Below are 72,089 nucleotides of genomic sequence, written 5' to 3' on the forward strand. Positions count from 1 at the left end.
TGATGCAATCTCCAGAACCCAAAGTCCAAACTTTACCTTCCGGGCCAAGGCAGGACTCCTAGAGATGAATATCGTCGAGAAAAGTGGATTCCCGATGTCTCTGACCGAACCTGAGGAGGAAAAAATCACTACAGCCTACCTGGAGGGGAGCGAGAAGATGGCGGCCGCACCACGAGGCGAAGAACCTAAAATCAAAATGGCCGCTACTAGACCACGAGGGGCAGCGTTAGAGGAGTGATACGTGGCACCAGCGGTGAACCAGATTGGAAGGCCCCCTTAAAGGAGACCGGTAACCCAAAGAATTTAAAGGGACAGTTTCAATCGAAAGATGACGAGGAATTTAAAGTTAAAAATGCAGTTAGCGATTGCAGGTATGATAATGTCACGAGGAATTGTGATGCCAGAATAACTGATGAGAAAAATGAAATGAATGCTTATGTAAGTAAGGTTAAGAATAAGCTTGTAATGTCAGATGATTATGATAGAAAGTTCAAAATGACTAATATAACCATATATGGAGAGACCATGATACAAGAAAGTGATGTGATTGCTGTAATTAATAATGTAGACTCGACTATGTATGATTGGAGCCAATGTGTCATGTCTACAGGTAGGAGACTGTTAAAGGACACTGGGTTCTCCAGGGACAATGTAAATGCTAGAGGAATCCCCCCCCGTGGGAGACTCCCAGGTCCAGCGGGCTACCTGACCATGTAGCCTGGACTTTTGGAACTAATGTGGTGCCCCATGAAGAGCTCACACACACTCAGTGGGAGCAGACCCACTACAGAGACACCAGTCAAGGGGGATCACAGCCACCACCACTGGCAACCTGCCCCAGACTGGCCCTACACTCCCTGGCCACAAGGGCCAACACCAGGAGCGAGAGGCTAGTACCCTCCAGTTTTCCTGGCAAACCCTGGGATGACCAGACTCTCATCCCAAATGGAGGACAAGAAGCCCATGCAGTACTGTGGCGCTGCCCACCACCACACACTTACCCACACCACAGATTATGTACCCTACCCACTGCTGCACTGGTTACCCCACTGAGGGATCCCACAACAGCGACACCCACATGGTCTGTGTGTGAGGGGGGGAAATGTATGAGGCCAGCCTCAAGTACAGGGATTACTCCTGGCACCCACACAACCCTCACCACAGCCTCCCACAGCCCACTACTGATCACCTCCGCAGGGTCATGGCAATAAGGACTTGAAAAATGCTTAGGGGGGAGTGTTGTTATGTATGCATGCTTGTATTGTTATATGATGTCTGTAACACTGAACGTACCTTCACCCTGTACACACCTTACCTGTACACCAGAGGGTGCTGCTGCTGGAGACCTAAGGGTTACTTGCACACTGCAGGTAACTCAGTATAAAAGGGGGCTCACATCTTGGTGTCCTCACTCTCTAGGAGCTGCAATAAAGGACGGACTACAATCTTCACAGTCTAAGTACCATACCTCTGCCTCGTGGAGTCATTAACAAGGTGCCTACTTATATAATACTATCGATTTCTGTCTTGAATATACTCAACGGCTGAGCCTCCACAGCTCTCTGTGGTAGAGAATTCCAAAGATTCACCACCCTTTGAGTGAAGAAGTTTCCCCTCATCTCAATCCTAAATGGCCAACCCCATTATTCTGAGACTGTGACCCCTGGCTCTAGAATCCTCAGAGGGGGCTTGACAAGGTGGATGCTGAGAGGATGGGCCAGACTTTCCACTTCACATCGCCCAACTATGGCCCATCTATCGCCCAAAATGGACCGTTATCACCCATTTTGAATAAAAAGTGGTAACTAGGCCCAATACATAGGCACCTGTTTTTCTGGCGAAGTTTCCACTTTGATAGCCGAGATGATCGCCCAAGTGATCGCCCACACAAGGCCCATCTCAAGTTTCGGCACCTAGCATGCACTTTGCTGGGCCGATGCAAGGCCCAAAAGAGTGCTGAGAAATAGTTGCTTTTACTGGGCCTAACAGAAGGAAATGGGCACTACGGATGCCATTTTGAACTTCGGAGGAAGGGTAGAGGATTGGTTGTGAGTTATTTTGTGAGTTAATTTAAAGATAATTGTACTCAGAATATTGGAACAGGGAATTTAAAGAGGTATTATGAAGTTATTTTTGGTAAATAGGTTTTATATATTGAAATTATTTTGCAAATAGCTTTTGCATAGTGAAGTTATTTACTGATATTGTTGGGGCCTATCAAACTAACTGGTATACAGTGTAGAGAGCACAGAGTAAAGTGATGAGAGAATAGACTAGAGAGATTATTAAAATTAGTGAAAGTAATTATTTATAGTGATTGTGATATGGGGCCTATGCTTTCCCTGCCTTTAATTGCAACTGCTCACACACTGGTTACTGAAAGGATCCATCGAAGAGGTGGCAGAGTAATGCGTAGACAGAGACCAAGACAGTGGAGGCGACCATACAGCCAACGAAGGTACTTCGAAAAGCAATCTTACCTGAACTTGTCTGAAAATGCTTGTCTAAGGAGGCTGCGATTCCGGAAGGAGGTCATCGATGAAATATGTCAACTCGTCAAGGGTGATCTGCAGCCTTCCAGCACCATCAGGACTGCACTGTCCATTGAGGTGAAGGTTACTGCTGCCCTAGCCTTCTACGCATTGGGATCTTTTCAGGCTTCAGCTGGCGACATCTGCCATATCTCTCAGCACGCTCGAGGGTGACCAAGGCTGGGAACTCAACATCCAGGGGTATTCAACATTTAGGAAGGATAGACAAAGAGGAAAAGGAGGTGGGGTGGTGTTACTGGTTCAAGAGGAAATTAATGCAATAGTAAGGAAGGACATTGGCTTGGATGATGTGGAATCGGTATGGGTGGATTGGCGGAATACCAAAGGGCAGAAAACGCTAGTGGGAGTTATGTACAGGCCACCAAACAGTGGTAGTGAGGTTGGGGACAGCATCAAACAAGAAATAAGGGATGTGTGCAATAAAGGTACAGCAGTTATCATGGGCGACTTTAATTTACATATAGATTGGGCTCACCAAACTGCTAGCAATGCGGTAGAGGAGGATTTCCTGGAGTGTATTAGGGATGGTTTTCTTGACCAATATGTCGAGGAACCAACCAGAGATCTGGCCATTCTAGACTGCATGATGCATAATGAGAAGGGACTAATTAGCAATCTTGTTGTGCGAGGCCCCTTGGGGAAGAGTGACCATAATATGGTGGAAATCTTTATTAAGATGGAGAGTGACACAGTTAATTCAGAAACTCGAGTCCTAAACTTAAGGAAAGCTAACTTCGACGGCATGAGGCGTAAATTGGCTAGAATAGACTGGCAAATGATATTTAAAGGGTTGATGGTGGATAGGCAATGGCAAACATTTATAGATCACATGGATGAACTTCAACAGTTATACATCCCTGTCTAGAGTAAAAATAAAACAGGGAAGGTGGCTCAACCGTGGCTAACAAGGGAAATTATGGATAGTGTTAGATCCAAGCAAGAGGTATATAAATTTGCCAGAAAAAGCAGCAAACCTGAGGACTGGGAGAAATTTAGAATCCAGCAAAGGAGAATGAAGGGGTTAATTAGGAGGGGGAAAATAGAGTACGAGAGGAAGCTTGCCGGGAACATAAAAACTGTCTGCAAAAGCTTCTATAGATATGTGAAAAGAAAAAGATTAGTGAAGACAAATGTAGGTCCCTTGCAGTCAGACTCAGGTGAATTAATAATGGGGAATAAAGAAATGGCAGACCAATTGAACAAATACTTTGGTTCTGTCTTCACGAAGGAAGACACAAATGACTTCCGGAATGTACTAGGGGACCAATGGTTTAGTGAGAAAGAGGAACTGAAGGATATCCTTATTAGGGGGAAATTGTGTTGGGGAAATTGATGGGATTGAAGGCCGACCAATCCCCGGGGCCTGATTGTCTGCATCCCAGAGAATTTGAGGAGGTGACCCTAGAAATAGTGGATGCATTGGTGATAATTTTCCAACAGTCTATCGACTCTGAATCAGTTCCTATAGACTGGAGGGTAGCTAATGTAATACCACTTTTTAAAAAAGGAGGGAGAGAGAAAACGGGAAATTATAGACCGGTTAGCCTGACATCTGTGTTGTCCCTGCACCATACTACAAACTCACACGAGACATGTACTGTAGACACAGTCACTACGTGACCTTTATCTTTATTCCCAGGACCAAGGAGTGCTGACCCTGGGTGGGGCCTCCCCTTTTATACCTGGAAACCCAGGTGAGGAGTGTCTCCCACGAGTTCACCCCTTGTGGTCAGGGTGTGCATTTCTAGGGTATAAGTACAGTGTACGGGAGTTGCATGAAGGTTACAGTTACATGAAGATTATCGTTGCATGATGGTTACATACATGACATCACCTCCCCCCTTACGCCTTTTTGTGTCAAAGGTTAAGTCTTTCAGGTGGTCGACGCTCTCTCGTGGAGCGCTGCAGTTGTGGCTCTGGTGGCTGAGCCTCGGCATGCGTCTCTGTCACCTGAGGTGATTCCGGCCTGTCCGGGCTGGCCGCAGGGACTGTGCATGCTGTGGACTGCCCTTGTTGCTCGTCCACTTGCAGTGGTGTGGGTGACATCTCATGCTCTTCTTCAGGTTCCTCCGTGTCTATGCTGAACCTTTTCTTTACTTGGTCCAAGTGTTTGCGGCATATCTGCCCATTGTTTAGTCTGACCACTATGACCCTATTCCCTTCTTTGCCAATTACTGTTCCCTCAAGCCACTTGGGTCCCAAAGCATGATTAGGAACAAATATCTGGTCATCCATTTCTATACACCTCCCCCTTGAGTTTCGATCGTGAAACTCAGTTTGGGACTGGCGCTTGTCCTCGACAATGTCTGCCAGGGCTGGGTGAATGAGGGACAGCCGCGTTTTAAGCATGCGTTGCATGAGGAGTTCCACTGGCGGGACTCCCGTGAGCGAGTGCGGGTAGGACCTATAGGCCAGCAGGAGGTGTGATAAGCGGTACTGAAGGAAGGGTCCTTGGATGCGTAGCGTGCCCTGTTTTATGACTTGACCGCACGTTCCGCCTGGCCATTGGAAGCTGGCTTGAACGGCGCTGTCCAGAAGTGTTTGATACCATTGCCCGACATAAACTCCTGGAATTCACGGCTGGTGAAACACGGGCCATTGTCACTGGCCAGAATGTCCGGCAAGCCGTGAGTCGCGAAAACTGTACGCAGACTCTCCATGGTGATGGATGCCGTGCACGAGTTTAATATGATGCACTCGATCCATTTTGAGTATGCATCGACAACGATCAGGAACATTTTTCCCATGAACAGCCCCGCATAGTCTACGTGAATACGTGACCATGGCCTGGTGGGACAGGGCCACGGGCTGAGTTGGGCCTCCCTGGGGGCATTGCCCAGCTGGGCACACGTTGTGCACCTGCGAACCCAGTGTTCCAGGTCTGAGTCAATCCCCGGCCACCATACATGTGACCGGGCAATGACCTTCATTAACACGATGCCAGGGTGCTCACTGTGGAGTTCTCTGATGAATGCTTCTCTGCCTTTCTGCGGCATGAAAACCCAGCTGCCCCATAGCAGGCAGTCGGCTTGGATGGAGAGCTCATCCATCCATCTCTGAAACAGTCTGACCTCCTCGGGGCACGCCCTGTGTGCGGGCGCCCAATCCCCAGTCAGGCTGCGGTGTCAAAAGCCTCAACAGCCATGACCATCTCAGCGCTCTATTCCAACGCCCCCTCGGTGGTGGCCAGTGGGAGCCTGCTGAGCGCATCAGCGCAATCTTCAGTGCCTGGCCGGTGCCGTATAGTGTAGTCATACGGAGCCAGCATGAGAGCCCATCGCTGTATGCGAGCTGACGCATTGGCTTTGACAGCCTTGCTGTCGGACAACAGGAATATTAACGGCTTGTGGTCCGTCTCTAGCTCGAACCGTCTACCGAAAAGGTACTGGTGCATCTTTTTCACACCGTAAGCACAAGCGAGTGCTTCCTTTTTGACCATGCCATATCCACGCTCTGCCTGGGAGAGTGACCTGGAGGCATAAGCCACCGGTTGGAGTCGGCCGTCGTCATTACCCTGCTGCAACACACACCCAACCCCGTAGGTCGATGCATCACACGTTAAAACCAGTTTTTTACAGGGGTCATACAAAGTCAACAATTTGTTAGGACACAGCAGGTTCCTCACCTTATTGAAAGCCCATTCTTGACAGTCCCCGCAAAGCCATTCACAACCTTAACGCAGGAGCATGTGTAACGGCTCCAACAATGTGCTTAAGTTCGGCAGAAAGTTCCCGAAATAGTTCAAAAGTCCCAGGAATGATTGCAACTCCGACATGTTGCCGGGCCTGGGCACCCGGCGGATCGCCTCTGTTTTTGATTCAGTGGGCCGGATCCCATCTGCGGAAACCCTCCTGCCCAAAAACTCGACCTCTGGGGCCAAAAACACACACTTGGCCTTTTTCAGCCGCAAGCCTACCCGGTCCAGTAGGCGTCGTACCTCCTCCCGGTTGTGGAGGTGTTCCTTGGTGCCTCGACCCGTTATAAGGATGTCGTCTTGGAATACGATTGTTCCAGGAATGGATTTGAACAAGCTTTCCATGTTCCGCTGAAAGATAGATGCCGCCGAACGAAAGCCAAACGGACACCTGTTGTAGATAAATAATCCCTTGTGCGTCGTGATGGTGGTCAGAAGCTTGGATTCTTCAGCCAGTTCCTGAGTCATGTAGGCCAAAGTGAGGTCCAGCTTCGTGAACAGCTTGCCACCTGCCAGCGTGGCAAAAAGGTCCTCCGCTCTCGGGAGCGGGTATCGGTCTTGCAGTGACACTTGGTTGATGGTGGCTTTGTAGTCACCACAAATCCTGACCGAGCCATCTGCTTTAAGGACAGGAATGATGGGACTTGCCCAGTCGCTGAATTCAACGGCCGAAATTATGCCCTTTCTGAGCAGCCTGCCCAGTTCACTTTCAATTTTCTCACGCATCACATACAGCACCGCTCTGGCTTTGTGGTGCACTAGTTTGGCGTCCAGAGTGATGTGTATCACTACTTTAGTGCCCTTGAACATTCCAACACCGGGTTGAAACAGTGACCCGAATTTTTGCAGGACCTGTGAGCATGAACTTCGCTCCACAGATGAAATGGCATGCACATCCCCCCATTTCCAATTCATCTCGGCTAGCCAACTCCTCCCCAAGAGCGCGGGGCCATTCCCCAGAGTGGCAGCCGGTACTGTGATCCATTATGTGTTACCACCAAATTTGCACTGCCGAGCACTGGGATGATCTCTTTGGTGTATCCATGTCAATTCGTTCCAGTTTGGGCCTGCTAGCTCTGTGTGGCCATAGTCTCTCAAATTGTTGGGCGCTTATAAGTGACTGGCTAGCTCCCGTATCCAGCTCCATGCGCACCGGGATGCCATTCAATAAAACTTTCATCATCATGGGTGGCGTTTTAGTGTATGAGCTGTGGACGTCAGCCACGTGAACCCGCTTAACTTCAGCATCCATGGCTTTTCCCCAGGCATCATCCTGCATTGCAGACCCCTCGTCTGGTTCCTCTGTCTCGCAGATTATCCTCGCCACAGCCTTTTTGCACATCCTGGCCAAGTGTCCACTGACGTTACAAATCCTACAGGTGTATTGCTGGAACCTGCAGCTTTTCGCAGTATGTCTACCCCCGCATCTCCAGCATGAGCTGAGATTGTTGTTAACAAAGGGACTGTTACCAGGCATTCCTCTCTGATTGCCCATTTGGTTGTTTCTAAGCACTCTGATGGTGGATGTTAATGGTCCCATCGCGGGACGCATTGTTCCTCAAGATGGCATGAATTGCTGATCCCCTTTCCATTGTCCCTGTTGCAGGCCCACCATAGTGTCTGTTACTGCCTGGGCGGTTTCAAAATGCCCTTGCCTGCCTGCGGGGTCCCGGGCCGCATTCACAATGTTAACTCTCTGGCCCATCGCCACTTTGGGACCAGGGCTACGTGCGTAAATTAGTTTGGTCTCCTCTTCCTCTGCCATGAAGGCCTGAGCTATCAATGCCGCCCCTTCTAAACCCAAATCCTTGGCCTCTATGAGCTGCCTGAAAATCTCGGCATGATTAATGCCCTCAATGTTAGTTTGCAGGTGCAGCAGGTAATCAGGAAGGCGAATGGAATGTTGGCCTTCATTGCGAGAGGGATGGAGTACAAAAGCAGGGAGATCCTGCTGCAAATGTACAGGGTATTGGTGAGGCCGCACCTGGAATACTGTGTGCAGTTTTGGTCACATTACTTAAAGAAGGGTACACTAGCTTTGGAGGGGGTACAGAGACGATTCACGAGGCTGATTCCGGAGATGAGGGGGTTACCTTATGATGATAGATTGAGTAGACTGGGTCTTTACTCGTTGGAGTTCAGAAGGATGAGGGGTGATCTTATAGAAACATATAAAATAATGAAAGGGATAGACAAGATAGAGGCAGAGAGGCTGTTTCCGCTGGCTGGGGAGACTAGAACTAGGGGGCACAGCCTCAAAATACGGGGGAGCCAATTTAAAACCGAGTTGAGAAGGAATTTCTTCTCCCAGAGGGTTGTGAATCTGTGGAATTCTCTGCCCAGGGAAGCAGTTGAGGCTAGCTCATTGAATGTATTCAAATCACAGATAGATAGATTTTTAACCAATAAGGGAATTAAAGGTTATGGGGAGCGGGCGGGTAAGTGGAGCTGAGTCCACGGCCAGATCAGCCATGATCTTGTTGAGTGGCGGGACAGGCTCGAGGAGCTAGATGGCCCACTCCTGTTCCTAATTCTTATGTTCTTAATGAAAAAGTCCCTTAACATCTCCCCGCTGCAGGCGTTTGTGAACTTGCAGGTCCGCAATGAAGTCCGAGATGCATTGTCCCTCCTGGCGCCGGTGTGTGTAGAACCGGTGCCAGGCCATGTGTACACTACTCGCCGGCTTGAGATGCTCACTCATCAGCTGGCTAAGCTCTTCAAAGGACTTGTCCACTGGCTTTTGGGGCGCGAGCAGGCCTTTCATCAACGCGTACGTCTGTGGTCCGCAGCTGGTCAGTAGATGCGCCCTCCTCTTGTCAGCCACTGTCGCTCCCAGCCAGTCCTTCGTGACAAAGCTCTGCTGGAGTCTTTCCACGAAGTCGTCCCAGTTCTCACCCACACAGTAACGTTCCTCTGTGCTACCGGTGGCCCTCCTCGTGGTTCGGTGATTCCCGTTTCTCGTCGCCAAATGTGACGTCCCTGCACTGTACTACAAATTCACACGAGGCATGTACTGTAGACACAGTCACTACGTGACCTTAACCTTTATTCCCAGGACCAAGGAGTGCTGACCCTGGATGGGACCTCCCCTTTTATACCTGGAAATGCAGGTGAGGAGCGTCTCCCACGAGTTCACCCCCTGTGGTCAGGTTATTTCTAGGGTATAAGTACAGTGTACAGGAGTTGCATGAAGGTTACAGTTACATGAAGATTACCATTGCATGATGGTTACATACATGACAACATCAGTCGTGGGGAAAATGTTGGAATCAATTATTAAGGATGAAATAGCAGCGCATTTGGAAAGCAGTGACAGGATCAGTCCAAGTCAGCATGGATTTGTGAAAGGGAAATCATGCTTGACAAATCTTCTGAAATTTTTTGAGGATACAGCTAATAGAGTGGACAAGGGAGAACCAGTGGATGTGGTGTATTTGGACTTTCAAAAGGCCTTTGACAAGTTCCCACATAAGAGATTGGTGTGCAAAATCAAAGCACATGGTATTGGGGGTAATGTACTGGCGTGGATAGAGAATTGGTTGGCAGACAGGAAGCAGAGAGTCAGGATAAACGGGTCCTTTTCGGAATGGGAGGCAGTGACTAGTGGAGTGCTGCAGGGCTTAGTGCTGGGACCCCAGCTCTTTACAATATACATTAACGATTTGGATGAAGGAATTGAGTGTAATATCTCCAAGTTTGCAGATGACACTAAACTGGGTGGCGGTGTGAGCTGTGAGGAGGATGCTAAGAGGCTGCAGGGTGATTTGGACAAGTTCGGTGAGTGGGCAAATGCATAGCAGATGCAGTATAATGTGGATAAATGTGAGATTATCCACTTTGGTGGCAAAAACATGAAGGCAGAATATTATCTGAATGGCGGCAGATTAGGAAAAGGGGAGTTGCAATGAGACCTGGGTGACATGGTTCATCAGTCATTGAAAGTTGGCATACAGGTACAGCAGGCGGTGAAGAAGGCAAATAACATATTGGCCTTCATACCTAGGGGATTTGAGTATAGGAGCAGGGAGGTCTTACTGCAGTTGTACAGGGCCTTGGTGAGGCCTCACCTGGAATATTGTGTTCAGTTTTGGTCTCCTAATCTGAGGAAGGACGTTCTTGCTATTGAGGGAGTGCAGCGAAGGTTCACCAGACTGATTCCAGGGATGGCTGGACTGACATATGAGGAGAGACTGGATCAACTGGGGCTTTATACACTGGAGTTTAGAAGGATGAGAGGGGATCTCATAGAAACGTATAAGATTCTGACGGGACGGGACAGTTAGATGCGGGAAGAATGTTCCCGATGTTGGAGAAGTCCAGAACCAGGGGACACAGTCTTCGGATAAGGGGTAGGCCATTTAGGACTCAGATGAGGAGAAACTTCTTTACTCAGAGAGTTGTTAACCTGCGGAATTCCCTGCCTCAAAGAATCTTTGATGCCAGTTAATTAGATATATTCAAGAGGGAGTTAGATATGGCCCTTACAGCTAAAGGGATGAAGGGGTATGGAGAGAAAGAGGGAAAAGGGCAATGAGGTGAATGATCAGCCATGATCATATTGAATGGTGGTGCAGGCTCGAAGGGCCGAATGGCCTACTCCTGCACCTATTTTCTATGTTTCTATGTCTACACTGCTGCATTCGACAGGTGACTGAAGCCCTTTACGCTCGCAGGATGGACTTCATCAGCTTCCCAATGACCAGGGAGGCACAAATCGAGAGGGCTTTGTGTTTCTGCAGGATTTCACAGTTCCCCAAGGTACAGGGAGCAATAGACTGCACGCACATTGCCCTGAAAGCACCCTTAAAGTACGCAAAGGTGTTTCATAATAGAAAGTGGTTCCACTCACTAACTGTGCAGCTTGTTGTCGACCACAATCAAACAATTTTAACAGTGAATGCTACATTTCCTGGCAGCATCCATGATGCACACATCTTATGTGAAAGTGCTATCCCTGACCTGTTTGTCAATCAGCCAGAAGATCACGGTTGGATGCTGGGGGATAAAGGGTATGGCCTTGCAAGTTGGCTGATGACCCCTCTGCGTAATCCCGTCACTGAAGCACAGAAACGGTATAATGAAAGTCACATAGCGACTCGCAACATCGTTGAAAAGACAATTGGAGTCCTGAAGCAGCACTTCAGATGCCTGGATCATTCTGGAGGCAGCCTCTAGTACCACCGTGATCAGGTTGCAGAGTTTATTGTGGTGTGTTGCATGCTGCATAACCTAGCTGTAAAGAGAGGACAAGTAATGCCAGATCAGGCTGCAGGTCCACCTCCAGAAGGAGGTGAGACAGAAGAGCCAGCCGGCGAGGATGAAGAGGAGGAACAGGCAGAAGAGGATGCAGGCGAGCTAAATCAGCCTGGCGATCTAGCACCGGTACCACCACCCCCCTCCCGAAGACCAGAAGCCAGTGGCAGTTACACGGCCGCTAAGCTGTTGTGTCAGCAGCTCTTTAATAAACGCTTTGCATGAACTATCACTGTGGATATTCAAATGTTCATTTACAGTTAGGGTTAATCAAAAGTTTCACTTGCATGGGGTTTCCTTGTTGTGTTATCTGCACTGGCCTATCATCGGAATTAGTTTAAGTAAAGTATAATAAATTGGTATAATAAAAGTACTGGTATAATAAAAGAATAAACAAACAAATATGGATGAAAAACTGTACATTTGATAACTAATGTAACTAAGAGAAAAGGCACAAAATTTGTTGAATAAAATATTTTTTTTTTATTAACAAAGATAGAAATGGAAAATGTTTAATAAACTATTGAACAACACCCTCCCTCCAAGCCCCTGCCCCCTGCACCAACCCACCCTTCCCTCAAATCCCCAAAACTTTAACAATTAACAAAAAGGAAAAAAACAGTTGAACATTGAACTTTGAACTTTGAACATTGAAACTTTTGCAAAACTTTTGAAAAACACTCCCCCCTCCCTACCTGCGGCCACGTTTCCCTCCAGGTCCTATCCCACTCCGTGTTCGTACCCCAGCCGCCCGTTTTGGTCTACGCATACCGACACGAACGCGTTGTGCAGTGTGTGACGGCAAGACTTCCTGCCATGGTAGAGGTGACGGAGTGAAAGCAGAAGCCTGAGGCTCCACTTCCGAGTCAGGAGGAACTGTATCCTCCGTACTCGCTTGCATGCTCGGGGTCTCGCTACGAGTTGACACGACACCTTGGGGTGCAGTGCCGTGTCCAGCCAGCAACACACGCCATAGGGCATTGGTTGTGGCTGTCTGCTGCCGAATGTGACTGCTCAAAAGAGCAGTTGTAGAAGTTCATGCAGAACTTGCCCCAGTTAGCAGAGAAACCTGCGAAACCCTGGATAAGGTCGCGACCGATCGTGACCGTCTCCCTGCACAGGGATAATAAGCTCTCCATCTGACCCTCCATGGTAGATGATTGCTCAGCCCGCTGACTGGACCTCCGTGGGGTCGGCATTTGCAACATTACGTGCCTTGGCGTCACCATCTGCACACCGCTTGGTCCCGGCGCATCATCCATCTCAATAGAGATGGCCGCAGGTTGTTCCCACCCACCCCCCCCACAAAAAAAAAAATTCCTCCTCCTTCTCCTCCTCTTGCTCCTGCACAGCATGAGGCAGCAGTGCCTCCTCTTCTGACTCTTTCTCCTGCAAACTATTGGCTGGCTCTGGAGTAGCGGAGGTGTTCACTGATTCCACGGACACTTGACCTTAGAAAGACAAATTAAATTTTTATTAACATATAACAATACAAATCAATACATATCAATATTTCAATAACCTAAAACATTACCCCATATGCACAGGATTCACCAGGCCTAACATGAGCTAATTCATAGATCAAGAGTACATCAAAATTATTTATCAAATTGCATAACATTACATGCATAACCAAGATATTTTTAGTATGTATTTACTACTGTTTCACACATTGCACAGTGCACAGTTTCCATTACTCACGTGACTCAAGAGTGGGTTCGGCCACACCACGGGTCGTGACCGAACGGTTTTCAGGCTCCACCAAGGTCACCACAAGCTCCTCGTATTCACTGAGTGTGTGGACCATTGCAGAGCCACCGCCCATCCTCCGTTGCTCTGACCAGTTGATAGATATGTTTTTCTGTAAATGATAAGATAACATTGCACGGCATAAGCTAATGGATTTGGCAATAAACATTTAAGGCTGATCGATTTAAATGTTCAATTAATAATTTGCATTACATTGCATATGAATAATATTTCATGCTATCAGATTCAACTTAATGTTAGGGTGCATAAATTTATTCATAATTTAATTATGTTATAATATAACAAAATAACATTGAAGATTCTAATTAAAATTTCCATACATCATTAAATAATACATATGGATGATTTTAAATATAAATTTCAACTTACTCTGGCTGCTGCCAGCAGGCTGTTCCATCTTTTGTAGCACTGGTCAGATGTGTGTACTTCGTTCGATGTCGACGTGACCACGTCGGCAATCTCAGCCCATATTCATCTGTATTCACGGGGTGGAAGTTTCCCATGCCCACCCCGTGTCAAGTCCTCTCACCTCGTGCTCACGATATTTACGAGGGCCTCATTAGCCTCCTCGCTGAAGGGCTTGGTCCTTCTCCTCTCACTTTCTCCCTCCATTGATTTTTTTTTTATATAGCAGTATTTCAGCAATTAAATACTGTTCACAAATATATAATTATACTTATAAGCATTTAGAAGTATTTAAAAAAAAAATTTAAATCGTGAGATCTCTCAAATTTGTTAATTTTACTTTAAATTCCAAGATACCATCTACTGAACACAAATGTCTCTCTCCTTCTCTCTCTCTCTCTCTCTCTGACCCTCCCTGTGCTTCTGAGCATGTGTGATGATCCCTGACCTCTCAAAACGCGGCAAAGAAAATCAACCTAAAAAAAAAACATCCTACACGTGCAAAATAGCATTGCTAGGGAAGCTTTTTTTTCTTCTTTGACTTGTGTTTTCTTTGGGCGATCGTGAGATCGCCAAAAGATCTGATCGCCCATTTTACATCGACGGAGTAAGGCCGAGTGGAAAATCGCAAAAAAAAAAAAAATGGGCCTTGTGCCAGCGATCAGCATGGGCAATACATCCCACATCGCTGGAACAAGGCCCATTTTTTTGGGCCTTAACCGCCTAGTGGAAAGTCTAGCCCATCGATGTTTCCACTGATGGGGGAGTCTAGAACTAGAGGGCATGATCAGGGACCGCCCATTTAAAACAGAGATGAGGAGAAATTTCTTCTCTCATAGGGTTGTTAATCTGTGGAATTCGCTGCCTCAGAGAGCTGTGGAAGCTGGGACATTGAATAAATTTAAGACAGAAATAGACAGTTTCTTAAACGATAACGGGATAAGGGGTTATGGGGAGCGGGCAGGGCAGAGTCCATGATCAGATCAGGCATGATCTTATTAAATGGTGGAGCAGGCTCGAGGGGCCATATGGCCTACTCCTGCTCCTAGTTCTTATGTTCTTATTTTCTTATAAAACATCCTCCCTGCATCTACTCTATCAAGCCCTGTAAGAATGTTGTATGTTTCAAAGAGATCACCTCTCATTCTTCTAAACTCGAGAGAATATAGGCCTAGTCTACTCAAGCTCTCCTCATAGGATAATCCCTCCATCCCAGGCATCAGTTGCAGTCCCTCAATGGCAAGTATATCCTTCCTTAGGTAAGGAAACTAAAACTGTACACAATACTCCAGGTGCGGTCTCTCCAGGGCCCTATATAATTGCAGTGAGATGTCTTTACTCTTATATTCAAATCCTCTTGTAATAAATGCCAACGTACCATTTGCTTTCTTAATTGCTTGCTGTACCTGCATGTTAATTTTCAGTGTACAAGGGCACCCAGGTCGCTCTGAACACCAAAATCTCCCAATCTCTCACCATTTGAAAAATATTCTGCTTTTCTGTTTTTCCTACCAAAGTGGATAACTTCACATTCTCCACATTATGGGGCCAAGTTTCGGCCTGAGTTGCTCCTGATTTTTTGGAGCAACTGGCTTAGAATGGATTATCTTAGAAATTTGAATTCTCGGCATTTAGTTTGCTCCAGTTCTAGTCAGTTAGAACAGTTTCACTTTGGAACAGAATTTTTTTTTCAAAAGGGGGCGTGTCCGGCCACTTACGCCTGTTTTCAAAGTTTAGGCAGTGAAAACTTACTCCAAACTAACTTAGAATGGAGTAAGTGAAGATTTTTGTACGTTCGAAAAAACCTTGTCTACACCTTAGAAAATCAAGCGTAGGTTACAAATTAGGCGTAGGGAATGGGTGGGGGGGGGGGGTTTATAGGGAAGTTTACAAACATTAAACACTTCAGTTTTACAAATAAAGAGTCATCATCAATAATAAATGATAAATACATCAATAAATCAACCAATAAATCAATCAAAAAAAATTAATAAAAAATTTAAAACATTTAAAAAATTAATAAATAAAACATTTTCTACTTACCGACTGCAGCACCGAGAGTCCTCCAACAGCGTGCTGGGATGGCCCACCCAGTGTGTCTCTGTCAGTGTCTCTATCTCTCTGTCTGTCTGTGTGTGTGTGTCTCTCACTCTCTGTCTGTCAGTGTCTTTGTTTCTGACAGCGAGGGGAGAAGGTGGGTGGGAGGGGGAGAAGGGGGAGGGGGAGAAGGGGGGTGGTGTGAAGGGGGAGGGGGAGGAGGAGGGGGGGTGGGTGGGGAGGAGGAGGAGGGGTGGGGGGTAGGGGGGAGGAGAAGGGGGAGGTGGAGGGGGGTAGGGGGGAGAGGAGGGGGGAGGTGGAGCGGGGTAGGGGGGAGAGGAGGGGGAGAAGGGAGAGAGGATGGAGGGAGGGGAGGGAGGGAGGGAAGGAAGGAAGGAAGGGAGAGAAGGAGGCTGAACGGCCGGGCCCAAGACTGCGGGTTGGATTTACAGGTAGGTGGCGTCGGGTCTCGGAGGGGGTCACGGAGGTCTGGGGGGGGAGGGGCAAAGAGTCGCGGAGGTCCGGGTGGGGGGAGTCGCGGAGGACTGGGGGGTGGGGGGGAGAGTCGCGGAGGTCCGGGGGCGGGGGGAAGAGTCGTGGGGGTGGGTTGGGGCTGGCGGGGGGGAGACAGAGGTCGTGTCGGGTCCAGTCGGGTGGGAGGAGCCTTATTCACGCAGCCCCAATGAGGCCATTCGGCCAGGGCTAGGGACTGCGTGCTTCGGGCCCCTCCCACAGTTTTGGGCGCCTGGAGCTACTACACATGCGCGCCCACTGTAGCGTGCATGTGCAGAGGTCCCGGCACTGTTTTCAGCGCAGGGACCTGGCTCCGCCCCCTACAGCTCGTGCTGTGCTGCGCCCAGCTCCAGAGGACCTGCAGGGAGCCGGAGAATAGGTAAGTTCTTTTTAGGTGCACTTTGTGGCGCAAAAAACGGGCGTCCAGGTCTGGGCTGCGCCGTTTTAGGCGCGGCCCGAAACTTGGGCCCTATATTCCATTTGCCATGTTCTTGCCCATTCACTTAGCCTATCTATATCCCCTTGAAGTCTCTTTGCATCCTCCTCACAATTTATGTTACCACCTAGCTTTGTATCATCAGCAAATAGTCTAAGGATAAGGGGTAAACCATTTAGGACTGAGATGAGGAGAAACTTCTTCACTCAGAGAGTTGTTAACCTGTGGAATTCCCTACCGCAGAGAGTTGTTGATGCCAGTTCATTGGATATATTCAAGAGGGAGTTAGATATGGCCCTTACAGCGAAAGGGATCAAGGGATATGGAGAGAAAGCAGGAAAGGGGTACTGAGGTGAATGATCAGCCATGCTCTTATTGAATGGTGGTGCAGGCTCGAAGGGCCGAATGGCCTACTCCTGCACCTACTTTCTATGTTTCTATGTTTCTAAACTTGGATATAAGATATTTGGTCCCCTCATCTAAATCAGTGATATAGATTGTGAATAGCTGGGTCTCAAGCACCGATCCTTGCAGCATCCCACTAGTTACAGCCTGCCAACCCGAAAATGACCCTTTATTCCTACTCTGTTTTCTATCTGCTCACCAAACCTCAGTCCATGCTAGTATATTACCCCCAATCTCATAAGCTCTAATTTTGTTCAGTAACCTCTTGTGTGGCATCTTATCAAATGCCTTCTGAAAATCCAAATAAACTACATCCACTGGTACACCCTTATCTAATCGGCTAGCTACAACCTCAAAAAATTCATCAGATCTAGCGGGACCACATAAAGCATTATCGGGTCCTGCTCTTCATCGCTAAAACTGTTCACAATTTAAAGATCATCCAGGAATGCAAAGATAACCCCAACTTCTTAAACCACCCTCCCCTACCTCCTCCACCCAACCTCCAACAAGTGCGAGGAGCTCATGGATTTTTTTGGCACAAAGATCAAGACTGCTGCTTCTACCAATTCCCTCCCTTCTCCTAGCCTGCCGGGTAAAACTTCCTCTAATTTTCCCGCTGCCTTCGTCCTGAATTTGCATCTTTCTCTAGTTTCTCTCCAATCTCCCCTCATGTCCTCTCCAAGCTCACCTTGTCGATGAGACCCACCTCTTCCTTCCTCTACCCTATTCCCACTAAACTGCTGACTACTCAACTTCCTTTCCTGGTCCCCATATTAGTGGATATTGTTAATGGTTCTCTCTCCTCAGGTATTGTCCCCCTCTCCTTCAAATCTGCCATCTCCTCAAAAAAACAACCATTGACCCTTCCTTCCTTGCAAACTATCATCCCATCTCTAACCTCCCTTTCCTCTCCAAATTCCTGATACGTGCTGTCACCTCCCAAGTCTATGCCCACCTTTCTCGGAACCTTATGTTTCAATCCCTCCAATCAGGTTTCTGCCCCTGTCACAGTACGGACACGGCTCTTACCAAAGTCCCTGATGAAATCATATTTGACTGCGACAGAAGTAAACCATCCCTCCTCGTCCTTCTGGACCTGTCCGCAGCGTTTGACAAAGTTGACCATTCCATCCTCCTCCAACGCCTCCCCACCGTCATCCAGCTGAGTGGGACTGCACTCGCCTGGTTCCATTCTTAACTATCCAGTCGTAGCCAGAGAATCACCTGCAATGGCTTCTCTTCCCACTCCCACATTGTTACCTCATCATCATCATAGGCGGTCCCTCGGAATCGAGGAAGACTTGCTTCCACGCTAATAATGAGTCCTTAGGTGACTGAACAGTCCAATATGAGAACCACAGGTCACAGGTCTTGGTCACAGGTGGGACATAGTCATTGAGGGAAAGGGTGGGTGGAACATGTCTGCCGCACGCTCTTTCTGCTGCCTGTGCTTGATTTCTGCATGCTCTCGGCGATGAGACTCGAGGTGCTCAGCGCCCTCCCAGATACACTTCCTCCACTTAGACCTGTTCCCAGCCAGGGATCCAGGCCCTTTATCATGGAGGCTTTGAGGGTGTCCTTGTAACATTTCCTCTGCCCACCTTTGGCTCGTTTGCCGTGAAGGAGTTCTGAGTAGAGCGCTTGCTTTGGGAGTCACGTGTCTGGCATGCGAACATTGTGGCCTGCCCAGCAGAGCTGATCAAGTGTGGTCAGTGCTTCAATGCTGGGGAGGTTGGCCTGGTCGAGGACGCTAACGTTGGTGCGTCTGTCCTCCCAGGGGATTTGTAGGATCTTGTGGAGACATCGTTGGTGGTATTTCTCCAGCGACTTGAGCTGTCTACTGTACATGGTCCATGTCCCTGAGCCACACAAGAGGGCAGGTATTACTACAGCTCTGTAGACCATGAGCTTGCTGGCAGATTTGAGGCCCTGGTCTTCAAACACTCTTTTTTCCTCAGGAGGCCGAAGGCTGCACTGGCGCACTGGAGGCGATGTTGAATCATGTCGTCAATGGCTGCTCTTGTTGATAAGAGGCTCCTGAAGTATGGGAAATGGTCCACGTTGTCCAGGGCCGCGCCGTGGATCTTGATGATTGAGGGACAGTGCTGTGCGGCAGTGGCAGGCTGGTGGAGGACCTTAGTCTTACCGATGTTGTAAGGCCCATGCTTTCGTACGCCTCAGTAAATACATTGACTATGGCTTGGAGTTCAGCCTCTGTATGTGCGTAGATGCAGGCATTGTCCGCATACTGTAGCTCGACGACAGAAATCGGGGTGGTCTTGGACCTGGCCTGGAGATGCCGAAGGTTGAACTGGTTCCCATTGGTTCTGTAGTTTAGTTCCACTCCAGCGGGGAGCTTGTCACTGTGAGGTGGAGCATGGCAGCGAGAAGATTGAGAAGAGGGTTGGGGCGATGACATAGCCTTGTTTGACCCTGGTCCGGACGTGGCTTCAGTCTGTAATGGATCCATTCGTAAGGATCATGGCCTGCATGTTGTCGTGGAGCAGGTGGAGGATTGGGGGCATCCGAAATGGAGGATGACGCTCCATAGACCCTCGCAGTTGACAGTGTCTCTGTAAGATCGAAGAAGGCCATGTATAAGGGCTGGTGCTGTTCCCTGCATTTTTCCTGCAGCTGTCGCTCTGTAAAAATCATGTCCGTTTTGTCCCATAGGGGACAAAATCCACACTGTGACTCCGAGAGGAGCTCCTCAGCCACAGAAAGAAGACGGTTGAGGAGGACTCTAGCGGCGACTTCCCAGTGGCTGATAACAGGGAGATTCCTCTGTAATTGCTGCAGTCAGACTTGTCCCCTTTTTTAAAGATAGTCACGATCACTGCATCTCTGAGATCTCCCGTCATACTCTCCTCCCTCCAGATGAGAGAGATGAGGTCAAGTATTTGCGTCAACAGTGCCTCCCCGCTATACTTCAGTGCCTCAGTGAGGATTTCATCCGCTCCCATACCTATGGTGTCCCCCAAGGATCTATCCTTGGCACTCTCCTATTTCTCATCTACATGCCGTCCCTCAGCGATATTAGCCAAAAACACAGCGTCAGTTTCTACATGTCCACTGACGACACCCAGCTCTACCTCACCACCACTTCCCTCGACCCCTCCACAGCCTCTAAGTTATCAGATTGCTTGTCCGACATCCAGTTCTGGATGAGCAGAAATTTCCTCCAACTAAATATTGGGAAGACCAAAGCCATTGTCTTCAGACCCCACCACAAACTCTTTTCCCTTGCAACCAACTCCATTCATCTCCCTGGCAACTGTCTGAGGCTGCACCACACTGCTCATAACCTTGGTGTAATATTTGATCCCGATATGAGCTTCCGACCACATATCCACTCCCTCACCAAGTCCGCCTACTTCTACCTCCATAACATCGCCCGCCTCCGCTTCTGCCTCAGCTCATCTGCTGCTTAAAAGCTCATCCATGCCTTTGTTACCTCTAGACTTGACTATTCCAATGTGCTCCTGGCCGTCCTCCCAAGTTCTATCCTCTGTAAACTTGAGGGGGCCGAAATTGCTCCCTTTTTAAAGATCCATTATTGCCTCAAAGAGGCGGTGATGTGCGGAAAGCACTCACTGCTCAGTCAGTGCGGAGTTGCCGACAATCGCGACATTGCCCTCATTTTAATGTGTGTCCCCCCCGACCGCCAGTGTTCCCGCCCCATCGGCCCCTTACTGACTAGCGGTGACCCCCTTTCCGCCCCGCGTGGGAATTGCCCTGCGAGAAATTGCCCCGTGGGAGCGGATTGGCCGCCACTCAGTGCCCCTAACAGCTTTACCCTGCAGGAAGCTGATAGTGGTTGGATGGCGTGTCCGCTCTTAAAGGGGAGGGTGCATTGCCACGGCTGCCATTTTATTTTAATTGTGGGCCAACGTCGAGGATGACCCGACAATGGCGGCCACGGGTTCGGCCGGGCCGCTAACATGCAGCCCAACACCCCCTCTTGGATGCCGGACTGTTGGCCCAGTTGAAACTTTCCCTGGTGGCCCAGTGGGCGCCTCTAACGTGGCTGCAGAGTTCGCAGCGGCCCTTACTTTAACTGAAGGGACGGGACATTGCTACGTGTCATCACGATGCGGTGCGGCGCTGATGACACATACTGATGTCCACCCCGCTCCCCACGCACTTCCACCCCACCGCAACCTGACCTCACCGCCCAGAGCAAGACAAAACTACAAAGAGCTGAATTTCGCTCGCCTGTTCGCTCCATGGATTGGGGCGTGGAAAAATCTTCAAGATTGGTGAGTGCGCCCCTTTTCGGTCGGAGGACAATTTCGGCCCCAAGGTCATCCAAAATGCTGCTGCACGTGTCCTAACTCGCACCAAGTCCCGCTCAGCTGTCTTTCCTGTGCGCGCTGATCTACATTGGCTCCCGGTTAAGCAATGCCTCAATTTTAAAATTCTCGTCCTTGTTTTCAAATCACTCTGTGGCCTTGCCCCTCCTATCTCCGTAATCTCCTCCAGCCCTACATTCCCTCCCCCAAAAATCTCTGTGCTTCACCAATTCTGGCCTCTTGAGCATTCTTGATTTTAATTGCTCCAACAATGGCGGCCATTCAGCTGCCAAGGCTATAAGCTCTTGAATTCCCTCCCTAAACCTCTCTGCCTCTCTAACTTTCTTTCCTCCTTTTAAGGCACTCCTGAAAGCCTAGCTCTTTTACTAAGCTTTTGGTCATCTGCCCTACTTTCTCTTTATGTGACTTGATGTTAAATTATGTTTGATAATGTTCCTATGAAGCACCTTGGGATGTTAAAGGCACTATATAAATGCAAGTTTTTGTTGTTATTGGTGTACACTTCACACTGGTGGAGGACAAGGGCTCACCAGGTGCACTGGTTTGTTGCACTGAAGAGAGTGTAATTATATGAGCTCCTGCAATCATCTCCTGCAAGATGGTCAGCAGTGATAAAAAAAAATGAAAAAAGACTTGCATTTATATAGCGCCTTTCACGACCACTGGATGTCCCAAAGCACTTTTATAGGCAATGGCGTACTTTTTGAAGTGCAGTCACTGATGTAATGATCTCTGAATCATTGGAAACTGTCCCTCACATTTTCCTTCAGTTTGTCTCCTAAGGCTTGCAAAATTGCAGTGTGAGTTTGTAAGTGAGATACACATTAAATGGGCTAGACTTTCGGCACATCATTGCCCATTTAGCGCCCATATAAGCGCCGAGATTCAGGCTATCACCTATTTTTGATGAAAAATGGAAATTAGCGGCCAATTTGCTGGCCCAAAAAATGCTCAAGACAAGCTGCAATCACCTGATCTTAACTCGGCACTACGGACGCCATTTTGTAACTCGGAGAATCTTTAATAAAAGGCTGCTTGAAGTGCTTGTCAGGAGAAGCAATTTGTGAGTGATTTTAAGGGCGTTTTGACTCTTGTCAATCATTTAATCACATTTGTATTTGTTGAGGACAAATTAAGAAAAGAGATTAAGGGCATTTATAGCGATTTATAGTGATGTGGCCTGTAATTTCTCAACCAGTATTGATGACTAATCATATGCTGCAGAATAGATATGGGAGAAGGTTTATTGAAGAGCATTATGTGCCCAAGAGGTGGCAGCCTGCTCACAAAGAGGAGACGTTACACCTCACGCATTTACAGGGATAAGCGATCATTCCTGGACTTGTCCGATAACACGTGCGTTAGAAGGCTGCACTTCCAAAAAGAAGTCATCAGTGAGATATGCCAGCTCATTAAAGGAGATCTGCAGCCTACCAACACCATCAGGACCACACTGCCCGTTAAGGTTAAGGTTACTGCGGCACTTTCCTTCGACGCATTTGGCTCCTTTCAGGCCCCAGCTGGCGACATTTGCGGTATCTCTCAGCACGCCACATAATGCTGCATTTGACAGGTGACTGAAGCCCTTTACGCACGCAGGATGGATTTTATAAACTTTCCTATGACGAGGGAGGCACAGAGTGAGAGGGCTTTCGGTTTCTCAAGAATAGCAAACTTTCCCACGGTGCAGGGAGTAATAGACTGTATGCACAACGCCCTGCGAGCACCTTTACAAGATGCAGAGATGTTTCGGAACCAAAAGTGATTCCATTCCCTGAATGTGCAGCTCGTTGTCGACCACAAGCAAATAATCATGGCAGTAAATGCAAATTTTCCAGGGATCATCCATGATGCGCACATCTTGCATGAGAGCACTGTCTCTGGCCTGTTTAAGAGTCAACCACAAGGTCACGGTTGGATGCTGGGAAATAAAGGATATGGCCTTGCCAGCTGGCTCATGAACCCCCCGGTGTAAGCCCCAGACAGAAGCCGAGAAGCGCTACAACGAAAGCCATATAGCTACACACAATATCGTCGAAAAGACAATTGGAGTTCTGAATTCCTGGACCATTCAGGAGGCAATCTACATTACCACCCTGAGCAGGTCGCTGAGTTCATTGTGGTGTGCTGCATGTTGCATAACCTTGACCACCTTATACGCATTGGTTTTTAATTTGATACTGTCCTTTATTTCCTTGGTTATCCACGGCTGGTTATCCCTTCTCTTACCGCCCTTCTTTTTCACTGGAATATATTTTTGTTGAGCACTAAGAAAGAGCTCCTTAAAAGTCCTCCACTGTTCCTCAATTGTGCCACCGTTTAGTCTGTGTTTCCAGTCTACTTTAGCCAACTCTGCCCTCATCCCACTGTAGCCCCCCTTTGTTTAAGCATAGTACGCTCGTTTGAGACACTACTTCCTCACCCTCAATCTGTATTACAAATTCAACCATACTGTGATCACTCATTCCGAGAGGATCTTTGACTAGGAGATCGTTTATTATTCCTGTCTCATTACACAGGACCAGATCCAAGATAGCTTGCTCCCTTGTAGGTTCTGTAACATACTGTTCTAAGAAACAATCCCGTATGCATTCTATGAGTTCCTCCTCCAGGCTACCCCGTCGATTTGATTTGACCAATCGATAGGTAGGTTAAAATCCCCCATGATTACTGCCGTTCCTTTTTCACATGCCTCCATTATTCCCTTGATTATTGCCCGCCCAGTTATTATTTGGGGGCCTATGAACTACGCCCAACAGTGACTTTTTCCCCTTACTATCTCTAATCTCCACCCACAATGATTCAACATTTTATTCATTAGAGCCAATATCGTCTCTCACAACTGCCCTGATATCATCCTTTATTAACAGAGCTACCCCACCTCCTTTCCCTTCTTGTCTATCTTTCCGAATCGTCAGATACCCCTGTATGTTTAATTTCCAGTCTTGGCCACCCTGCAACCACATTTCTGTAATGGCCACCAAATCATACCCATTTGTAATGATTTGTGCCGTCAACTCATTTACTTTATTTCAAATGCTGCGTGCGTTTAGGTAGAGTGTTTTAATACTAGTTTTTAAATCATGATTTTTAGTTTTGACCCCTCCTGCAGCCCCTTTATATTCAGTGGCCCTTTTTGTTTTTTGCCTTGGGTTTCTCTGCCCTCCAATTTAACTCATCTCTTTTCTGTCTTTTGCTTTAGTCTCCTTTTTGTTTCCCTCTGTCTCCCTGCATTGGTTCCCATCCCCCTGCCATATTAGTTTAACTTCTCCCCAACAGCACTAGCAAACACTCCCCCTAGGACATTGGTTCCGGTCCTGCCTAGGTGCAGACCGTCCAGTTTGTACTGGTCCCACCTCCCCCAGAACCGGTTCCAATGTCCCAGGAATTTAAATCCCTCCCTGCTGCACCACTGCTCAAGCCACGTATTCATCTGAGCTATTCCTGCGATTCCTACTCTGACTACTTTTACTAAAATGCTTGAAACTATCATTAAGGAAGAAATAGCGGGACATCTAGATAGGAATAGTGCAATCAAGCAGACGCAGCATGGATTCATGAAGGGGAAATCATGTTTAACTAATTTACTGGAATTCTTTGAGGATATAACGAGCATGGTGGATAGAGGTGTACCGATGGATGTGGTGTATTTAGATCTTCAAAGGGCATTCGATAAGGTGCCACACAAAAGGTTACTGCAGAAGATAAAGGTATGCGGAGTCAGTGGAAATGTATTAGCATGGATAGAGAATTGGCTGGCGAACAGAAAGCAGAGAGTCGGGATAAATGGGTCCTTTTCGGGTTGGAAATCGGTGGTTAGTGGTGTGCCACAGGGATCGGTGCTGGGACCACAACTGTTTACAATTTACATAGATGACCTGGAAGAGGGGACAGAGTGTAGTGTAACAACATTTGCAGATGACACAAAGATTAGTGGGAAAGCGGGGTTGTGTAGAGGACACAGAGAGGCTGCAAAGAGATTTAGATAGGTTAAGCGAATGGGCTAAGGTTTGGCAGATGGAATACAATGTCGGAAAGTGTGAGATCATCCACCTTGGGAAAAAAAACAGTAAAAGGGAATATTATTTGAATGGGGAGAAATTACAACATGCTGCAGTGCAGAGGGACCTGGGGGTCCTTGTGCATGAAACTCTTTTGAGTTTACCTGCGAAAACATAAAACATTAAACGGTGCCACCCGACCTGGGTGACACTCCAGACATTTACAAGGCCCTTTTTTTTTTCCCCCCTTTTTTTGTTTTTTTTTGTGTTTTTCTTTTTTTGGTTTTTTTTTTGGGCACTAAAATCACAATTTTCCCCAGTGCCCCCTATAAAAGGGAAGGGGGACACTAAAAGCACCGGCAATTAAAACAAATTAAACTTAAAAACGTAAAATCAAATTAAAATTTGGTTGCCGGGCGTGATGATGCACTCCAGTCCCTCCGGTGCCCACCTCTCGCGGAAGGCCGCGAGCGTACCGGTGGACACCGCGTGCTCCATCTCCAAGGACACCCTGGACCGGATGTAAGAGCGGAAGAGAGGCAGGCAGTCAGGTTGAACGACCCCCTCGACTGCCCGCTGCCTGGACCGGCTGATGGCACCCTTGGCCGTGCCCAGGAGCAGTCCTACGAGGAGGCCCTCGGACCTACCTGCTCCCCTCCGCACAGGGTGCCCAAAGATCAGGAGAGTGGGACTGAAGTGCAGCCAGAATTTCAGGAGCAGCCCCTTCAAATAATGGAACAGGGGCTGCAACCTTGTGCACTCAATAAAAACATGGAACACGGACTCCTCCAGACCGCAGAAATTGCAGGCGGCCTGGGAGTCCATGAACCGGCTTAAAAATTTGTTGCACGGCACTGCTCCGTGCACCACCCTCCAGGCCAAGTCCCCGATGAATAGTGGGAGGACCCCTGCGTAGAGTGCCCTCCATCGGGGACCCCCGCCTCCTCCGGACGGCAAGATGGTACGCCATGGCGTGTCCGGACGGCCGGCAAGGATGGCAAAGTTGAGGGTGTGCAGGAGCAGCCCGTACAGGAAACCCCTCCGCGCGGAACTGAAAGGCACGGAGGGGATTTCCCCGAGGCGGCTCAAGTTGTGAGGCGCCGGCCCCCGAGGGAGGTTCCGGGGTTTGGCGCCAATGAGGAATTCCGTCCGGACGGGGGTCAGTTCGGACGGGATCTCCCCACGTGCTTGAGCCTCCTCGATGCACCTAACGGAGTCAGGGCCCAGAGCTGTTTTTAGCGACTCGATGGCATCGGCCGCGTGGCGGACGTTGGCAGAATTTAGGCGCCGCGCCAGCGTGTCTGGCGCCATCCAGCCCGCTCCTCCGCCATCGAGCAGGTCCCTGACCCTGGTCACCTCACCAGCCACAGCCCTCTCTTCCGACCGCCACATAAAACCTCGGCCGTGGAGGTACGGATTCCCGAGCAGCGGTTCCTGCAGGACGGCCGCCACTCCAGCCGGCGGAGAGCTGCGCTTGGTGGAGACTTTGTTCCAGACCCTGATGAGTTCCCTGTAAAAGACAGGCAGCTCCCGGAGGGCGGTCCTGGCACCCCCCAAGTTCACAAACAGGAGCTGCGTGTCATAATTGAGGTCGCGCTGCTGGCGGAAGAAATACCTCGCCAGAGCACACCACCTAGGAGGGGGCTCGACGTAAAGGTATCTCTGCAGGGTCTGAAGACAGAAAGTCGCGAGCTGGGCGCTGACGCACACCAACGACTGACCGCCCTCCTCAAGCGGGAGACTCAAGACCGCAGCAGAGACCCAGTGCTTCCTGTTGTTCCAGAAGAAGTCCACCAGCTTCTTCTGTATCTTGGCGACAAACGCAGGGGGAGGGGTCAAAGTGACCAGCCGGTACCACAGTATTGCGGCCACCAGCTGGTTTATGACTAGCGCTCGACCCCTGTAGGACAGCACTCGGAGCAGTCCTGTCCAGCGCCCTAGGCGAGCGGCGACCTTGGCCTCCAGCTCCTGCCAGTTCGCCGGCCAGGCTCCCTCGTCGGGGCTAAGGTAGACTCCCAGATAGAGGAGATGGGTCGTGCTCCAGGCAAAAGGCCTGAGCTCCTCCGGCAGGGAGTCCACCCGCCACTGACCCACCAGGAGTCCGGAACATTTCTCCCAGTTGATCCTGGCGGAGGACGCGGCCGAGTAAATCTCCTGGCACTCACGCATCCTCCGCAGGTCAGCGGGATCCTCTATCGTGAGGAGCACGTCATCGGCGTAAGCCGAGAGGACGACCTCCACGCCCGGCCCTTGCAGAGCCAGTCCCATCAACCTCGTCCGCAAGAGGCGCAGGAATCCTTGTGCATGAAACTCTTTTGAGTTCACCTGTGAAAACATAAAAACAATAAACGGTGCCACCCGACCTGGGTGACACTCCAGACATTTTCAAGGCCCTTTTTTTCCCCCCTTTTTTTTTGGTTTTTTTTTGTGTTTTTCTTTTTTTTTTTTTGTTTTTTTTTTTGGGCACTAAAATCACAATTTTCCCCAGTGCCCCCTATAAAAGGGAAGGGGGACACTAAAAGCACCGGCAATTAAAACAAATTAAACTTTAAAACGTAAAATCAAATTAAAATTTGGTTGCCGGGCGTGATGATGCACTCCAGTCCCTCCGGTGCCCACCTCTCGCGGAAGGCCGCGAGCGTACCGGTGGACACCGCGTGCTCCATCTCCAAGGACACCCTGGACCGGATGTAAGAGCGGAAGAGAGGCAGGCAGTCAGGTTGAACGACCCCCTCGACCGCCCGCTGCCTGGACCGGCTGATGGCACCCTTGGCCGTGCCCAGGAGCAGTCCTACGAGGAGGCCTTCGGACCTACCCGCTCCCCTCCGCACAGGGTGCCCAAAGATCAGGAGAGTGGGACTGAAGTGCAGCCAGAATTTCAGGAGCAGCCCCTTCAAATAGTGGAACAGGGGCTGCAACCTCGTGCATTCAATAAAAACATGGAACACGGACTCCTCCAGACCGCAGAAATTGCAGGCGGCCTGGGAGTCCGTGAACCGGCTTAAAAATTTATTGCACGGCACTGCTCCGTGCACCACCCTCCAGGCCAAGTCCCCGATGAATAGTGGGAGGACCCCTGCGTAGAGTGCCCTCCATCGGGGACCCCCGCCTCCTCCGGACGGCAAGATGGTACGCCATGGCGTGTCCGGACGGCCGGCGAGGATGGCAAAGTTGAGGGTGTGCAGGAGCAGCCCGTACAGGAAACCCCTCCGCGCGGAACTGAAAGGCACGGAGGGGATTTCCCCGAGGCGGCTCAAGTTGTGAGGCGCCGGCCCCCGAGGGAGGTTCCGGGGTTTGGCGCCAATGAGGAATTCCGTCCGGACGGGGGTCAGTTCGGACGGGATCTCCCCACGTGCTTGAGCCTCCTCGATGCACCTAACGGAGTCAGGGCCCAGAGCTGTTTTTAGCGACTCGATGGCATCGGCCGCGTGGCGGACGTTGGCAGAATTTAGGCGCCGCGCCAGCGTGTCTGGCGCCATCCAGCCCGCTCCTCCGCCATCGAGCAGGTCCCTGACCCTGGTCACCTCACCAGCCACAGCCCTCTCTTCCGACCGCCACATAAAACCTCGGCCGTGGAGGTACGGATTCCCGAGCAGCGGTTCCTGCAGGACGGCCGCCACTCCAGCCGGCGGAGAGCTGCGCTTGGTGGAGACTTTGTTCCAGACCCTGATGAGTTCCCTGTAAAAGACAGGCAGCTCCCGGAGGGCGGTCCTGGCACCCCCCAAGTTCACAAACAGGAGCTGCGTGTCATAATTGAGGTCGCGCTGCTGGCGGAAGAAATACCTCGCCAGAGCACACCACCTAGGAGGGGGCTCGACGTAAAGGTATCTCTGCAGGGTCTGAAGACAGAAAGTCGCGAGCTGGGCGCTGACGCACACCAACGACTGACCGCCCTCCTCAAGCGGGAGACTCAAGACCGCAGCAGAGACCCAGTGCTTCCTGTTGTTCCAGAAGAAGTCCACCAGCTTCTTCTGTATCTTGGCGACAAACGCAGGGGGAGGGGTCAAAGTGACCAGCCGGTACCACAGTATTGCGGCCACCAGCTGGTTTATGACTAGCGCTCGACCCCTGTAGGACAGCACTCGGAGCAGTCCTGTCCAGCGCCCTAGGCGAGCGGCGACCTTGGCCTCCAGCTCCTGCCAGTTCGCCGGCCAGGCTCCCTCGTCGGGGCTAAGGTAGACTCCCAGATAGAGGAGATGGGTCGTGCTCCAGACAAAAGGCCTGAGCTCCTCCGGCAGGGAGTCCACCCGCCACTGACCCACCAGGAGTCCGGAACATTTCTCCCAGTTGATCCTGGCGGAGGACGCGGCCGAGTAAATCTCCTGGCACTCACGCATCCTCCGCAGGTCAGCGGGATCCTCTATCGCGAGGAGCACGTCATCGGCGTAAGCCGAGAGGACGACCTCCACGCCCGGCCCTTGCAGAGCCAGTCCCATCAACCTCGTCCGCAAGAGGCGCAGGAATCCTTGTGCATGAAACTCTTTTGAGTTCACCTGTGAAAACATAAAAACAATAAACGGTGCCACCCGACCTGGGTGACACTCCAGACATTTTCAAGGCCCCTTTTTTTCCCCCCTTTTTTTTTGGTTTTTTTTTGTGTTTTTCTTTTTTTTTTTTTGTTTTTTTTTTTTGGGCACTAAAATCACAATTTTCCCCAGTGCCCCCTATAAAAGGGAAGGGGGACACTAAAAGCACCGGCAATTAAAACAAATTAAACTTTAAAACGTAAAATCAAATTAAAATTTGGTTGCCGGGCGTGATGATGCACTCCAGTCCCTCCGGTGCCCACCTCTCGCGGAAGGCCGCGAGCGTACCGGTGGACACCGCGTGCTCCATCTCCAAGGACACCCTGGACCGGATGTAAGAGCGGAAGAGAGGCAGGCAGTCAGGTTGAACGACCCCCTCGACCGCCCGCTGCCTGGACCGGCTGATGGCACCCTTGGCCGTGCCCAGGAGCAGTCCTACGAGGAGGCCTTCGGACCTACCCGCTCCCCTCCGCACAGGGTGCCCAAAGATCAGGAGAGTGGGACTGAAGTGCAGCCAGAATTTCAGGAGCAGCCCCTTCAAATAGTGGAACAGGGGCTGCAACCTCGTGCATTCAATAAAAACATGGAACACGGACTCCTCCAGACCGCAGAAATTGCAGGCGGCCTGGGAGTCCGTGAACCGGCTTAAAAATTTATTGCACGGCACTGCTCCGTGCACCACCCTCCAGGCCAAGTCCCCGATGAATAGTGGGAGGACCCCTGCGTAGAGTGCCCTCCATCGGGGACCCCCGCCTCCTCCGGACGGCAAGATGGTACGCCATGGCGTGTCCGGACGGCCGGCGAGGATGGCAAAGTTGAGGGTGTGCAGGAGCAGCCCGTACAGGAAACCCCTCCGCGCGGAACTGAAAGGCACGGAGGGGATTTCCCCGAGGCGGCTCAAGTTGTGAGGCGCCGGTCCCCGAGGGAGGTTCCGGGGTTTGGCGCCGATGAGGAATTCCGTCCGGACGGGGGTCAGTTCGGACGGGATCTCCCCACGTGCTTGAGCCTCCTCGATACACCTAACGGAGTCAGGGCCCAGAGCTGTTTTTAGCGACTCGATGGCATCGGCCGCGTGGCGGACGTTGGCCGAATTTAGGCGCCGCGCCAGCGTGACTGGCGCCATCCAGCCCGCTCCTCCGCCATCGAGCAGGTCCCTGACCCTGGTCACCTCACCAGCCACAGCCCTCTCTTCCGACCGCCACATAAAACCTCGGCCGTGGAGGTACGGATTCCCGAGCAGCGGCTCCTGCAGGACGGCCGCCACTCCAGCCGGTGGAGAGCTGCGCTTGGTGGAGACTTTGTTCCAGACCCTGATGAGTTCCCTGTAAAAGACAGGCAGCTCCCGGAGGGCGGTCCTGGCACCCCCCAAGTTCACAAACAGGAGCTGCGTGTCATAATTGAGGTCGAGCTGCTGGCGGAAGAAATACCTCGCCAGAGCACACCACCTAGGAGGGGGCTCGACGTAAAGGTATCTCTGCAGGGTCTGAAGACGGAAAGTCGCGAGCTGGGCGCTGACGCACACCAACGACTGACCGCCCTCCTCAAGCGGGAGACTCAAGACCGCGGCAGAGACCCAGTGCTTCCTGTTGTTCCAGAAGAAGTCCACCAGCTTCTTCTGTATCTTGGCGACAAACGCAGGGGGAGGGGTCAAAGTGACCAGCCGGTACCACAGCATTGCGGCCACCAGCTGGTTTATAACTAGCGCTCGACCCCTGTAGGACAGCACTCGGAGCAGTCCTGTCCAGCGCCCTAGGCGAGCGGCGACCTTGGCCTCCAGCTCCTGCCAGTTCGCCGGCCAGGCTCCCTCGTCGGGGCTAAGGTAGACTCCCAGATAGAGGAGATGGGTCGTGCTCCAGGCAAAAGGCCTGAGCTCCTCCGGCAGGGAGTCCACCCGCCACTGACCCACCAGGAGTCCGGAACATTTCTCCCAGTTGATCCTGGCGGAGGACGCGGCCGAGTAAATCTCCTGGCACTCACGCATCCTCCGCAGGTCAGCGGGATCCTCTACCGCGAGGAGCACGTCATCGGCGTAAGCCGAGAGGACGACCTCCACGCCCGGCCCTTGCAGAGCCAGTCCCGTCAACCTCGTCCGCAAGAGGCGCAGGAATCCTTGTGCATGAATCCCAAAAAGTTAGTTTGCAGGTGCAGCAGGTAATCAAGAAGGCAAATGGAATGTTGGCCTTCATTGCGAGAGGGATGGAGTACAAAAGCAGAGAGGTCCTTCTGCAAATGTATAGGGTATTGGTGAGGCCGCACCTGGAGTACTGCGTGCAGTTTTGGTCACCTTACTTAAGGAAGGATATACTAGCTTTGGAGGGGGTACAGAGACAATTCACTAGGCTGATTCCGGAGATGAGGGGGTTACCTTATGGTGATAGATTGAATAGACTAGGTCTTTACTCATTGGAGTTCAGAAGGATGAGGGATGATCTTATAGAAACATTTAAAATAATGAAAGGGATAGACAAGGTCGAGGCAGAGAGGTTGTTTCCACTGGTCGGGGAGAGTAGAACTAGGGGGCACAGCCTCAAAATACGGGGGAGCCAATTTAAAACCGAGTTGAGAAGGAATTTCTTCTCCCAGAGGGTTGTGAATCTGTGGAATTCTCTGCCCAAGGAAGCAGTTGAGGCTAGCTCATTGAATGTATTCAAGTCACAGATCGATAGATTTTTAACCAATAAGGGAATTAAGGGTTATGGGGAGCGGGCGGGTAAGTGGAGCTGAGTCCACGGCCAGATCAGCCATGATCTTGTTGAATGTTCCTGTTGAACTCCTGTTCCTAATTCTTATATTCTTATGTTCTTATAACCTAGCTATCAGGAGAGGACAACAATTGCCAGATGGGACTGCTGGTCCACCTCATGGAGAGAGGGGAGACAGAAGAGGAGGATGAGGAGGTGGACGAGGACAATCAGTATGGCGATGAACCCATGCCCCCACACCCCTGAACCCCGAGCCCCCCTGAGCCCCCCACCCCCCCACACCACTGGAAAAGCCCCGTGGTAGTTACGCAGCTGTAAAACTCTTGCGTCAGCAGCTCATAAACGAACACTTTACTTGAAGTTACATTGGTGACAGTCACAGTTGCGTTACGTTTCCAACTTGCCTGGCCTGGCCTGACCATGGCAATTGTTTGCAACCACTGTATTGATGTTTTACGTTATTAGAAGACACTTCACAACAATTGTAAACTTAAATAAAACATTTTAATAATTTAACAGGCACTTTAAAAAGTGTTTTAACAAACATATATAACATCCCCCCAACCCCCAACAGTGAATAATATTTTTAACACAACAATATAACAAGAAGACCCTCCCACCATCCACAACAGTCAACATTCAACAATTATTTTTTAATAACAACAAAACAATAATATATGCCCCCCCCCCCCCGCCTATCTGCGGCCACACTTCCCTCCTGTAACTTGTCCGCCCCTTCCTGTAACCCCCCCATTTCTCATGTAATCCTCGAGTAACGGGGCCAAGACGTCTTTTACAGAGCACCACAAGGGCTGCTGCTGTGTCGGGATGGGGGGAGGGGGGGATGTCAGCAGAATGACTTCAGTGGATCGAGGAGAAGATGTTTGTGAAGAAACGTCTTCCGAGTCAGAAGCAAGTTCTTCCTCCTGTCTCGCATCTGTCGTGCGTATTGGTGGTACGGCACCATGGGTGCAGTGCCGTATTCCAAAACTATCACATGCTGCAAGGCATCGACAGTGTCGGTCATTCATCTCATTGCCGCAACTATCTGCTCCATGCCCTCCGTTATTCTGACAGAGTGGCAATGTTGCTGTCAACCCACCAAGCGCCTGGAGGAGTTCACGACCTATGTCGAAGCACGCCCTCGACAGTGATACCATGTCCTCATTGACATCTGCCCATCGCAGCGCGTGCCTACCTCGCCGACCCAACCTCCGCGGGGTCGGTGTGGGCACTGGACCACTTGGAGTGGCCTGCTGCAAGCCACTTCGCCCCGCTATTTCATCGGTTGAGGCTGACGTGGCCGCAAGCACCACAGATGACACATTAGGCTCGGATTCATCCTCCTCCTCATCATTTTGCTGTTCGTCACCCATGGTGATTACGACTGGCAGCAGGGCAGGTGTTGCTGCAGGGGCCTCCCGTTGCACCTGGGGAGTCTGGGGAGCTGGAAAACATAATTGAGGTTATTTGAAGAGAAGGGGAGACATGAGAATGCTTGCGTTGCGCTGGCATATGTACAAGGAGCAACACTACTGCAATAAATGTGAACGACAGACTTTACATATGATTAACATGAGATTACAGAAGAGTACAGAAACTGCGTGCATAACATTACGTCATTCATATATTATAATCAAATGCCATTCAATTACTTTAAATTACCACTGATTTACCACTGCCTTACACATTACTCACGTGGCACAACAACGGGATCTGCATCATCACAGGTGGCAGAACAATTGTGGGTGCCCACTAATGCTGCGGCATGTTCCTCCAGATTGGTTAAAGGCTGCAGCTCAACAGGCCTTCCTCCGGTCCACCTCTGCTCTGCATGATTCTTAGTTATGGTTCTCTGCAAATATGACAAGAGCATGGCATAAGCTAATTGACGAGGTACTATTACGGTAACACAACAGATATTGTAATCCACAATTAGTCACCCCACATGCTATTTGTTATATATGTGGACTTGTATTTACTCTGTACAGCCACCAGAGGGCTCAGCCCCTGGAGTCCCAAGCGACGAGATACAGATAGCGAACCCAAAGATGCAGAGAACAGTGAGCATTCTGGAGAAATTTTCGGAAGGGTATGATTGGGAAACTTTTGTGGAGCGACTCCACCAATACTTTGTGGCCAATGAACTAGATGGGGAAGAGAGCACTGCCAAACAAAGGGCGATCCTCCTCACCGTCTGTGGGGCACCAACATATGGCCTCATGAAGAATCTGCTCACTCCAGAGAAACCCACAGAGAAATCATACGATGATTTGTGCACACTGGTCCGAGAGCATTTTAACCCGAAGGAAAGCGTTCTGATGGCGAGGTACCGGTTCTACACCTACAAAAGGTCTGAAGGCTAGGAAATGGTGAGTTATGTCGCCAAGCTAAGAAGCCTTACAGGACATTGCGAATTTGAAGGACATTTGGAGCACATGCTCAGAGACTTTTTCGTACTTGGCATTGGCCATGAAACTTCGCAAACTTTTGACTGTAGAGACCCCAACCTTGAGTAAGGCCATCATGATAGCCCAGGCGTTCATTGCCACCAGTGACAATACAAAGCAAATCTCTCAGCACATAAGTGCTGCTACAAGTACTGTGAACAAAGTGATGTTGTTTTCAAATCGTAAAGTACACGGCAGGTCATTTCCTCAGATGACTCAGAGTCCACCATCAAAGGTGATGAATGCAAGGCCATGAACACCTTGTTGGTGCTGCAGGGTGATCATTGTTTCCATTCATGCAGATTCAAAGAGTATGTTTGCAAGGGCTGCGGAACAATGGGACACTGCCGAGTGTGCAGGCGAGCTGCTAAGCCTGTTAAACCTGCAAACCACCATGTTGCAGAGGAGGACAGATCCACGGAGGATCACGACGAACCAGAACCTCAGATAGAGGAGGCAGAAGTACATGGGCTGCACAAATTCACCACGAATTGACCCCCGATAATGCTGAATGTTGAACTAAATGGACTCCCTGTGTCAATGGAGCTGGACACGGGCGCGAGCCAGTCCATCATGGGCAAAAATACTTTCAAAAGATTGTGGTGCATCAAGGCTTCAAGGCTAGTCTTACTCCAGTTTGCATGAAACTAAGAACTTACATGAAAGAACTGATTTCTGTAATCGGCAGTGCTACCGTAAAGGTCTCCTACGATGGAGCGGTGCACAAGCTACCATTCTGGGTGGTACCGGGCAATGCTCCCAAGCTGCTCGGCAGGAGCTGGCTGGGAAAGATACGCTGGAACTGGGATGATGTCCGAGTGCTATCACCCACTGATGACACTTTGTGTGCCCAGGTCTTAAAGAAATTACATTCGCTGTTCAAACCACGCATCGGGAAATTCCAATGAGAGCTGGTCCAGTGTCCCAGTGGAAATGCAGGAAGAGATAAAGCCATTCCAGTGGCGCAAAGATGAAATGTCTATACAGGCAGACTGCCTTCTGTGGGGCAATGGAGTAGTGGTCCCCAAGAAGGGCAGAGACACCTTCATCAATGACCTCCACAGTACAGACCCAGGCATCGCAATGATAAAAGCGATAGCCAGATCCCACGTGTGGTGGCCCGGTATCGATGCGGACTTAGAATCCTGCGTTCACAGATGTAATACATGCTCGCAGTTAAACAATGTACCCAGGGAGGCGCCACTAAGTTTATGGTCTTGGCCCTCCAAACCCTGGTCGAGGATACACTTCGACTATGCAGGCCCGTTCTCAGATAAAATGTTCCTCGTGGTTGTAGACGCGTACTCCAAGTGGATTGAATGTGAGATAATGTCGGCTAGTACGTCCGCTGCCACTACTGAAAGCCTGCGGGCCATGTTTGCCACACACAGCTTACCCAATGTCCTGGTGAGCGACAATGTGCCATGTGGAGTATTGTGTACAGTTTTGGTCTCCTAACTTGAGGAAGGACATTCTTGCTATTGAGGGAGTGCAGCGAAGGTTCACCAGACTGATTCCTAGGATGGCGGGACTGACCTATCAAGAAAGACTGGATCAGCTGGGCTTGTATTCACTGGTGTTCAGAAGAATGAGAGGGGACCTCATAGAAACGTTTAAAATTCTGACGGGTTCAGACAGGTTAGATGCAGGAAGAATGTTCCCAATGTTGGGGAAGTCCAGAACCAGGGGTCACAGTCTAAGGATAAGGGGTAAGCCATTTCGGACCGAGATGAGGAGAAACGTCTTCACCCAGAGAGTGGTGAACCTGTGGAATTCTCTACCACAGAAAGTTGTTGAGGCCAATTCACGAAAGTTATTCAAAAAGGTGTTAGATGAAGTCCTTACTACTCGGGGGATCAAGGGGTATGGCGAGAAAGCAGGAATGGGGTACTGAAGTTTCATGTTCAGCCATGAACTCATTGAATGGCGGTGCAGGCTAGAAGGGCCGAATGGCCTACTCCTGCACCTATTTTCTATGTTTCTATGTATGTTTTACCATTGCTGAGTTCAAAGAATTCATGACCCATAACGGGATCAAACATGTCACATCTGCTCCGTTTAAACCAGCGTCCAATGGTCAGGCAGAAAGAGCAGTGCAAACCATCAAGCAAGGCTTGAAGAGGGTAACTGAAGGCTCACTGCAGACTCGCCTATCCCGAGTCCTGCTTAGCTACCGCACAAGACCCCACTCACTCACTGGGATCCCACCTGCTGAACTGCTCATGAAAAGAGCACTTAAGACAAGGCTCTCCTTCGTTCACCCTGATCTACATGAGCAGGTAGAGAGCAGGCGGCTTCAACAAAGTGCATACCATGATAGCGAAAATGTGTCACGCGAGATTGAAATTAATGATCCTGTATTTGTTTTAAATTATGGACAAGATCCCAAGTGGCTTCCTGGCACTGTCGTGGCCAAAGAGAGGAGCAGGGTCTTTCGGGTCAAACTTTCAAATGGACTCATTCACCGGAAACACTTGGACCAAATCAAACTCAGATTCACGGACTATTCTGAACAACCCACCTTGGACCCTACCTTTTTTGATCCCCCAACATACACACCAGTGGCAACCGGCACCACAGTTGACCAGGAAGCAAAACCCATCATCCACAGCTGCCCAGCAGGGCCCAACACACTAGGCAGCCCAGCAAGGCCAGCTGCACAGCAGCCCAGTGAGGGCCCAACAAATGATTCAACAACACCAGCTTTCACACCGAGATGATCAACCAGGGCAAGAAGGGCCCCAGACTCACATTGTAAATAGTTACACTATTGATTTTGGGGGGGAGTGTTGTTATATATGTGGACTTGTATTTACTCTATACAGCAACCAGAGTGTTCATCTCCTGGATCCCAAGGGATCCTATAATCCCTTGGGAGCACAGGTATTTAAGGAGGCTTCACAGGTTGGAGAGGCACTCTGGAGACCTGCAATAAAAGACCAAGGTCACACTTTACGTTGAGCTCACAGTGTTCAGTCTGACTCTTTCTCCATACACAACACTACTCATCGTTAATGTTAACGTGATATGCTAATACGGTTTGTATCTAATAGATGCATGGTTAGAACATCTATGTTCAGAGAAAATATTTAATAAGATCGTGTTTATGAACTAATGCTTGACACCAAACATCTCGCGTACAATCTCCAGGAAAGGCCACATCCACGGGCCATGCCATTCTGAACCTGAGGGGAGATAGGCGGTTTATTTGAATCGATGGAGGTCCCCGGGGGGACGGAATCAGGACTGCTGGTGAGCTCAGCAATGGCAGGACTGTAATGGGAGGGGGCACCATGGGCTGTGCTCAAGACCTCCGTGTGACCGGAGCTAGTGTCCCAAAGTGTCCCATGCAGACAGTGAGCCAGGGCCGCCCTCCCCCCAGTCCAGCTGGGTCACTGTGTGACTGACAGCTGCCGGAGAGAATCACAGTCTGGGCAAAGCTGAGTGGACCCCTCAGTGTTCAGTCGTGCCCCCATCCACTAACTTAACCATAAAGGAGACGGTGCCCAAGTTAAAGAGTTGCTCACAGCACACAAGAATTCTCCTTCTAAACTAAAGTGGTAGAAATGACGAATGTTTGCGGTCTGTCTGTTTCCAGACATTGTTTTGGCCACAATTTTCAATTAAAACCTTTAAATAATAATAATTAATACTGTTGATTAAATTTAAGGCATCTCAGCAAAATTAGACTTAAAGGGCGCAGGTTCTGACCCCAGTCCAAATCTTAGCAGGGAAGCTATCCAAGATTACCCAGCTTAATTACAATTTGGCAAATTTATATTCTAATTAATGAGTCAGTGCATCATTACAATTTAAAATGTAATAATTGAATACTTACTCTTGCCGATGCAACAAGACTGTTCCATCGCTTACGGCATTGGTCTGCCTCACGCCTATCGTGGGCCACCGATGATACCAGGGCGGCGATATCGCCCCATATTTTTCAATAAATGCCGGGGGAAGGTTTCCCGTGCACATCCCAGGTTAACTGGCCCCACCGATTTTCCACTTCATTAACTAATGTCTCTCTGACCATTAATTTAAAGTAAAGAAAAATCAGTTGGGGTTTATCCTTGCTGTTCAAGCCACCGGCCCCGTCGATGAGGTCGTCGGGCGGGGCCCTGCCGCCAAGGAGCTGTTCGGGCGGGCCCTGCCGTGGAGGAGCTGTTCGGGCAGGCCCCATCGCAGAGGAGCTGTTCGGGTGGGCCCTGCCGTGGAGGAGCTGTTCAGGCGGGCCCCATCACAGAGGAGCTGTTCGGGTGGGCCCCGCTGTGGAGGAGGTATTCGGGCGGGGCCCGCCATGGTGGAGCTGTTCAGCTGGCCCAGTCATGGAGGAGCTGTTCTGGCGAGGAGGCCCCGAGGTAAGAGCAGTGGCGGTGAGTGGGGCAAGGCAAGGGGCGGTGAGGTGAGGCCCGAGGTCGGGCAGTGGCGGGACCCCGAGGTCGGCACGGTCGGCAGGCCTGGTTTCGGGAATATTTTACGGATTCCGGACGACCCTATCACTGATCGGTCTGGAGTCCGGATTCCGGATTCCGGAACATTCCAGAGCTACAGATTTTTGACGCTGCACCTGTACCTATCTATGGATAGATCTGGACTTTGCGCGATAGTGTTCAACGGGTGATAGAGGGTGGGTTGCTTGTTTTATACTGTCACACATAGTTGAGGGTGGGGACAAATTAGGCTCTAGCTCCCGTTTCTTGGGTGCCAAGAGGCCTTCTGAAGTTTGAAAATGGCATCCACAATCCACATGCATACTTTCAACGTGAAGTACACCATAATTATAAAGGGCTTTCCACTCGACCTATAAAGGGCACCTAACGACCGCCAGCAGAGCAGGCAGATCATAAGCATGCAGCTCTGATTTAACAGCAGCACTGCCATTTACAAACTCTATGCTCCAGCATACCTCGCACAGCTGAACATGATGTTAAATAGCATGAAGGACTCCCCTCCAGCGCTACTTAAAGGGATCATAAACTACTTACAGGTTAGTTGCTTGATGATTTATTTTGACTTTGATGCAATTCTACACATTTTGGGAGCTTTTCCATATTTCTTTAAAGTTTCAATAATCTACAGGAAATGGTCTGGCTGGTGCTGAAATACTTTTTGGTGGTTTAAAGGCTTGTACACAAACCAGTTGCTTCTGGACATGGGTGGCCTAGTAGAACTTTGGGGAAGAAGGGCTCTCAGCAGAAGGCCATAACCGCAGAGGGTCTTTAGGGAGCAATTCTCTTACCTGAACTTCAGCAACAAGCAATGCTTGAGACGTCTGCACTTCACTACAGAGATCATGACTGAAATTTTCCAATTACTGCAGCCACAACTCCAACCTCAGGCAAGGATCGCTTTGTCCATGGCTGTCAAGGTGACCGTGGTTTGCTGAATTTGCAGGCTTCCCCATGGTGCAGGGTGCCACTGACTGCACCCACATTGCCTTGCTTGTGCCTCATGTCAACTCTGCCATTTTCCTGAACTGAAAGGGATTCCACTCCCTCAATGTGCAGCTGGTGTGCGACCACAGGCAGCACATCATGCAGGTGAATGCCCGTTATCCGAATTGTTCATTTTGTGGCAGGCCTCTGTGCCACCTGTATTTGAGCCACCACAGAAAACTAAAGGGTGGATATAGACCAATAATGGTTATCCACTTGTAACATAGCTCATGACTCCAGTCCGGAACCCTTGCACACGTGCACAGTAAGTGTACAATGAGAGATGATGCCATAAGGAATATTATAGGGTGCACCATCGGCTTCCTCAAGCAATGTTTCCTCTTTCCCACAATGCAAACATAAAAGCCAACACAAAATGCACATTTCAATTAAAATTTATAAATTAAATCATTACATAATGCATACAAAAATAAACGAATCATTCTTGTGCATTCCCTTAGTTCCTCTTCTGTGTGCCTTTGCTTCTCCTAGTGCTCCTACAAGGTGCTTCCCTAGTGGCTACAGTTGGTGGAAGACAACTGACCTTCCTTCAGTGAAGGCGACTGCGGATGGCCATGGAAAGCGACCTCAAGCAGCTCTGGGCCTCGAAGGCCCGGCTTCAGACAGCACTATCTCGGCCTGGGCTGCAGCAGTCTGGGCTGGCTGACAGGCAAGAGCAAGGGCACTAGTGGGGTGGCAGGAATGCTGTCATCCTAAGAGAGGACAGCACGTTCGTGCTCCATGGAGCCACAGCCACTCTCCTGGGACAGAGCCACAGCAATCCTACTAACCTGCTGGAGAACAGATTGCTGGAGGCTGTGTTTCCCTGGAAGCTCTTTTGAACACTTTGGGGCAAAATTTGGGTGGGCGCTAATTGGGGTGCAAATGATTATTACCCGGGTGCGACGAAAAGAACAATTATCACTAAATTGGGTGGTGTGGTTTGCGGTGGCACTAACATGTATTGCCCCTCTTGGATGCGCTGGGCAATGATGATGTCATCACCATGCATAGTGCTCCGTTACCGCTCCGAAGCTAAATTCAGTTGCGCCCCCTGTCTTACCGGCTGGTGCTGACAACATCAGATTCAACAGTCATGTTTGGGTCGGTAGTCGGCTGCAGGAGTGCTATTTAAAGGCGCCATCTTTAGAAAAATTTTTAGTCAGCCAATATTGTTTGCAGATTTGAGCGATTTTCAGTTGATGAAGTGTTCTGGCTCTTAAACATTCCTGTCTTTCCTTAAGGGCAGATTTGAAATTACAGCATTAATATCGTTTCATGAGGGCTGTGATTGCACTCAAGCTTCTGCCCTGATGTCACCATCGGAGACAACAGACAGGGAGAAAGGCAGAGAGAAAGACAGCAAAATCTGACCAGAGGATGGAGGCCCAACAGGGCAGGCTACAGGTGACCCTATACTCCTAGGTTATTCTGGCAGCAGTTCTCCTACATCAATTTCACTGAGGAGTAGTATGTTCTAAGGACGTGGTCACAGAGTTTTGCCATCAGCTGCAACCAGACCTCAAGCCTCAGGTCAGGATGAGGGCGGCTCTCTCAGTGACAGTCAAGTTCATCGTCGCGCTCAATTTCTATGCCAACGGATCCTTCCAGTGTGCAACAGGAGACATCTCCAACATCTCCCAGTTTTCCATCCATTGCTGCATCTGCGAGGCCATAAATGCTCTGTACAGAAGGAGAAGGGAATATAGTTCCTTCCCCATGACCAGAGAGAAGCAGCTGCAGCGTGCATGTGCCTTTGCCAGGATAGTGGGCTTCCCCATGGTGCAGGGTGCCATTGACTGCACCCACATGGCTTTGCTGGCACCGCATCACAATCCTGAGGTATTCTGTAACCGCAAAGGCTACCACTCATTGAATGTACAGTTTGTGTGTGACCACACACGCCAAATCCTCACCGTTAATGCCCGCTATCTTGGCAGCAGCCACAATGCATTCATCCTGCGCCAGACCAGTGTGCCAGCTCTCTTCCAGCCACCAGATCAAGCTCACGGCTAGCTGATCGGAGACAAGGACTATCAGCTCTCCGACCTGGCTCATGACTCCCCTCCGCAACCCCAACACTCCTGCCCAGCTCTCATATAATGAGAGACATGCTGCCACCAGCAACATCATTGAGCAGACCATCGGAGTGCGCAAGCAACGGGTCTGTTGCCTTGACCATTCAGTACTCAGATGAGCGGGTGTCCCTATTCGTCATTGTCTGCTGCATGCTGCAAAACTGGTCCATCATGAGGATGCAGCCATTACCACCATAGCTGCACTACCTCAGGAAGAGGAGGAGGACGAGGAAGAAGACGAGCATCAACATCAGCGACGGAGGAGGCAGGCAAACAATTGCGATTCTGCAAGGACGGTCCGTGACCATCCCATCAGATTTCGATTCCACTGAATTCCATCCCACTTCCCGGTTCCTCTGAGCGTCCCCATCAGCAAATCAATTTCCCTTTCCATACCAAAGCCCCAAAACTGAAATGAGAGACATCACCAAAGCTGCAACATTCCAAATCAAATTTATGTCATAACATTTAAGAGAACAAATCATAAAGAACGAATATATTTAACAATTATCTTCATGCATTTCATTATATCAACTCTTAACATTCGGTTTAACTACAGCTCCTCAGCAGTGTGTCCCCTGTGGCTGCAGCACGGCTGGTGGAAGGCTGCTGTGTGTCAGGGCCAGAGACTACAGATGGCCTTGCAGGATGGCCTCAAACAGCTCTGGGCCTGGAAGGCCTGGCTGTAGACTGTAACACCTCAAGTTGGCCAGCGGCAGTCTGGGCTGGCTGGGTGACAGGCAGCGACAAGTGCAATAGTCAGAAATGTTGTCATCCTGAGAGGACAGCAGGTTCCTGCTCCACTGACCCAGTGCCACTCCCCCTGGGCAGCACCTTGGCATCCCCATCAATTTGATGGAGCAGAGATTGGTGGCCTGCAGCAAAACCGTGAGTTCCCTGGTGGACCCAACGGCAATGGCAGCAGTCAGAGTATGTGTGGAATCCAGCTGAGACTGTATGAGAGCAGTCAGAGACTCGATGCCAGCAGTCATTGACTGCATATCAGCAGCAAGACATTGCGTGGCATCTAGCTGACACTGCATGAGAGCAGTCTGAGATTCGATGCCACCAACCATTGTCTGCATGACAGCACTAAGACGTTGTGTCACTTTCGCCTGTGCTGCAATGGAAGCTGCCACATCGTCCATGACAGAGGTCTGGATCCGCACGGTCTCTCTGGGAGTCCACCATCATCTGTAGACTTGAAATGATGGATTCCATGGTGTGCACAGAGCTCTGCAATTTTGGAGGGGAACTCCTCCATGCTCCTTATGATAGTGGAGAGACTGTCAGGCACCCTTGCCATTGCACCTATCATGTCGGAGTGCATGGCCATCACTCTTCTTGTGAACACCTCTCCATTGAGGTCTTCATGTGTCCTGTGCAGCAGAACTCGCGCACAATCTCTCCCTCTAGGGAGTTAGCCCCCGAGCTACCCTTTCCCCTTGACCTTGCTGCAGCCCGTGAGGCCCCGATACATCATCCAGTGCAGACCCCTCTGCTAAGCTAACCTCTAAGGACCGTGTAGTGCCAGTTTTTGAGGTGATGCCTGTGGGTGAGAGATACAGTGACGTGGTACTTTGGTCCTCCTCCTCTTCTCCCTCCTCGGTGTGATGGAGACTCAGGTACAGGCTGCACATATGCTTTCTGATTATCTCAAAACATAAATGGCACAAGATTCTTGTTATATATGTAAACATTGTAACTGTGTAAGACTTGCCACCGGAGGGCGCAACTGTTGGAGGCCCAAGGGTCATCTGCGCATCTCGTGCAAGTGATTATAAAAGGTTGTCTGCCATGCTGCTTAGGCATTCTGGAGTTGTATTAAAGAGACGAAGGTCACATCAGATTGAGCTCACAGTACTCAGTCTTGTGGCATTCTTCCATATTTAACAATTGGCGACAAGTAACAGATTACGAACTTTCACACGGTCATGGCTGCCGTTGGTATTTTAGAGAGATTTGTAGATGGCGATGATTGGGAAGCCTTCGTTGAGCATCTCGACCAGTACTTCATGGCCAACGAGCTTGATGGGGATGATAAAGCAACCAAGCACAGGGCGATTCTCCTCACCCTGTGAGGGTCCACAATACACGCCTCATCAACAATCTGCTAGCACCGGAGAAACTAGCAGAGAAGACATATACAGAGTTGTGTACGCTGGTTCAGAACCACCTCAAGCCAAAGGAGAGCATCTTAATGGCCAGATATCGCTTCTACATGCACCACTGCTCTGAGGGCCAGGACGTTGCGAGTTATGTCGCCGACCTGAGACGCCTTGCAGGAACTTGCAAATTTGCTGGATTTTTGGGGGAAATGTTGCGGGACTTTTTTGTTCTTGGCATCGGCCACAAGGTCATTCTTCGCAAGCTGCTGTCCGCCGAATCCCTAGACCTGAGCAAGGCCATCACGATAGCCCAGGCATTCATACCCATGAGCGATAATACCAGACAGATATTTTCCCAGCATCGAAGCTCACCGGCAAGTACTGTGCATAAAATAACTTCGCTCGCAGGCAGAACTGCATGTGGCAGGGCCTACACATCTGCAGCTGCAAGACCTAGGATGACTCAGAGTCTGTCATCGGGCGTGAATGCAAATCCATTAGCACCATGTTGGCGCTGCGGGGTAATCATCGAGCACATCAATGTTGATTCAAGCATTACGTGTGCAAAGGCTGTAAAACAATGGGGCATCTCCAGCGAATGTGCAAGAGTGCTGCGACTCACCACGTGGCAGAGTCGGTAGAGGATGATCGATCCGGCACGGATCACGCAGAACAAAAAAGAGAGGCAACTCAACCCGAGGAAGAAGTGTATGGTGTACACACCTTCACCACCAAGAGCCCGCCTATTATGCTGATAGTCAAATTGAACGGTATTCCGGTATCAATGGAGTTGGACATGGGGGACGAGTCAGTCCATTATGAGCCAGAAGGCTTTTGAGAAACTGTGAGGCAACAAGGCGCAAAGGCCCAAATTGAGCCCAATTCAGACAAAGAGCTCATACCAGTCATTGGCAGTGCGGCAGTTAAGGTATCGTACGATTGAGCTGTGCATAATTTATCACTGTGGATTGTACCAGGCAATGGCCCAACGCTATTCAGCAGAAGCTGGCTGGGAAAGATTCGATGGAACTGGGACAACATCAAAGCACTCTCTTCAGTGGATGAAGCCTCGTGCACCTAAGTGCTGAGCAAGTTTCCGTCGCTATTTGAACCAGGCATCGGCAACTTCACAGGCGCTAAGGTGCAGATCCATCTAGTCCCCAATGCAAGGACTCAGAAGGCTCAAGCGGTTCCATATATGATGAGGGAGAAAGTCGAGATCGAACTGGACAGATTTCAACGAGGGAATCATATCGCCAGTCGAGTTCAACGACTGGGCCAGTCCGATTGTTCTGGTGTTGAAAAGCGATGGCACAGTCAGAATCTGCAGAGACTACAAGGTAACGATCAACCTAGTCTCGTTACAAGACCAGTACCTGCTACCCAAGGTGGATGACCTGTTCGCAATGTTAGCGGGGAGGAAGTCGTTCACCAAGTTGGACCTAACCTCCGCCTACATGACACAGGAGCTGGCTGAATCTTCGAAAAGATTGACGTGCATCAACACGCACAAAGGACTGTTTATATACCACAGATGCCCTTTTGGGATTCGCTTGGCTGCTGCCATCTTCCAGAGGAACATGGAGAGTCTGCTGAAATTGGTTCTGCGCACCGTTGTGTTTCAAGACAACATCCTGATCACTGGTCGTGACGCCACCGAACACCTGCACAACCTGGAAGAGGTTCTAAGTCGACTAGTCAGAGTGGGACTCAGGCTGAAACGCTCCAAGTGTGTTTTCCTGGCGCCGGAAGTCGAATTTTTGGGGAGATAGATTGTGGCAGACGGCATCAGACCCACGGACTCAAAGACAGAGGCCATCAAGAATGCACCCAGACCACAGAATGTGACGGAGCTGCATTCCTTCCTGGGACTCCTCAATTATTTTGGTAACTTTCGACCCGGGTTAAGCATTTTGTTGGGACCGTTGTACATGTTGCTACATAAGGGTGACAACTGAGTTTGGGGTAAATCTCAAGAGACAGCCTTTGAGAAGTCCAGAAACTTATTTTGTTCTGATAAATTACTTGTGCTGTATGACCCGTGTAAACGATTAGTGCTAGCTTGTGATGTATCTTCGTATGGGGTCGGCTGTGTGTTACAGCAAACCAATGTATCGGGCAAACTTTAACCGGTTGCATACGCATCTAGAAGTCTGTCTAAGGCTGAAAGAGCCTACAGTATGGTTGAGAAAAAGGTGCTAGCATGTGTATATAGGGTTAAGAAAATGCACCAATACCTATTTGGACTTCGGTTTGAGCTTGAAACCGACCACAAACCGCTCATTCCGCTGTTTTCAGAAAGCAATGCTTCATCCTGCATCCAAAGATGGGCACGAACATTATCCGCCTATGACTATAATATCCACCACAGACCAGGCACGGCGAACTATGCTGATGCTCTCAGTTGGCTACCATTGCCCACTACCGGAGTGGAAATGGCGCAGCCCGCAAACTTGCTTCTGGTCAGGGATGCTTTTAAGAGCGAGGGGTCACCCGTCACTGCTCGCCAGATCAGGATCTGGACCAGCCAGGATCCTGTGCTATCACTTGTAAAAAGTTGCGTCCTCAATGGGAGCTGGTCGGCCGTTCCCGGGGAAATGCAAGATGAAATTAAGCCATTTCACTGACGCAAAGATGAAATGTCCATCCAGTCGGATTGTCTCTTATGGGGTAATCGCGTGGTTTTGCCAAAAAAAGGCAGGGAAACGTTTATACGCGACCTACATAATACCCACCCAGGCATTGTCATGATGAAGGCTGTAGCCAGGTCGCATGTATGGTGGCCCAGCATTGATTCGGACTTAGAGTCACGCGTACGCTAGTGCAACACATGCTCACAATTGAACAATGCATCAAGGGAGGCTCCATTGAATCTGTGGTCATGGCCCTCCAAACCGTGGTCCAGGATCCACGTAGATTTTGCTGGCCCCTTTCTCGGAAAGATGTTTTTAGTTGTAGTGGACGCTTACTCTAAATGGATTGAATGCGTAATCATGTCATCCAGCACATTCACTGCCACCATTGAAAGCCTGCGGGCTATGTTCGTCACCCATGGTTTGCCCTATGTCCTTGTCAGTGACAATGGACTGTGTTTCACCAGCTCGGAATTCAATGCGTTTATGACCTGCAATGGCATCAAGCATGTCAGGTCTGCTCTGTTTAAGCCCGCATCCAACGGTTAAGCAGAATGGGCAGTCCAAACTATCAAGCAGAGCTTGAAACGCGTGACAGAAGGCTCCTTGTAGACCCACTTATCTCGGGTTCTGCTCAGCTACCGGACGCGACCCCACTCACTCACTGGGGTTCCCCCTGCAGAATTGTTAACGAAGAGAGCACTCAAAACCAAGCTCTCCCTAGTCCACCCAGATCTAAATGATCATGTGGAAACCCGGTGTCACCAGCAAAACATGTACCACGATCGCGCGGCTGTATCATGTGACATTGATGTTAACGACCCTGTGTTTATCCTTAATTATGGTCATGGTCCTAAATGGGTCACTGGCATTGTCTTGGTCAAGGAGGGGAATAGAGTGCTTATAGTCAAACTATTGAATGGACAAACGTGTAGAAAGCATTTGGATCAGCCCAAACTGTGGTTCATCGACAACCAGGAACAACCTGAAGAGGACATCACCATCATCGATCCACCAACACACACCCAACCAGCAATCGACTTCGCTGTCAATCAAGAGGATGAACCCACCATTCCCAACAGTCCTGTCAGACCAGCCGCGCCGCAGTGCAGCAATGGTCCGACCAACTCACCCATGCCAGAGTTTGAACTCAGACGATCAACCAGGGAGCATAGGGCCCCGGATCGTCTCAACTTGTAAATAATTTGTATCAAAGACTTTGGGGGGGTGGGGGAGTGATGTTATGTATGTAAACATAGTAACGGTGTAAGACTTGCCATCAGAGGGTGCAACTGCTGGAGGCCCAAGGGTCACCTGCACACCTCGTGTAAGGGAGTATAAAAGGTTGTCTGCCATGCTGTTTAGGCACTCTGGAGTTGTATTAAAGAGACTAATGTCATATCAGTTTTAGCTCACAGTACTCAGTCATGTGGAGTTCTTCCATACTTAACAATTCTCATTCAGGTGAGGGCACAGGGGCAGGAATGGAGCAAGGAAGGCAGACAGTATCAGGAGCTGGAAACTGATAAAGCCTTCTGGTGTGACTGTGAAGTGTGATGAGAAAAGGAGAGGGCTTAAAGATACTGTTGTTGCTTCTAGCAGGTCGATGTCTCTGCCGGCCACAGTGCCCACCACCTGTGGCGCAATGAGCCGCAGCACTCGCTCCTCCAGGTCAAAGAGCACCTGCAGTTGAGATTCACCCCTGCCAGTCCTCTGCTGCTGTCTCCTAGTATGTGCCATCTTAGCCTGCAAAAGAAAGTAACTTGTGTGAGTATGAGTCCAGCTATGTATGTGGGAGATATGCCTGCTGTGATTGAATAGCTATGATGTAGGCAAGGTTTGCGATGAGGATGTGAGTTTAAGTAGCTGTATATGTTTTATGGGTGAGTGGTGGTTTGCTCAGTGTGCACAGACAGGTTCAGAAACTGGTATGTAGGAGATGTGGAAGCATGTGCTCACCTTCACCACCCGACTGAGGTCATTCAACTTTGTGCGATACTGTGTCAGGGGTCGATCAACAACAGTGCTGGCCAACACCCACTTGGCCGCTTCTCTCCACATAGTCCTGAAGATCTGTGGCAATAGCCTCTTTCCAGATGTGGGGAGCAGTGAATCCCTCCTTCCCCCCCCACTGCCCCCATCAATGTCTCCAATGCCACTTCATTGAAATGCCTGGCCCTGCCCCTTGCAGCAGGATTTCCAGCAACCATCCCAGAAAGTTGTTTCAGTAGCTCACAGGTCTCCCTCAAATGCATCAATGCTGAAAATGAGCAGGAGCAGCTTGATATTACCTCCCCTTTAAGAGCTGGAATCAGACAGTATGAAGGATTGAAGGATGATTGCTGAATACAAGTCATCTGAAATTGGGTAGCGCTCTGTAATTAGTGCCCCTGCAGTGCCCCACTGAGGTCATTAGTGCCTCATTTACTGAGGAGATTAAAGCAATAGTAAGGAAGGACATCAGCTTGAATGAGGTGGAATCTATATGGGTCGAGCTGCGAAACACCAAAGGGCAGAAAAGGTTAGTGGGCGTTGTATACAGACCATCAAACAGTAGTAGGGAGGTATCAAACAGGAAATTAGGAATGCATGCAATAAGGGTACAGCAGTTATCATGGGTGACTTTAACCTACATATTGATTGGGTTAACCAAACTGGTAGCAATACTGTGGAGGAGGATTTCCTGGAGTGTATCTAGGATGGTTTTCTAGACCAATATGTCAAGGGACCAACTAGAGAGCAGGCCATCCTAGTTCTTGTGTAATGAGAGAGGATTAATTAGCAATCTGGTGGTGTGTGGCCCCTTGGTTAAGAGTGACCATAATATGGTCGAATTTTTCATTAAGATGGAGAGCGACATAGTTAATTCAGAGACTAGGGTCCTGAACTTAAAGAAAGGAAACTTCGATGGTATGAGGCGTGATTTGGCTAGGATAGACTGGCGAATGATATTTAAAGGGTTGATGGTGGATAAGCAATGGCAGACATTTAAAGATCACATGGATGAATAACAACTATTGTACAACTCTGTCTGGCGTAAAAATAAAACAGGAAAGATGGCTCAACCGTGGCTAACAAGCAAAATTAGGGATAGTGTTAAATCCAAGGAAGAGGCATATAAATTGGCCAGAAAAAGCAGCAAACCTGAGGACGGGGAGAAATTTAGAATTCAGTAGAGGAGAACAAAGGATTTAATTAGATGGGGAATAATAGAGTATGAGAGTAAGCTTGCAAGGAACATAAAAACTGACTGGAAAAGCTTCTATAGATATGTGAAGAGAAAAGGATTAGTGAAGACTAATGCAGGTCCCTTGCAGTCAGAATCAGGTGAATTCATAATGGGGAACAAGGAAATGGCAGACCAATTGAACAAATACTTTGGTTCTGTCTTCACGAACGAAAACACGAATAACCTCCCGAAGATACTAAGGGACCGAGAAGGAGGAACTGAAGGAAATCCTTATTAGCCAGGAAATGGTATTAGGGAAACTGGTGGGACTGAAGGCTGCATCCCAGAGTACTTAAGGAAGTGGCCATAGAAATAGTAGGTGCACTGATGGTCATTTTCTAAAATTCCATGGATGCTGGATCAGTACCTATGGATTGGGGGGTAGCTAATGTAACCCCACTTTTTAAAAAAGGAGGGAGAGAAAACAGGAAATTATAGACCGGTTAGGTGGTGGGTAAAATGCTGGAATCAATTATTAAAGATGTAATAGCAGCGCATTTGGAAGGCAGTGACAGGATCGGTCCAAGTCAGCATAGATTTATGAAAGGGAAATCATGCTTGACAAATCTTCTAGAGTTTTTTGAGGATTTAACTAGTAGACTGGATAAGGGAGAGCCAGTGGATGTGGTGTATTTGGACTTTCAAAAGGCTTTTGACAAGGTCCCACACAAGAGATTAGTGTGCAAAATTAAAGCACATGGTATTGGGGGTAATGTATTGACGTGGATAGAGAACTGGTTGGCAGACAGGAAGCAAAGAGTGGGAATAAACGGGTCCTTTTCAGAATGGCAGGCAGTGACGAGTGGGGTGTCACAAGGTTCAGTGCTGGGACCCCAACTATTTACAATATATATTAATGATTTGGACGAAGGAATTGAATGTAATATCTCCAAGTTTGCAGATGAGACTAAGCTGGGTGGCAGTGTGAGCTGTGAGGAGGATGCCAAGAGGCTGCAGGTTAGATGAATGGGCAAATGCATGGTAGATGCAGTATAATGTGGATAAATGTGAGGTTATCCACTTTGGTGGCAAAAACAGGAAGGCAGATTATAATCTGAATGGTGACAGATTAGTAAAAGGGGAGGTGCAACGAGACCTAGGTGTCATGGTACATCAGTCACTGAAGGTAGGCATGCAAGTACAGCAGGCAGTAAAGAAAGCAAATGGCATGTTGGCCTTCATAGCAAGAGGATTTGAGTATAGGAGCAGGGAAGTCTTACTGGAGTTATACAGGGCCTTGGTGAGACCACAACTTGAATATTGTGTGCAGTTTTGGTCTCCTAATCTGAGGAAGAACATGCTTGCTATTGAGGGAGTGCAGCAAAGTTTCACCAGACTATTTCCCGGGATGGCAGGACTGACATATGAAGAAAGACTGGATCGGCTATACTCACTGAAATTTAGAAGAATGAGAGGGGATCTCATAGAAACATATAAAATTATGACGGGACTGGACAGGTTAGATACAGGAAGAATGTTCCCGATGTTGGGGAAGTCCAGAACCAGGGGTCACAGTCTAAGGATAAAGGCTAAGCCATATAGGACCGAGATGAGGAGAAACTTTTTCTCCCAGAGAGTGGTGAACCTGTGGAATTTTCTACCACAGAAAGTTGTCAAGTCCAGTTCGTTGGATATATTCAAGAGGGAGTTAGATGTGGCCCTTATGGCTAAGGGGATCAGGGAGTATGGAGAGAAGGCGGGAGTGGGGTACTGAAGTTGCATGATCAGCGATGATCATATTGAATGGTGGTGCAGGCTCGAAGGGCCGAATGGCCTACTCCTGCACCTATTTTTTATGTTTCTATGTTTCCTTCCATGGGCGCTAAAGTCCAATTTAGCAGATGTTACCAATCGTTTGCGCCTGGTAGTAGATTTTCAAACTTTTAAAAGTTAACACCCCAAACGGGCGTTACCAAGTTTCGCCCCTATCCAGAGCCATGATGGCAGCAGTCTGAGCTTGCATGGCAGGAAGCTGAGATTGCATGATAACAGTCTGGATTGTATGACAACAGTCTGAGCTTCCACTGCAGCACTCAGACTTTCATGGCAGCTGAAACATTGGTCATCAGACGATGCATCATAGTGGTTCCACAGGTGTGAAGTTGGAGGCAACCACCTGTTCCATGTTGAAAAGGATGGGCTCCAAACTCTGCGCAAAGTCATGCACCAAATTGATGCAGGCCTCCTCCATGCTCCTTGAAATTGAATGCAGGCTTTCCGGCGGATTTTCCAGGCACCAAGCACTTGGGTATGTACACCCATCAGCCATTTTCAGTAGCCTGGCCCATCAAAGTCCTCATCTAAGTCCGCTGGAGCAGAACACGTGTACGACCTCGCCTCCGACGAGTTGGCACCTGCGCTGTGCTTTCCCCCAGCCCTGGCTCCTCTGCATTTGTCCCTGGTGCCTCACCATGTGCAGATCCCTCCTCTATCTTAACCTCTAAAATACGCATAGTGTCAGTATCTGAGCTGGTGGCTGCGACTGTGAGATCGAGTGATGGTGTTTCATCATCTTTGCTTTCTTTTTCCTCTTCCTCCACTGACTGGGCAAGTTTCAGCTCTTGAGTATCTGAAATGAAAAAAAGACAGGGTTTAGGTTGTGGTGACGGGAGAGGAGAAAGTAAGAAGTGCCTGCTGACACCCTCTGCAGTTTCTCAGTCAGAAGAGATTGAGGGATGAGGGAGAAGTGGGATGAGAGAAGGAGGATTAGGTATATATAGATACCCTCATCATCAATCCCTCCAACCCTGCCAGTGGCCATGGTCTCAGCAATGTACCTTCCCATGATAGCCAACATTGTTTCCTCTTTGGAGGTTAAAACATGCAAAAGCGGTGTCCCACTCCAATTAATTCCTGTTGCCTCCTGTTATGTGCCACCTCCTGCAAGAAAGAGGAATGTGTGTCCGTGAGTATCATGTAATATGTTTGGGTGATGTGGCTGTCATAGTTGAAAAGCTGCCAGTGTGTTCGAGCTGTAAGATGAGGGTGTGAGGCTTGCAACAGTGCTAAGTGTGCGTAAGGACGAGGTAAAGCATATGAATGGTAGGGTTGAGCCCTGATTGATAGAGATTGTTGGTAGCTGGGTGATGGGGATATAATGAACTGAGCAGTGGATGAGGCTAATGGTGAAGTTGGAAGGATAGGCCATTTGAAGATAAACTCTCTGACTTTGACAACTCGTATGCGATCATTAATCTTCTTCCTGCACTGCATCCAGGTCCTTCAAGCTATACTCCTGGCATTGACCTCCGCCACTATCTCTTCCCACTACCTCCTGAGCATGTGTCTGGAGGGCCACTGGCTCCGCTGAGGATACAAGAAATGTCTACTCCGTTCTACCTCTTACACAAAGACCTCCAGTGTAGTGTCTGAAAACTGTGATGCATGCTCTCTACCATAGTCAGCCATTGTTGAATCTTCCACAGCACACTTTTGAAAGTACTCCCGGCAACTATACCAGTCACAATGCACCGCCCTTTTAAGAGGTGCAGGCTGGCTTTGAGTACCGTGAGGCACTCATCATATCGTGCCCTCTGCTGATGAGTGCAGCCATTGAATAGCGTGGGGAGCACTGGCTGCACATCTGTTTTCCCTCCAGATGCTGCCTGACGTGCTGAGTGCTTCCATCATTTTCAGTTTTTGTTTTAGATTTCCAGCGTCTGCAGTTTTTTTGTTTTTTGTTTATCCTTTCAGTGCCATATCAAGGAGAGAATATATACACTCAAGCGTACAATTCTAAATGGGGTGCATGAACAGAGAGACCTGGTGGTATATGTACACAAATTGCTGAAGGTGGCAGGACAGGTTGAGAAAGCAGTTAACAAAGCCTACAGGATCCTGGGCTTCATAAATAGAGACATAGGCCTAGAAATTGACCTACTTCGCGCCTCCCATTATCGCCTCCGGGGTGCTCCTGAAGTTCTCCCCCATAGAGTGCAAAAGTAAAGAAGTTATAATGAACCTTTATTAAATACTGGTTCGGCTTCAACTGGAGTATTGTGGGCACCGCACTTTAAGAAGGATGTGAAGACCTTAGAGAGGGTGCAGAAGAGATTTACAAGAATGATTCCAGGAATGTGGGACTTCAGTTAAGTGGATAAACTAGAGAAGCTGTTGTTCTCCTTAGAGCAGAGACAGTTCAGGAAAAATTTGATAGAGTGTTCAAAATCATGATAGGTCTAGATAGAGAGAAACTGTTCCCATTGGCGGAAGGGTCGAGAACCAGAGGACTCAGATTTAAGGTGATTGGCAAAAGAACAAAAGGCGACATGTGGGAAAACTTTTTTTCGCAGCGAGTGGTTAGGATCTGGAATGCACTGCCTGAGAGAGTAGTGGAGACAGATTCATTCATGGCTTTCAAAAGGGAAATGTATAAGTACCTGAAGGAAAAATTTGCAGGGCTATGGGGAAAGGGTGGATAAGTGGGACTAGCTGAAGTGCTCTTGCAGAGAGCCATCAGGGGCTCGATGGGCCGAATGGCCTCCTTCTATGCTGTAACCGTTCTATGATTCTATACCAGGTACTGCTGATAATGTGACCAAGAACAAGATGTAGCAAATTGTACAGTTGTGCAAAATGTTGCTGATAATGAAAGGTACACAGATACAGCTTTTTATACATTCAAAATCTCGTATGCAAATGTCCTCTATTAAGCAATGTGCCTTAAATACCCTACACTGCAACTGTATGATTTTTCTATTTCAGATTTTGTGAATATTACCAATTTGTGCCAGATTATGGGAACTTTTGTGCTATGGGTTCATGTGCACAAAGAACTGGATTGAGACTGCCCAATCTCAGCAAAAAGAGAGCCAGTGTGGTTTAGATTTGTGGCTGAAATGAAAGACTGTATGCTAACTCAATTTACTGTTTATAGTCCCACACCAAAAGTTTCCTCACCCCTCCCCCAGTGAGATATGCCATTAGAAAAAAACATGGCAGGAGTTAATTTGTTTTGATCTATCTCACCTCCCTCACTAATGAGGTCAATCAAAGGCACTGCAAGCTGTGGAGTGGAAGGATTATCCTTCTCCTTGACACTAATTAGACTTTGCACATAATGACCACAGAAACAATAGCTAGTCAGAATTGTTTTACAGCATGTGAAAGAAAATAGATGTGTTTCGCAGCAAATCCGTTTTTTTTTAGCTTATTACATTTTTTAGCTTATGGCATTACAGTTATGACTATCATCTGTTCATAGTAATGAATTTCAAAGGAAAGAATAGAGAGGAGCTCAGGAGACAGCTGAGATGTTTCGTCAGTAGACTCTAAAGATAGATTAGGTTTCACTAAGTTCACTGCCAGAAACTGACAGAATGTTAAAACTAATCATGTAGCTTTTGACAATGTAACTATATAGCATTTCAATATATTTTCAGAATGAAAGAACACGAGGAGTCATGTGATGCTCAAAGTAAGCCAGCTGCAGTCTTGTGAAACGCAATAATATCCTCAATTAAATCCAATACAATCATAAAAGGATATGGTGATAGGGTGAGATGAAGTAAGGTAGGAGTAGGCTAATGTAGAGCATAAACCTGTTGGGCCGAATTGCCTATTTCTATACTGTAAATTGGATGTAATTTTATGTACATAAAACCTCACAAATAATATTGTATAAGGTGGCAAAGATATATATAGGGACTTGAGCACAAAAGTCTAGGCTGACACTCCAGTGCAGTACTGAGGGAGTGCTGTGCTGTCGGAGGTGCCGTCTTTCAGATGAGACGTTAAACCAAGGCCCTGTCTGCTCTCTCAAGTGGATGTAAACGATCCCATGGCATTATCTTGAAGAAGAGCAGAGAAGTTATCACCAGTGCCCTGGTGAATATTTATCTCTCAATCAACATAACAACAACAGATTATTTGGTCATTATCACATTGCTGTTTGTGGGAGCTTGCTGTGCACAAATATTTGGCACATTTCCTATATTACAACTAATATGTCCTTACTATACAGTACAAATGCACACGAGGCCCATACTAGAGATAAGGTCACTCTGTGACCAGTAACCTTTATTAGCCAGCACTGAAGTGGAGAAGATGGATGGAGCTTCCCCTTTTATACCTGAACGTCCAGGTTAGGAGTGTCTCCCACAAGTTCACCACCTAGTGGTCAGTGTTCTCAAAGTGTACAACTTAGGTCAGTTTATATATGGATTGCAATGACAGTTGAATACATGACATCACCTCCCCCTCAAAGTCTTATTGGGATCACAGGTGAAGTCTCGCTGGTGGTTTACACTCCCTTGTAGTGCGCCTGAGTTGGGGCTCCGGTTGTTGGGCGTTGGCCTGAGTGTCTGCTGTTTGCGGTGCCTCAGGCCTGTCTGGACTACCCACAGTGACTGGGCTCTCCTCCACTTGGTTCCGGTGTTCAGTCACCTGTGGTGGAGTGAACTCTACATTGTGTTCTTCCTCTGCTTCTTCTATGGGGTTGCTGAACCTCCTTTTTGTTTGATCCACGTGTTTGCGGCAGATTTGTCCATTGGTAAGTTTAACTACCAGAATCCTATTCCCCTCTTTAGCAATCACAGTGCCTGTGAGCCATTTGGGCCCTGCAGCTTAGTTAAGGACAAAGACAGGGTCATTGACATCAATACATCGCGCCCTCGCATTCCCGTCATGGTAGTCACATTGTGATCAGCGCCTGCTCTCAACAATTTCTTTCATGGTGAGGTGTATAAGGGATAACCTGGTTTTAAGCGTCCTTTTCATTAGCAGCTCTGCAGGAGGAACCCCTGTGAGCGAGTGTGGTCGGGATCTACTGGCCAACAGGAGACGTGATAAGCGACTTTGTAGGGAACCCCCTTGGATACTGAGCATCCCGTTTGATTATCTGCACTGCTCATTTCGCCTGGCCGTTTGAGGCCGGCTTGAACGGTGCCGTTCTGACATGGTTGATACCATTTCCTACCATGAAGTCCTGGAATTCAATGCTTGTAAAGCACGGGCCATTGTCGCTGACCAAGACGTCCGGTAGACCATGAGCGGCGAACATTGCCCGTAGACTTTCTACCGTGGTAGAGGATGTGCTTGAATTGAGAATGTCACACTCGATCCATTTGGAGTAGGCGTCTACTACAACCAAAAACATTTTTCCCATGAAAGGACCTGCGTAGTCCACGTGGATGTGTGACCATGGCTTGGCGGGCCAGGACCAGGGGCTAAGAGGGGCTTCCCTGGGTGCATTGCCGAGCTGGGCACACATGTTGCACCTGCGAACACAAAGTTGCAGGTCTGCATCTATCCCGGGCCACCAAACATGTGACCTGGCAATTGCCTTCATCATGACAATGCCTGGGTGCTCATTGTGGAGTTCTTGGATGAACGCCTCTCTGCCCACCTGGGGCATGACTACTCGGTTTCCCCATAGTAGGCAATCAGCCTGAATCAAGAGTTCATCCTTGCGCCTGTGAAATGGTTTCAATTCCTCAAGGCATGCCCCGTACGTGGCTCCCCAGTCCCCATTCAGGACACATTTCTTGACTAAAGACAGTAGCGGGTCTCTATTTATCCAGACTTTGATCTGACGGGCTGTCACGGGTGAGCCTTCACTTTCGAAAACTTCAACAGCCATGACCATCTCAGCAGCATGCACGGTTGCCCCCTCGGTGGTGGCTAGTGGGAGCCTGCTGAGTGCATCGGCGCAGTTTTCAGTGCCCGGTCTGTGCCGAATTGTATAGTCATAGGCGGCTAACATGAGTGCCCACCTCTGTATGCGGGCCGACGCATTTGCATTTATGGCCTTGTTGTCGGCCAAAAGGGACGTTAGGGGTTTGTGATCTGTCTCCAGCTCAAATTTCCTGCCAAACAGGTACTGGTGCATTTCTTTTACTGCATATACACATGCAAGCGCTTCCTTTTCTACCATCCCATAGCCCCTTTCTGCCTGGGACCGACTTCTGGAGGCATAAGCTACCGGCTGTAACTGACCCTTGACATTAACATGCTGCAACACACACCCGACCCCATAGGACGACGCATCGCACGTTAAAACAAGTTTCTTACATGGGTCATATAGCGTTAACAGATTGTTGAAGCATAACAAATTGCGTGCTCTATCAAAAGCCTTTTCCTGGCTGTCCCCCCAGATCCATTCATAACCTTTGTGTAGGAGCACATGTAGCAGCTCTAACAGCGTGCTCAATCTGGGAAGAAAGTTACCAAAATAGTTCAGGAGCCCCAGGAACGAATGCAGCTCCGTCGTGTTACGGGGTCTGGGTGCTCTCTGGATCGCTTCCGTTTTGGACGCAGTAGGTCTGATCCCGGCTGCTGCTACTCTCAACCCCAGGAATTCTACCTCTGGAGCTAGGAAGACGCACTTTGCCTTTTTCAGTCGCAGACCTACCCGGTCCAGTCTGCGTAGCACCTCCTCCAGGTTGTGGAGGTGTTCTTCAGTATCGCAACCCGTGATGAGCACGTCGTCTTGAAAAACCACCATCCTTGGAATCGACTTGAGGAGGCTTTCCATATTTCGTTGGAAGATCGTGGCGGCCGAACGAATCCCGAATGGACATCTGTTGTACTCAAACAACCCCTTGTGTGTCATGATGGTGGTCAGCTTCTTCGACTCACTCACCAGCTCCTGGGTCATGTAAGCTGAGGTCAGGTCCAATTTTGAAAAAAGTTTGACACCGGATAGCGTCGCAAAGAGGTCCTCCGCTCTAGGTCACGGGTACTGGTCTTGGAGTGACACGCGATTGATGGCCTTGTAATCACCACATATCCTGACCGACCCATCCGTCTTGAGCACCGGCACAATCGGGCTCGCCCAGTCACTGAATTCGACTGGCGAGATGATGCCTCCCCTCAGCAGGTGATCCAATTCGCCTTCTATCTTTTCCCGCATCACGTACGGCACCGCTCTGGCCTTGTGGTGTACTGGCCTGGCGTCCAGGTTTATGTGAATCCCCATGAAAGTGCCAATGCCGGGTTGAAATAGTGAGTCAAATTTGGCCAGGACCTGTGAGCATGATATTCGCTCCACAGAAGAAATTGCATTGACATCGCCCCATTTCCAGTTCATGACAGCAAGTCAACTCCTCCCCAGCAGTGCGGAACCGTCCCACGGGACAATCCAGAGTGGCAACCTGTTCTCCGAATCTTTGTGGGTCACGAATACCGTGGCGCTGCCTAGCACCGGAATGATCTCCTTTGTCTATGTCCATAGCTGTGCGTCAATCGGCAATAATTTTGGCCTCCGAGCCTTGGACACCCACAACTTGTCGAACTATTTGATACTCATCAGGGACTGGCTGGCCCCCGTGTCTAACTCCATTGATACTTGGATGCCATTGAGGAGCACTTTCATCATTATCGGTGGCGTGCTGGTGTATGAACTGTATATGAAAGAACTTCTAGCGCCAGAGAAGCTGGCAGACAAGACTTTTGAAGAGCTCAGTAAGTTGATCGGGGAACACTTTAAACCGGCAAGCAGCATGCACATGGTGAGACACCGGTTTTACACGCACCGGCGGCGAGAAGGGCAAAGCGTTCCAGACTTCGTGGCAAACCTCCGGCGATTGGCGAGTCTATGTAAGTTCCCAGATGCATGTAGAGCGGAGATGCTGCGAGACTTTTTTATTGAGGGCATCGGGCACGCTGGGGTTTTCAGGAAACTGATTGAGACCAAAGATTTAACCCTGGAAACGGCGGCTTTGATGAACTCACTGAACTTCAGCTTCCAGCGATTTTCCCTAGTGTCTGTTTGGCCTCATAGGGCTTACATCGGGCCCGTCCTCCTCATACATCAACCTGGCTGCAGGCTTCCTGCACATACGCGCCAAGTGACAGCTGACGTTGCAGTTTCTGCAGGTATATTGCTGATACTTGCGAGCTCTGGCTGTATGTTTACCTCCACACCTCCAACATGAGTCGTTGTTGGAAACAAAAGGTCAATTACCAGTCGATCGTCTCTGACTGTCTCTGTAACTGTCCTTAGATGCACCATTGACAGGTGTTGATGGCCCCATTATAGGCCGCATTGTCCCTTGCGATGGCATGAATCGCCGTTCAGCTAATCATTGTCTCTGTTGAATTCCCCCTTTGGGTTTGACTGCATGCTCGGGCATGTCTGATTGCCCCTGTCTGCCTGGAGAACTGTGTGCCGCGTTAACAATGTTGACTCCCTGTCCATTTGCTGCATTTAAACCAAGATTTTTGTCAAACATCATTCTGGTCTCTTCCTCCCCTGAGATAACTGTCTGGGCCATCAAAGCCGCTGTTTCCAGGGTCAAATCTTTGGTCTCAATCAGTTTCCTGAAAACCCCAGCATGCTGGATGCCCTCAATAAAAAAGTCTCACAGCATCTCCGCTCTGCATGCATCTGGGAACTTACATAGGTTCGCCAATTGCCGGAGGTTTGCCACGAAGCCTGGAACGCTTTGCCCTTCTCGCCCCCGGTGCGTGTAAAACCGGTGTCTCGCCATGTGCATGCTGCTCGCCGGTTTAAAGTGTTCCCCGATCAACTTACTGAGCTCTTCAAAAGTCTTGTCTGCCGGCTTCTCTGGCGCTAGAGGTTCCTTCATCAGGAAGTATGTCCTGGATCCACAAACCATCAGGAGATGAACCCTGCGTTTGTCGGCCGAATCCTGTCCCAGCCATTCTTTAGTGACGAAACTTTGCTGTAGTCTCTCAATAAAATCGTCCCAATCATCACCAACACAGTACCTCTCTTCTGTGTTGCTAGTGGCCATGCTCACATGGTTTAAATCCCATCCTCGTCGCCAATAATATGTCCTTACTATACAGTACAAATGCACACGAGGCCCATACTAGAGAGAAGGTCACTCTGTGACCAGTTACCTTTATTAGCCAACACTGAAGTGGAGAAGATGGCTGGAGCTTCCCCTTTTATACCTGAAAGTCCAGGTTGGGAGTGTCTCCCACAAGTTCAGCACCTAGTGGTCAGTGTTCTCACAGTGTACAACTTAGGTCAGCTTATACATGGATTACAATGACAGTTGAATACATGACAACAACAGTACTCCAAAAGTACTCCACTGGCTGTAAAGTGCTTTGAGACAGCCAGTGATCGTGAAAGGTGCTATATAAATGCAGTTCTTTCTTTTTTATATAGTAACAGTGGTTATCCTGGCAATCAAAGGCAGCAATGACTAAAAGTGAAACTGAGGTTTGCCACCCTGCCTTGTCAAGTGGGCATCAGCAAAATAGTACTTTAGTGTGACCTTCACTGGTAATCTGATGAATGAGATAGCAATACTGATCCAGGAGATGCTGTGGATGACCTCAACTAGACTCAAGAATGGAACCTGATGTATCCTAAGTGAAATGGGTTGTGATAACAATTACTGCAACTATTAGAACAACTTGCAGTTATATAGTACTTCTCATAAAAGAATGCGTAGCTATTCAGAAAAGATGGACACCAAGTAGGAAATCATGATAATCAATTTAGGACATGGGGCTAGAACCGCCACTTTTGTGGTTATCGCCCAAAAATGGGTGATATTTCTGGGCATTAAAAAAGGATTTTCAGATTGCCGGCTTCTCACCCATTCTCAAATCACTGAGTCTCCATTTTTGAAAATGGGCGCTACCGCGAGCGATATAAAATGGGCGGTAGCGTAAAATTTTTTTGACCTTCTGCCGTAAAGTGTCGCCGTCCTTAGAAACGACATGGCAACACTTGATTTCCGCGATTCAGGAGGTCAAGGGTCATCATGACATGCGCAGAAGAGGAGACACAGAGAGAGGGAGCTCAGAGAGACTGAAGGCGTGTCTGGGTGTGGTGTGGCTGCTTTGGGAGGAAAGAGGGAGACTTTAGAGCTTCACAGCAAGGAGGCAAACAAAAAGTAGCTGTTACCAGCCACATATTTGCCCGAATTTGGCTTAGAATGGAGAGAGAGGAGGAGGCATCACAGTACGCTGTGGAGACTGACGCTGGAGAGAGCAGTGAAGTGGGAGAGGAGCACATTGGAGGGCGCAATAGAGCCAGGAGGTTCGCGGATGAGGCAAATGCCTCCTTCTTGCAGGAGGTTGAGTCACTCTGGGGTGATTTGACCAGGAAGCGCATGGGAAGCTCACCCCAAAAGCATACCAGAGGATATGGACCGAGGTAGCTGAGATTGTCTCGTCGGCGACCAACGAGGGTCGTGAGGGCAACCAATGCCGCGAACGATGGAATGACCTTGTGAAATCCACAAGAGTAAGTATTACATTGATTTACATGTACTTATATATTTATATAATTTGATTTGTAACAGTCATGAGTGACTATCATCAGATGTGAGGTCTTTCACTTTTACCAGGAATGTTTTACTCTAAGCCAGCGGTCACAATGTACATCTTTAGGTAAAGATTGATAATTTTCATAATAATCATGATTACATCTGTCGGTTATGTGTTGTATCCGTCTCTGTGACAGTGCCTAACAATGATATCATGCAATGATCTCATTCCATGTTGTCCTGTCACCTTTTACAGAAGAAGCTATCGACGATGAGGTCCGTGCAGAGGCGAACGGCTGGGGGACCACCAGTCACCAGTGACATCACTGAGATGGAGGAGCGAGTGCTTGCATTCATGGGGAAGCACCCCCGGACAGCCACGGACGCATCTCCAGACCCTGAAGTGATGCCACGTGAGTAAAGCTTACACCATTGCGTGATGTAAAGTCAATAGATGCCACACCCGCTCATATCTGAACAATCATATATGATAGATGAGTTCTAAAATTGTCATAGAAATAATGATGGCCTGATGAAAATCATTGGAATGCAATGTGTTGATGGTCACGAAATGTGATGTCTGTGAAGATTTTGATAGCGGTGGTGCTTTTGTCGTGCATATGCTGTATGTAGCGCTGGACTCAACTTGTGACCCTAGCACCCCCTTCTCCTCTACTAATCTAATTTGTGCTTTGCAGCTCAGCCAGCAGCATGTCCCAAGGCAAGACCACAGACCCCAGAAGGTGGGGGCATGGGGCCTGACTCTCTGGATGATCCTACATCTGGTGCTGAGGAGCTCCGATGCTCCGTCAATCCGCTGGGTCTGTTCTCCACGGATGAGAGCACCAACTTCGAGGAACCTGCATCGCCACGCTCTAGAAGCCTTTCCACTCCAAGGCCATCTAGTGGTCCTCCAGTCATTTCTGGCTCCACTCTGGAGGTACCGGCCCCCGCACTTCGCCACAGGGCACCCCATTTGTCCCCAGGACGGCGCCGACCCTGCAGAGGTCTCATCGATGCAGCAGGTCTGTTCCACGAGCGCCACATGACAGTGGAGAGATGGTACAGTTGTCCAGGAGGACTGTAGACATTGGTGACAGCTCATCGTGGCATTGGGGGGCATATCCCGACAGCTGGCCACCACGACCGAGTACATACCGCGCATGACGGAGGCCCTGGATGCGATAGCCAGGAACACTGCTGCCACTGGCCTCCCAGTGGTCCCCGAGCATGGCACTCCACCCCTAGGTTCTGCATCACCACTGTGAATGACAGATGAGAGCAAGGACCAAGATCCTGCTTCTGCATCAGAGAATGTTGCACCCTCGGCACCCCCTGCTCCCGTACCCGTGCAACCACCGCAGCTGCCATCTGCTTTCATACCCCCCAATGAGGCACCGCATGAGGAGCTCCTTGGCGGGAGCACCGTGGAGGGGAAGGAGTAGAGGTGGGGAGAAGAAGGGGAGGGGGGAAGGAAAGTGAAGTGCATGTCCGTAGGTGATGGCTGTGTTATATCTCCATCTGGGTGTATGCAATTTGTTGTAATGTATGGGGGCTGGGGACCACCCTCCTGCTTTACCTTTTTATTCTGTGTTGCTGGACATGTTGAACATTTGATTGATGTCAATGATGGAAAAAGAGGGGTGTTATTGGCTGTGATACTTATGATTTCAGACCAATGTTGGTGTAAAATGTTTGTTATTGAACATAACCTTGTTGCGCATTGTCTCAGATAGCACACTGGTGATTCCTTAACATGAAAGGGTTAAATACAACTTAACATCAATCAATGTAAACTTTAACTGGCACCAAGATGATGGGCACCATTGATGTCTGAGCTGCACGCACACAGCAGTGTGTCAGCGTTGTCACTCACATCAACGCTCTTTCAGGCAAATCGTTCAGGTATCAGCTCCTCACATAAGAGTGCGATTTTAAAAAATGCCAGCCACACCGCTGGCGTTCATTCACAACAGTTCCACTTATTGTGGGCAGTTTTTTGGGTGAGTGATATTGTGGGCGATATGTGTGCGAGGTGGTGAAAATGACGGTGGACGATCTCCTGCGCGTTAGTTTCGCCAGATGTGCTCGTTACAACAAAAAAAAGTGGGCGGGCGGTATTATTGAATCTCTGCGTTAATTCTGTGTGGAAAGTAACGCTGGGCGATATTATGGGCGTTGATTTCGCCGATTCTGCTGATTCCGCCCCAAAAAAGTGGGCGGGCGGTAATATTTTTTCCTGGAGTTAAGCCCATGGGGAAAGTAACGCTCGGTGATAAGTTTCCTAAAAATGTCCGTCAGTTTCCATTTTGTGCCAAAATGGGTGATATATGGGCGTCATACGTCATTTCAGCGGTAAAATGGGTGTTAAGTGGGTGTTAAGCATGCACAAAAAGTGGAGTTCTAGCCCATGGTTACTAAAGGCATGATAAGAGAGCATGGTTTTTGGCAGGGTTTTAAAAGCATGGAGGGAGGTAGCAAGACAACATAATTTGGGGAGAGAATTGCAGAAAGGAGGGATGTAGTGACTGAAGATGCTGCCTGCACTGGGGCAGTGAGTGCAGAAACAAGGAGTAATCCAGTGTCAATGGAATGTAATGGAGGTATGTACAGCTGGAGAATATTGCTCAAATAAGGTGGAGTCCATGGAGTGATATGAAGATAAGAACAAGACTCTCGAAGTTGATTTACTGAGTACAATAAGCCAGTGTAGTTTAGCAAAGAGAATATATGTCATCCAGATTCATTCATCTACAAATTACTAAAAAAACACTTCAGGGCACAAAGCAGAATGTTGGAATGAAAGACTATGCAGAGGCTCTGAAGTGAGAGAGACAAAAAAACAACCAGGCTTTCAATGGGGTGAAAATTCTGGTCTCGCCAGGTCCGTACGAAGTGTGCACCCACCTGGCGAGACCTCAGAAAAGCTGGTTTTTGGGGCGAGATGTGCATGCACCAAAAACCGGCTTTTCCGATCCGTCAAAATTTCTTTAGAGAGATTCTACACATCCCCGGGAGAAGGACATCCGCACAGCAGAGATTTGGCTATTTGCCCAACTCATGCCCAGCGAATGTCCTTCAAACTTTTATGCCTGGTAAAAGCAGGCACATAGCAAGAGTTTTAAAACATATAAAAATTAAATTTAATCATTCATTTTTTTGTTAAAAACCTTGTCCATTAAGGTAAGTTTATTTTTAGCCCTATCAAAACACATTAAAAAAATTCCAAAAAATATATATTTTTCTAAAACATTTAATTGCATTTAATTTCAATTAATTTTAAATGTATGAGGTGTTTTTTTAATTTATTATGCTGTGTTTCTTGTTTTAGGGGGGGTTTCCTCATGGATAGTAATGGGAGTCCCTAAAAACAGTGATCCAATTTTTATTAATGAGAATACTACCTGGTGATTTGTGGTCCAGACCCACGTGACTCCAGCATTTCTGTATGCCACACTTGATCAGCTCCGCTGGGCAAGCCAAATAGTCCGCATACCAGACACGAGACTCCCAAAGCAAGCGCTCTACTCGGAACTCCTTCATGGCAAACGAGCCAAAGGTGGGCAGCGGAAACGTTACAAGAACACCCTCAAAGCCTCCCTGACAAAGTGCAACATCCTCACTGACACCTGAGAGTCCCTGGCCAAAGACCGCCCAAAGTGGAGGAAGTGCATCCAGGAGGGCACTGAGCAGCACCTCAGTCAAATCGCCGAGAGCATGCAGAAACCAAGCGCAGGAGGTGGAAAGAGCGTGCGGCAATCCAGTCCCACCAACCACTTCCCTCAACGACTATCTGTCCCACCTGTGACAGAGGCTGTGGCTCTCGTATTGGACTGTACAGCCACCTAAGAACTCATGTTAAGAGTGGAAGCAAGTCTTCCTCGATTCCAAGGGACTGCCTATGATGATGATGATGATGATGATGTGCAGGGAAGTCATCTCCCCATATGCTGCACATCGAATGAAGGCCTCAGACCAGAATCGAAGGTGCCTCCATGACCACCAGTTATTTTCGTTAAAAAATTTCGGGTCCAAGGAGTTCATCCGAGGGAAGCCTCCGACCGCAATTTTCTCCCCATTATCTTTATCAGTGCACGTCCCCATCAGCCCATGCCACTGAAATAAAAATCTTAAGGAGTCGACCCTCATTGCTTTTCTGCCTGATAAAATCTCTGCTTTGCTGAGCATTTCATTCAGAGAATCAAGGCCTAGAAATTGGTTTGCGCCCCTCCCCCCGAAAACGGACGTGCAGATCGTTGCCCGTTCGGGGGACTGCAGGCAGCACGCGAACTTTGTGTTGCCTGTTCATTTCCATGATTGTGGCATCCAGCCCAGCACTGAACATGCTGCTGATTGGCTGAATGCTCAGCAAGGGGCCCAAGCTCGTGCAAGGCAAGCTCCAATTATAGCCAGCATGCACTAATTAAAAGCAGCCTGCACCTCTTAATGGGGAGGTGTATTCTGTCTGAAGCAGATCATTGAATTGACTAAGGAAGACATTGGAAAAGAGCAATTAATGAGTGCGCAACAGGGGAGAGAGCATGCACCAAGGTTCTCCAATGCTGCACTGGATAGGAGGAGAGAGGTCCTCGTTCCACCAGGGGGGCAGGAGGCCCTCCAAGCAACAATGTAAAGTGCAGTGGGAGGAGATTGACATGGATGCAGTGCAGGAAGAAGTGTAATGACCTCACATGAGTAGTCAAGGTCAGTGAATTCATCGTCAAATGCCATATCCCACCATCTCCACCATGAACCTCAAACACTGCTCAATGCACCGCACCCCCATCAAACACCTACCAACAATCTCTACCAAAAATGACTCATATCTCGCATTCATAGCTTCAGCTCACCCTTATACATTTGCCATAGCTGCAAGCCTCACCCTCAAAATTTACAGCTTGCACATAGTGGCAGCTATTCAACTATAACAGGCACATCACCCAACACTGTGTACCAGACTCCATGATACATTTCACTTTCGCTTGCAGGAAAAAGTGAGGCATAACCAACGCCAGCAGAACCTAACCAGCGGGGGACAGGCTCACCTGCATCGCCTCACCCTCACGGAGACGGTGTTGGCCATTCTTGGGAGGTGCATGGCTGAGCCCATGGCCAGCGGTGGGGCTGAAAGAATACAAGATGCTGGTATCCTCATATATTATCCTCCTCACATCCCACTTCCACTCATCACACAATCTCTTCTGATTTACAAGCTGCACATGCTGAAAACATGCACCTCTTGCTTTACCCCATCCCCTCATCACAACCCTACCCTTGTGCCTTTCTCATTTCAGAGACCCAAGAAAGCTAACCTGCCCAGCGAGTGGTTCAAGAAGTAAAGGGAGAGGAGAGTGATGAAGAAAAAGAAACACTTGATCTGATACTCGCAGCCACTAGCTCAGATGCTTGCACTGCACGGAGTATAGAGGGGTAGCATAGATGTGGGATCTGCACATGGTGAGTTACTAGATGCAAGTGGACTGCAGCCAGCACAGGTGGAATGGGCAGTGCAGGTGCCAGTTCCCTGGAAGGCGAGGTCACACATGATCTCTGCTGCACAGGACTCAGATGATTTCTTTGATGGGGCGGCCTACAGAAGAAAGCTGATGGGTCGGCACAACAAAATGCTTGGTGCATTGGCAGGCCTGCCAGAAAGCCTGAGTGCAATGTCAAGGAGCATGGAGCGATCCGGCACCAACCTTGCACAGGGCTTTGCGCAGAGCTTGTGCCCATGATTTCCAGCATGGAAGGCGTAGGCAGCTCCATTAGAGGACTTGTGAACTCAACTATCATGTCTCAGCTTCCATTACAGCACATGCACATGCCAGCCTACGTCTGAATGCTGCAGTGGAAGCTCAAACTTCTGTCATGCAAGCTCAGACTGCTCTCATGCAGGTTCAGCTTGCTATCACATAAGCTCACACTGCTGCCGTCGTGGCTGGGTTTATGAGTGTGGAAAGGGACTTGCAGGGTGTCACAGCAATCCAGCAATCTGTCCTCCAATGGAATGCTGAGGCACCGCCCCAGGGGTGTGGCAGTGGCTCAGTGGAGCACGAACCTGCTATCCTCGCTCAAGATGACAGCATTCGCCCTCCTACCCCTACCACTCTGCCAGTGCCCTTGCTGTTGCCTGTCAGCCAACCAGCCCAGATTGCTGCTGCCCATCTAAGGTGGTGCAGTCTACAGCCGGGCCTTCTAGACCCAGAGTGCCTCAAGGTCAACCTGCAAGGCCATCTGCAGTCTCCCCCACTGAAAGTCAGCAGCCTTCCACCAGCTATCCTGCTGCCACTGGGGTAGCACTTCATAGGAGCACTACGACAGACAAAGGCAAATTGAAGACAGGCACTAAAGCAGTGCACAAGGGTGATTAGTTCAAGTTGTTATATAATATGGATTGATAGATAAAATTGCACTGGAATGTTTCTTTTGTGGTGGCTTTTATTTCAGCATTGTGACCAAGAAGATGTTGCGATGGCCAGTAACAATAGCAAAGTAAGGTGTGGGACTATTGTTGAATGTGGAACTGGGGTTACGTTCTTTTGAACTGCAGTCAGATGAGTCGATCACGGAGAGCCAGGGCAGGAAGAGGTTGTCTGGGTTGCCTCCTCCTTTCTGCTTCTTCCTCCTCCTCCTCCTCAGCTGGTCACTGTATTACTGGTAGCAAAGATTGTGCCCTCATGATGATGGGGAGGCCACAAAGGTCGGGAGTTCAGAGGCCGAGAGGTCGGGAGGCCACAGAGGTCGCGAGTTCAGGAGGTCAGGATTCCGAGAGTTCGGGAAGCCACAAAGGTGGGTGAGTTTGGGAGGCCACAGAGATCGGTGAGTTCGGGAGGCCACAGAGGTTGGTGAGGTGAGTTGGTAACTATCTCTCTTTAAATTAGATTTTAAACTAGATAAGTCTAACTAGAGGGATGGCAGGGCAGCTCAGTCCCGTGGAGTGCACATCCTGTGGCATGTGGGAAGTCCTGGACGCTTCGCACAGCCTAGACAACCATGTGTGCAGAAGGTGTCTCCAGCTTCAACTACTCAAGCTCTGCGTTTCGGAGCTAGAGCGGCAGCTGGAGTCAATACGGTGCATCCGTGAGGCTGAGAGCTACGTGGATAGCACGTTTCAGGAGGTGGTCACCCGCCACTTAAAGGCTTGCACGCAGAGGGGAAGTGAGTGACCACCAGACGAAGTAAGAATGCTAGGCAGGTAGTGCAGGAGTCCCCCCGTGAGTCCATCTCGCTTTCAAACCGATATTCACTTTTGAGTATCGTTAAGGGCGATGGTGCCTCTGGGGAGTGCAGCCAGAGCCAATTCCAAGGCACCACAGGTGGCTCAGCTGCACAGGGGGGGAGGGACAAAGAATATAAAAGCTCTGGCTTTTAGGGGATTCTAAAGTTAGGGGAACAGACAGGCATTTCTGCAGCCATTGACATGACTCCTGAATGGTTTGGTGCCTCTCTGGTGCCAGGATCAAGGATATCACAGAGCGGATGCAGGGCATTCTGGTGGGTGGGGGGGTGGGGGGGGGGGTAAACAGCTCGAGATTGTGGTCCATATTGGACCAACGGCATAGGTAAAAAGAGGGATGAGGTCCTACAGGCAGAATTCAGGGAGCTAGGAAGAAAATTAAAGGGTAGGACCGCAAAAGTAGTCATCTCTGGGTTACTACTGGTGCCACGTGTTAATAAGTACAATAGAAGGATAGAGAGGATGAACACATGGCTGGAGAGTTGGTGTTGTAGGGAGGGCTTTAAATTCTTGAGGCATTGGGACCGCTTCTGGGGGAGATGGGACCTGTACAAACCGGACAGGTTGCATCTCAACAGTGCCGGGACCAATATCCTCATGGGGAGTTTTGCTAGTGCTGTTGGGGAGAGTTTAAATTAGCTTGGCAGGGGGATGGGAACCTGAGAACAAATTCAAAAGGGAAGGAAGTTAAACAGAACTTGGATAGCAAGAATCTAGAAAGTGAATCTGTAAGACAGAGGAGACAAGGTTTAGTAAGTAGTAAGCAAGAAGGTCTTCCTGTGCTAAATGGTATATAATTTAATGCAATGAATATAGCGAATAAGGCGGATGAGCGAAGAGCACAGGTAGACACTTGGGAGTATGACATTATAGCTATTACAGAAATATGGCTGAAAGAGGGGCAGGTTTGGCAGATCAATATTCCTGGCTACAGGATTTATAGACAAGATAGAGAGGGGGGTAAAAAGGGGGGCGGGGTTGCGGTACTGATTAAAGAAACGATTACAGCGGTGAGGAGGGATGATATGTTAGAGAGATCATTAAATGAGGCCATATGGGTCGAATTGAAAAATAAAAAAGGGGCAATTACACTGCTGAGCATGTATTTTAGACACCCAAATAGTGGGAGGTAGATAGAGGAGCAAATATGTAGGGCAATTGCTGTGAAGTCCAAAAACCATAGGATAATAATAGTAGGTGATTTTAACTATCCAAATATTGATTGGGACAAATATAGTGTGAAGAGTATAGAGGTATAGAATTGCATTCAAGATAACTTTTTTAGTCATTATGTAGCAAGCCCAACACCAGAGGCGGCGGTTTTGGATTTAGTTTTGGGGAATGAAACTCGGTAGGTTGAAGGGGTATTAGTGGGAGAGCACTTGGGTGGCAGTGACCATAATTCAGTCAGATTCAAAATGGTTATGGATAAGGACAAGGATAGGCCTGGAATAAAAGTTTCAAATTGGGGAAAAGCTAATTTTGCTAAATTAAGGAGTGATTTTGGCCACAGTGGACTGGAAACAGCTACTTTTGGGTAAATTAGTGTCGGAACAGTGGAAGGCATTCAAGGAGGAGATCCGGAAGGCTCAGACAAAACATGTGCCCTTAAAGAAAAAAATTGGGAATAATAAGTCTGGAGCCCCCTGGATGTCTAGAGACTTACAGGGGAGGATAAAGAAAAAAAAGGACGCTTATGTCATATACTAACGGCTAAATACTATAGAATCTTTAAAGGAATATAGAAAATTAAGAGGCAAAATTACAAAGGATATTAGGAATGCTAAGAGAGAGCATGAAAAATTCCTGTTTTCACAAAGGAAAGGGGTAATGCAGATTCTGCTATCGAGGAGGAGTGTGATATTCTGGATGAAATAAACATAGTGAGAGAGGAATTATTAAGGGGTTTAGTAGCTTTGAAAGTAAATAAGTCCCCAGGCCCGGATGAAATGCATCACAGGCTGTTGAGCAAAGTAAAAGAGGAAATAGCAAAGGCCTTGACCATCATTTTCCAGTCCTCTTTGGATTTGGGCATGGTGCCGGAGGAGTGGAGGACTGCTAATGTAGTATCCTTGTTTAAGAAGGGAGAAAGAAATAGGCCGAGTCATTACAGGC

Source organism: Pristiophorus japonicus, chromosome 2 (genome assembly GCF_044704955.1).
Source record: "Pristiophorus japonicus isolate sPriJap1 chromosome 2, sPriJap1.hap1, whole genome shotgun sequence".
NCBI lineage: Eukaryota > Metazoa > Chordata > Chondrichthyes > Pristiophoridae > Pristiophorus > Pristiophorus japonicus.